The 72,089-nt window shown below is 44.9% G+C and overlaps 1 pseudogene; it reads right to left on the bottom strand.

The window, feature by feature from the left end:
* Nucleotides 1-23,239: 23,239 nt before the first annotated feature.
* Nucleotides 23,240-71,551, bottom strand: LOC146201628 (uncharacterized; annotated as a pseudogene).
* Nucleotides 71,552-72,089: the final 538 nt, after the last annotated feature.

Below are 72,089 nucleotides of genomic sequence, written 5' to 3'. Positions count from 1 at the left end.
AGTTAGAAGTAGAAAGAAAATATAAAGTCGACCCTTTCACATTAGTATATGAGAAGTCACTGAAGGTAAATGTGTGATATGCTGTTCATTAAAAAAAAAGCAACTATAGCTTGGAGAGGAACAAAAAAAGTACAGCCGATTTAGGTCAGTTGTATGAATGCCAGGTATGCGTTCTGACACGTCACGTGCGTTGCCTGCAATTTCGGTTCGCTGTTATAGGGTTGCAGCGTCAGGGTTCAGGCTAAGAGCTGCGAAATCTGTTACTGGGGCCTCTTAACGCACCTTAAGATGGCAATCTGATAGCGGTGTATACCTGGATCCGTTGTGTTCGGGTGTATAAACTGATGAAGACGACGACCTCCAATGCACAGAGCGACTGAGTCGCAGGTAAACACATTTGGCGTTCGGCTGCCGCTTTTAGTGTTAATGTATTCGCATAGAATTTTCGCCCCCATGCATTCATCATTTATGAACAGCAATTAAAGAGAAAAGCGGCAATCGCGTAGTTTTCTCGTGCACTGCCAAGAGAAGCAGATCTGTTTACGCCGCCGCTGGATCGAAACCCAGCCTCGGCGCAGCCGCCGATATATTTATTTTATTTCTTCCAAGGTCAGAGTAGGCATACAAACTGACTGAAAGTGGCTTTCCGGTTGAGTGGGAACCTTTGTGCCAGTGCACGAAAAGATTAGTTGAGCTAAGCTCTGGAATTGTTTATGTTGAAACTCCGGAGTGAAGTGTAGCTTATTGGTTTTGGGTATATAGTAGGTCTGTAAAATGTTGCTATACTATCCAAACGGGTTGCATCGCAACCATCTATCAGGATCGTTCTTTATTAATGCGAAAGAATTACTTCGCTACGTTCACAGATTTCTGTCCCCAGACCCCGTCCGCAGACCGTGTCAGCAAAATCGTGTCCGCAGCAGTTGTGACTAATTGAAAAGTGGTAAAGATTAATGAGTGGGGTCAATTAATAGAGGGTGACGTAAGGTTGTGTCCGCAAAGATAATTAGGTAAATTAATAGAGGAAAAACACGCAAAATCGTGTCCGAGTAAAATGAGTCAACAACAAGTGAATTAATGTGACGTCAAGGATTTGACGTTACGCAACCGGAAGTGGTGCCGAGAAAGGGTATAGGAAGGAATTGGCGCCAATTTGAAAGTACCAAAGACTAAAATGGGTAAACAAGAAGTGAATTAAGCAACTAGAAGGAACCAGAAGCAGCTGACAGCAGCATCCGTGCTTTCGCATTACTACAATGCAAATTCTGCAGTGCTCATTATTTATTAAGAGTTGTTGACTGATTGGCGACATCAGCAGCGGCTTCAGGCTGCCTCCTCCCATTAGCATAAGCGACGTTGTCACTGTTACTAATTGTTTCGAGCGCGAAGCTCTTCGGTTAGCCGTCAGCTCTTGACGACCCAGAGGTTTGGAATAACCTGGAGGAGCGATGAGTGTGTCTTCGCCGCAGCTCAAAGAAAGACGACTGCTACTGCCACCTTTTACGTATCCGTTCCTTCGTGATGTGTTAGTGCCAACTGTCACACAATTGCGGACCACGGAGTGCCTTCACAGAATTTATCTGACGACCACTTAGAAGCCGTATGACATATACCGTATACAGGGAGGAGTTCGCACTGTGCTCAAGAGATGGCGTTAGAAGAACAGGCCTGATACACTACTCACTGTACACTAAATGTAGGCAATTTATGGACAGCGGAGTTGTAGATCGCATGCAGTTCGAACTGCTAAACCACAGCACGTGTACGAATGTCCAGTGCGTTTTTTGGAGTGTCTGTTCTTGCAGTCGACTTCAGCAAAATTGACAGCACGCTTTTCCATACGGGCCACATCGAAGCTTAAACCACCTTTGTCCTATCTTTCGAGCTTATGTTTTGTATGTGCGTGCGTGTGTGTGGCGGGTGCAAATATTTTGGAGCGAAGCTCCACTTCTTGCATGCAGAGCTGAAGGTCAAATGACGCTTGGAAATTACGTCCACGCCGTGGTTTAGGTGTTCAGAGAGAAAGTGACAGATACTGCAGCTTTCCTTCCTATAAGCAATTCCTTTAGAGATAATTTTCTACCTCTCGCATGTAGCGCTGAAGGTCAACAGGCTTGTAAATTACCTCTATGGAGCAGTTCACGGGCCCACGGAAAACGTGTGACAGATAGTGCGCCTTTCCTTTCTATAAACCATTATTTTAGAGGTAATTTCCAAGCCTGATTTGACCTTCAGCTCTGCGCTTGGAAAATATATTCGACGGAATGGTTTATAAGAGGGAAAGGCGCAGTATCTTCAAGACTTTCTCCATGGACCTCCAAACCACGCCTTAAGGAAGCGAAGAAGGCGGGAGTGAAACCAGAGAGAAAGAAAGAGGTGTCGTAGTAGAGGTCTGCGGCTGACATCGCTACACGGCTTCATCGAAACACAGCTGCCGGTGGTCAGGTTTGAAACCGGGTACTCCGATTCAGTAGTCGAGCGTCTTAACCACTGAACCACTGCGGCGGGGCATGCCGCATACTCCGTCACACTTTTGGACAGAAGCTCCACTTTTCGCATGCGCAGCTGAAGGTGAAATCAGGCTCGGAAATGACCTCTGACGGGAGGCGCGTCGCCGCCACAGCTGTGCGCTTGGCCCACAAGGTCTGCCGCAGTGCCAACCATAGCTCCGACCGCTCGCGCTCGCCAGTTGTGTCATGTGTGTCGCCCAGCGACTCGTCAGGTAGACAGTGATCGCCACAGCAAGGAGGAGGAGGATAGCGGAATCCTAGCAGATGCGTGCTCCGGCGCAAAGAGGAGCAGTGTAATTTCCGCAGTGCGCATGCGCGCACCACCGCGCAGAGCTGACCGAGTGGAGCGGCAATGCGTATGCCGGCATCGCATGCACAAGGCATGAAAGTGGGTTCTGCATAGAACGAATTTGAACTTCGATGCCTAACACGGGACGCAGGTTCTGAAGCACCCTGTATATCCAGTACATATTGCATACAAACAGAGTGCCTCACACAGCTTGAAGAACAAAAATAAGTGTACGTCGTGAATGGCATCTGAGGGCAACTACTGACATATTGGTTCCTGCCGCATGGCGCTCGGCAGACTATCTTTAGTTGCGGTTATTATATAACTCGCGAGAATACATTAAATATTTTTATTATTCGACTTAAAGTCAAACGTATTTAGTTCAGCAGCCGAGGGGTCAAGTAGCTGCCAAACAATTTTCCTTTTCCCAACCTACCACAACAAAGTTCTTTTTTTCCAGCAATTTAATGAATCTCGCATAACATGAAAAAATAATAATGATACGTGACCGTGATCTTTTACGGCACTGCCAAACGCACTTTCTATGAACGAACCATGCTCACAGTCGCGTCCTGATCTTTTGTATTTCGCGGGCTCTCTTTAAATGCCAGAAAAAGGGCCGTGCAAGGGATACATCGGCAGTAAAAAAAAGGTCTGGACTGCTTGCTTCTTAACCCGCTTTACAGCTTAACGAAACGCATTGCGTCCTGACGGGCGTCATTTTGCATACGTAATCATCTAATTAAGCAGAGTATGGAAAATACCGTCAGGAGCGCCCCATGACGGCAAGCAATGTACCTCTTTGGTTTAGCTAGCCGAATTGCCCTACTTTCTTTTAATTCTTGGATCAAGTTAAGCGAAACAACTTGTACACAGCCCAGAATGCCATCATTGTTAAAAATAGCTTAAACCCGTACTGTCATCATTAGGCTCAGTGACGATTCTCGACAAATGTGGTATAATTGGAATTTTTGACTTTTAGTGTTTCTTACTCGACCTCTCTTCTACTCGTTTTTCTTATTCGAAGCTTGTGTGTGTGTGTTGGGGGGGGGGGGGGGGGAAGCGTGCATGCGTGTGCGTGTGCTTGTGTGTGCGCACGCACGCACGCACGCACGCGTTTGTAGCAGCTACGGGAAAGACAGAAAAAGCTTTTATCATAACAGGATGTACAAAAGTACGCTGCTATGTTGTGCTATTCTACTGTTATCGAAGTATATTTAAAAGAGTACTGCTTCAGTTATTAGCATTAGCACCTTCGCAACGAGATCATTGTGCGGAAATGGTAGGTCTTTGTATCGGCCAGAAGTGGGCAAATTCCTCACGTCTCGTCCTCACAAGGTCAATCTTAACCATTATGTAAAACGAAAAAAAAAAAAGTTTCAATATGACGTTTTTTATCACGACGCCAGCACGCTGACCATCGCGACGGACGGAAAGCTCGCGCATTCATATACGGCGGTGCCTGCTTTCATGCTCGAAAGTTTCTATGCAATTCTCGCTGCACGCAAAAACAAGAAAACGCTCCATCAGGGAGGCGCAATTGAATTTAATCGGTGTCGCTTATCACAGATGCGTTTTCCTAACAGCTTTAAACAACGTACCTGCAAGTTCGTCAATCCAAACCAATTTTTCAAGCAGCCAAAACGGAGTAAAAGCCTTCGAAAGAGCTTGTCCAGATGTTTTCTGCGTTCGCAGGACGACTGGTGTGAGTTATTGCATATGCGCTGTTAGTATCAAATCACGCAGCGTAAGGAAAATTAAATGTCTTAATATAAACGAACGTAACTTGTCAGACGAAAATTTTACCGTGTTTTCCGGCATTTACAGCGCACCGCCATATATGTTACATTGCCCCACCAGTTGATGTTTTGCGGAAAACGCAGATCGTCTGCACCTACCGCAAGGTCTAACTCAGTCCGCTGAAAGAGTGCGGTTGACGCTGAGAGATTGCACTGCGAACTGAGTATATATTTTAAACTTTCTGCCACGACCCAAACAAAGCATGGGTTACTGTTATTTTTATTACTCGAGGGAAGCATCCCTCTTATGTAATTGGTCTTAAGCTATGAACGTCTGTGTTAAATGCACAGTAAATTATCAAATAATCAAAGACACTAAACCCGGAATGGTTGCGCACAAGCACGTTGGTGGCTTTTAATTTGCAGCTCGTTAAACAAAAACGTACAGTCTGTCCAGAGGGCGTACAGAGGGCGTAAAAATGCACCGAAAATATCAAACCCATAGCTTGCAGTAACTGTCCTCCTTATAAAAAATTAAAAGCCATTGAGCCACTGAAAGCCAGATAATAAATCGCAGCTTATAGTGCGGAAAACACGGAAACAAAATTTAACAACTTATCTAGACACAACAAATACCACAATATAAGGAGACAACCTCCTGTTTTGGACATTTTTCATTACAATATTTCATAAAGGAAATATGATCCACTGTTGGTCGGCGTGGGCTGAAATGTGAAAATGAGGTTTCCAGCACCTGTCTGCCAAGCGGAAACGTCAATTACCTTTTCACAGAGGGGGGTAGTTTCAAATAAGCATTTTTTCTCTCTGTGTAAGGCTTGATGAGAACGCGAGTGTGTGCAATTCGTGAAAGCAAGAGTCAGAATAAGCGCAGTTTTTTTGTTTGCGAGACATTCAAAAATCGCATGCATACCTTTTCTTTTTCTTCAAGACACGAAAAAAGTAAATATAAGTTAGTTTTTGATACAAAAAAGTTATATCAAATAGATACCTATATAGGCGAGAGGGGGGTCATAAACAGTAGGAAATTTGCGCCGAAAGCTCAATAGTACGGGAACTGACTGAGATGCCTGTGTGGCTACCGCGTTCGGAGCTGAGATCGATACCGCGTGTTCAGTCACGACAGCAGCGGTTGCATTTTGATGAGGTCTCCACATTAATAGAGAACCACTCAAGTCTCAAGTCACCTAAGGAGAGCTTCGAACCGAAATCAAAATAAAAATATCCCCCAATGCTCTAGCGCAACTGATCTATATTTGGCCTAACCGCGCTAAATCGTCCGTAATTGTTTCTTATTTCTGATATAGTTAGCCTGTTACGCGACCAGCATTGGTGCACATTCGAAAGCAGGTCGAACGAAACGCTACTTGTAGCTGTCGGTGGGACTCTATCCTTGTTGAACAACGATATCGTTCTAGATTTCTGAATATATAGTATATGCAACTCTCTGTATATATGCAACCCTCGCTTTGAGGTTAAAGTATATGTCCAGATCCCATTTCATCCAGGTGTCAGGACAATGCTCTGAAGTGGCCTAAAATTTATTTAAAAAAAAAAAACGCTCAGAGCTGGTGACTAATAAGTGATAAAGTATACTGCCAGTACTGCATATCACGCCCCTTCTTGCATGCTTCAGTGTGTGTTGTTGGTACAACGACAGCGTTTAGTATTAGTTTACATGGGGCCCGTAACGACGTAAGTAAAACCGCAAGCAACAGGCAACCGATGTCATTACCAACAGAGATGGTACAACCGCATGAAAAGACAGGGCATTACTCAATGTGGTCAGAATACAACTAGAACGGGCTGCGATGCTTTAAGATGCACAATGCATAGTTCGTGTTAAGAACGCAAGCTGAAGCAGCAGAAGCCTTGTAAAGGAGCCCCAGGAGCTAAATATTCTATTGAAGAATAATTGGAGTATCGTTGCTCAGTGTTAAGCAAACCAACTACAGATATCGTTGTATTACTATCTTAAATTACTGAAGACACCTTGAAATTTCCTGAAAACTGGCCCATGCCTTATCGCTAAATCTCCATTGATCCACGTTGAGTCGAAGCATCTTTAGTATTTTAGCTTTGATATCTGGTGTCACCTTTCTGATCAAAGTGTGCTTTAACGGGGGGTATTTGCTGTCTTTGGTGAAACTCTGAAAAGCCTCCTGTGGCGGTCCACACTTGGCGGATGAGGCGGGTCAGGGCTTCGGCGATCTTTGAAAAGCCGGCGATGCAACGAGGATAGCAGGCGGAGACACCCAGAAAGCTTTACACTCTCTTTTTTATTTTTAATAGCGGGAGTCAGAAAATTGACAAAAGTAGCAATTTTCGCATGGTCTTGCCAGACCCCGAGAAAATACATCATACTGGCGAGTCCCCTCCAGGATCTGGACCACACCGCGTGTTAAAGGCTCCTGGGCATTGAATGAAACGACGTTCTGTACTTTCACATTGTGCTACAAGGCATACTGCACTTTTTGTTAACGATGTACGACCTGATCGCGGTCTACCGTGGACCAGGAAACAACTTTGGAAAGTAACAACGCCGCCAAGTTAAGCCTAGCGTCCGGCCTAGCCGCCCTCGAGGGTAGACCCTCGGAGCGTGGACGGCATGGACTGGCAGGGCGAGGAAAATCAGAGCTACCAGCCGAACTCTGACACTAGTAAGGATGGAAATATGGAGGCGGTTGAGGCCTTACAAGAAAATTCATGGTTCCGCCGGCAAGGAGGCAGATATGTGAAGGAATGCGACGCAGCGTCCCAAGCGAAGAAGGAGGCACCCGTGAAGGGGAGCGAAGGGACCGAGGCCGCCAAATTGCGGCAAAAAGCGATAGGAAGGTCACTCGCCGAGAGATCCGTAGGCACGGTCAGATCGAAAATGCCAAAGGAGATGTTCCGCGTATTGCTGCGACCGCACGGCGGCGCCGATCAGCTGACAAGGAAAGCGGGACCGAAGCTGCGCCAGGTCCTGGTTACGGCTACAGGCCTCAACCTGAACGGGGAAGACAGAATCATCGCCAACCCGAAGAATCAGTCCCTACTAATTATGACCCCTGAGCTCGGCAGGGCGAAGCGGTACGAGCAAATTACGACCATAAAAATCGGGCCAGTTGAGATAGACGCAACTGCTCAAGCGGCCATGCCGGAGGGCGGCAAGGGCGTCATATACGACGTTCCGCTGGACGTCACGGAGCAGGAAATTCGGCAGGGACTCAGAGATAACCCTGGCTACGTTGGAGCGAGGAGGCTCGGGAAAAAGTCAAAAACCATGCTCATCATTTTTGAAGACCAAGAAGTCCCGCGAGAGGTGTGGTTCAACGGATTGCTATACCGGCGCAACCTCTATAAAAAGAAATTCAATGTGTGCTACGCATGCAGCAACCTAGGACATCGGTTGGACCCGGACCCCACCAGCCCTCGATGCCGAGGGTGCAGAATGCTTAATCCACCGGAGGGGCACGAGTAAGATTGCAAGCCGCAATGCCTACTGTGCGGCGGCTGCCACCCCCTGGGGCACAACCGCTGCAGAAGCATGTACCGGACCCCGCACATTCTCAAAGTCCGACAAGCAGAGAAAGAAGCCATCCAGGCTCAAAACAAGCAGTAAGAGCCAGCGCAAACCCGGGGCAGATCGAGAGGAAGAGGCGACGCCGCGGGCACAACGGGCCGTGCGAGAGACTCCAGCGCATCCGTCACCAGAGGTGAGCCCAGATCCAAGAGCAAGAACAGGGGGCCGCCACAACCACCGCCACCCAAGGACAACAAGAAACACTGGCCGATGCCCGGGGAGACGCCGGCCGGACAAGCAAAGACGAATGAAGAAGTTAACGCAGGCGGTAAGTCGGTCAGCTTCGCTAGCGGGGTCTCCAAAGAAAAAAACTCGGAACTTTCGGAATTACAACAGACTCAAGCCGAGCATAGCAAAGAAATAAGATTCATTAAAGAAGACATCAAAGAGATTAAAGAAACCCTCAAATCCCTAGTCGAGGTAATTAAAGAGTTAAAAGAGGCAAAAGCTATACCTGCACCGGCACCTCCGATGCTCAGGCCGCCCGTCATACGGGGCCCCGGTGGGGCAAGCGAGAGCAATTGTGGCGGGGACAGTGACGCCTCAGATGAAATGAATATCGATCAGGCTAGACTCGCGAAACGTAAATCAGACGACACTGGTGTAATTGGACAAGCCAGAAAGCACGTGGTATTTAGAAAATTAGTCAAGGATGAAATCATAGACTTCGAATTGAACCTGAATAAGAAACTCGAGGCGAGATTTGGAGTGCTATGAAGCGATGGCTGTTGCAACAGTACGTAGCAAGCCAGAACACACAGCCTTTGGGAATGGCTCTGCAGGAAACGCGAGGTGTATGGAAGCTTTCGGGGTACAAAAGCTACGATAGCGGGAAGGGAAGTAAAACCCAAGTCGTGACGTACGTCAAAAACAACGTCGCCGTCGTCCAGCACGAAGTAGGCAACAGGGAGACCGAAACGGTCTTTGTGGAAATCCTGACCGGTAAAAAGAACAGAGGCAGCATATTTCTACTCAATGTGTACAGCTCCCCGAAGTCCACGAAGGCGAGGTTTGGCCCGATATTTAAGAGAGCGATTAGCCTGGCAGGTAAGAACCCACTAATAATAGCCGGCGATTTTAATGCCACACATCGAGAATGAAGTACCACGACCAGCAGCCCGAAGGGTCAAACGCTGTTGGAAGATGTCAATGCGTTAAACCTCTACATCGCTAACGACATTTGATGCCCGACGAGGGTGGGCAACAGCGTGTCAGCGGACACAAACCCGCACTTGACTCTGTGCCATAGAACTGGCATAGTCAAGTGGACGAACAAGCATCAGGATTTAGGTAGCGACCACTACGTGCTAGAGGTAGAACTAAGCAGAAAAGTGAGCGTTAAGCCCGCTATGTATCGGACGGAAACCCTAGTGGATTGGGATAAATTCAGACAGATCAGAGAACGGGAAGAAATTGGAGATATAGAGTGCATTAAAAAATTGGGCCACCCAATTAATTACCCTTGTAAACGAGGCCACCGAAGAAATTAAAGGCGAAGCTCTGCCTGAGGCGATGGATAGCAGGCTATTCGGCATGTTCAAAAAGAAAGAAGAGCTAACGAAGAAGCTCGAAAAGCAAAAGTGGAACCGAAATCTCAGGAAAGAGATAGCCAGACACAACGTCGAAATAGAAAAATATGCCGGGAAATTCGAGTCGCAACGTTGGGATAACAAATGCGACGAGATGGAGGGCACCATGAATGTGGCCAAGACCTGGCAACTGCTCAGGTTCCTGATAGACCCCAGTAATTCCAAAACGGCCGCCAACATAGAACAGGTCAAGGCGAAGTATAACTTTAAGGGTACGGACAAACAGCTCATTGACAAGCTCAAGTCCACGTACGTAGCTCCCCCCGCCACAGCGCATTACAGAGATTACAATGGACCGGCGAACAGCGAGCTTGACGCGTCCATAACAGTGGCAGAAGTCAGAGCGGAGCTGCACGGCCTAAAAAGACGCTCGGCCCCCGGGCCGGACCTCGTTAATAACAAGATGCTCGCAAATCTGGACGACGAATCGATCAATGCCCTAACCAAATATTTAAATCAGGTGCGGGAGAGTGGTCAAGTACCCCAAGAGTGGAAGAGAGCTAAGATCACCCTAATCCACAAGCAGGGAAAACCACCGGGCTTGGAGAATCTCCGCCTAATATCATTAACATCTTGCGTAGGCAAACTACTTGAGAAAGTCATTCAGAGGAGGCTAACCAAATACACCGAAGAGAATGATGCGTGGCCGGCTGAATTGGTCGGATTCAGGTCCGGCCTCTGTACGCAAGATACCATGCTCAGACTACATAACGATGTAGTCAGAGACTTCAGGAAAAAAAAAAAATACGAAAGCTATTCTAGGCTTAGATCTTAAGAAAGCTTTCGACAACGTCAGCCACGACGCCATTCTCGACGGGCTCGCTGAGCTAAGAGTAGGCGAAAGAACCTACAACTACATTAGATCATTCCTGCGAGACAGGACGGCGATCATCAGCTTTCAGGGCTTAAATTCGGAGGAGTTCCCGCTGGGTAACAGAGGCACTCCGCAGGGGGCTGTGCTCTCACCTTTCCTTTTTAACATAGTAATGAGGAAGCTCCCCCGTAAGCTTGGCCATCTCGATGACTTAAAACTAAGCATCTACGCGGACGATGTGACCGTCTGGATGTGCGAAGGGAACGACTCGTACATCACATCCAGGCTCCAAGAGACAGCAGATGTAATCAGCAAACACGCCGAGGACGTAGGTCTATGCTGTTCGCCAGAAAAATCGGAGCTCCTGGTGATGACCAGCAGTAGTGGGAAGATAACTCCAGATATCAAAATTAAAGTCAACGGGAACGAAGCCCCGAAAGTAGATGAAATTCGAATATTAGGTATGATTATCAACTGCAGGGGTAGTAACAAAAGCCTGATTAAGAAATTAAAAGATCAGGCGGAGCTCGTAGTCAGAGTATTTAAGAAGACGTCCAACAGAAGGAGTGGTCTCACGGAGGCTAGTAGACTCAGACTCGTACAAGCTTTTGTCACGAGCAGAATGTGCTACGCGACTCCATTCCTAAATATCAACAAGACCGAAGAACGCGAATTAAACACCATAATTAAGAGATGCACGAAGTGCACTCTAGGACTCCCCATAACTACTTCTAACGACATTCTAGAGAAAATGGGGTTGCATAATGAGTGGAAAGAGCTAGCTGCGGCGGTCAGGCTGTCCCAGAGAGAGCGACTCGCAGGAACGGCGGCGGGTAGGCAAATCCTTGACTGGGTAAACCTACTAGCGCCCGGGGAAGGCGAAAGTGTCAGAGAAAGCATAGATCGAGAAATCAGAAAGCATCTATACGTCTCGCCCATACCGAAGAACATGCACCCCGTACACGACGAGGGGAGGAGGAAAAGCAGAGCTAAGCACCTCGCTAACAAATTGGACAAACTCCCGCCGGGATCGGTCGCCTACACCGATGCAGCGATCGGGAAAGAAGGCGACGTAACCTCGGTCGCCCTATTAGACACCGGGATCGCCATAGGAATCGAAAGAAACCGAGATCTACCGCCGGTAGAGGCGGAGGAGATTGCAATAGCCATTACCATTGCACGACCAGGCGTGAAACACGTCATCAGCGATAGCAAAGCGGCGGTTAGGAATTTTAGCAAGGGTAGAGTCAGCAATCGTGCTGCAAAAATTCTGAACGAGTCGTCTCTCGCCGAAAGCGTGACCATAATCTGGACCCCAGCACACGCCGGTCTCGCCGGCAACGAGGCTGCCCACATGCTCGCCCGCTCCTCGCTACCTCGGGGTGCTGCGGACGCCTCCACAACATCTAAAAGCAAAGAATGTATTGGTACGTTTAGGGATGTAACCGACAACCTGAAGAAAGACCGGAGGATATATCCGCCACCGGATAGATCCCTGAGTAAAAAGGAATCATACGACTGGAGAAGACTCCAAGCTCGAAATTTCTTTTCGCCACTGTGGAGGAGTTGGACGGGTGCCAGAGGGCGGAAGAGGGATGGTGCAGAAACCGAAATTTGTACATTTTGTGGCCACGTGGCAACATTAGATCACATAATATGGAGATGCGTTCATGCCCCAGGGCGCAACGCGATTAAAACTAGCGATGAATGGGAGACCACGCTAAGAAGCTCCGACGAAAAAAACTCAGCGATTCGCCGTCCGCCTGGCGGCCGAGGCTGAAGACCTCTTCTCCTAGACGGGGCCGGGTGTCCTCTGGCCGCGGTGCGACCGACTGCCTCCCCGGACGCCTGCGTGCGGGCCCGCAGGTGGCTGCCACGCCATATTCGGCGGAAATAAATGTTATTCCTCCCCCTGCTTAGTTTAGATGCCTTCCTGTGGGCAGCACCCGCTCCATTCCTCTTCCCGTTTATAGCAGAACCCTCGCACCCTGTTTAGGTCGCAGATGTGAGTTTATCTATACAATTGTAATAAATTATACGCTAACTTGGCGAAAGAGGCATCAGTTTGCCCCGCCGCGCTAGTGCAGTGGTTAGGGCGCTCGACTTCTCAGCCCAAGGATGCGGCATCAAATCCTGGCCGCGGCGGCCGTTTTTCGGTAGAGGTGAAAAGAAAGGCACCCACATTCTGTGCGATATCAGTTCACGTTAAAGAACCCCAGGTGGTCGAAATTTCTGGAGCACTTCACTATGGCATCTCTCATAGCCTCAGACTCTTTGACAAATTAAACCCCATAAACCAAACAAAACCATATCATATTTTCCACGAAGGGGTTGCTGCGCTAAAAAATACACGGACAAAAGCAGAAGTGGACAGGACAGGACAGGAAAAAAAAAAGATGAATGTTAACCAACCAGCCCAGCTTACCGCTCTACTACAAAACCATATCAGTTTCAGTATTTAGGAAAGACTTGGAGCAGTGGAAAGGGTATTTGATGACTTTTGATTTTCCCTTGGCCGATTTTGCAGATGTTAGGCAACCTACATCTGGGCTTTGATAATATTGTTCTAACAAAAAATAATCCAACACTTTTTCGCATAATTTATCGTCTCCTCCTAGGGATACATTAATCAGAGCGTAGCTTTGCTGTTTAGGTTTTGAAAAAAACTGCTGTATTTAAAAATGTCTGATTCGGGAATATGTTTTTATGCATCTATCTGATATAAAAATGAGTTGACGCTCTTTTTTTATCCTCTAGACTCTCCGACTCTGCAGGTTTAAGGGCATGTGCATCATCGTTTCGAGAAAAAATAACATTAAAGACAACTTTACTTGAAACTTGTAAAGACTAACCTGGCGTAGCTGGTTCGTCTTTTTTTTTTTTTTTTTAGCAAGCAAAATATACTCTTCATGGTTCGCCTTCGCCGCGGTGGCTCAGGGCAACTGCAACCCTCTACTAAGGCGTCGAACATAGCCGATGTCGCTGAAGGATGTTAGACAAGATATACCATACGTTAAACCATCATCATGGCTTGCATAATAAACATTCATTAGTCATAACCTCGCCAACCATAGACGAATTTATTAGGCTGGCCGAGAGCTCTGTGCTTCCATTCATTTCGCCATAACCGTGTTCATAGTCGTATAATCGAGTGTATTAGTTATATAGATGTGTCATCCTTAATTTTATTACATGATTGTTTTACTTATTTATTTTGTATTACCATGTGTGTTGCGTGCTTTTGTTTGTTGTTTATAGGTGCTGAATTTGTACTTATATTTGTTTTTGTTTGCTTTGCCCTATCCTGTAAAAATGCCCCAAAATGTGATTGACAGTATTTCGAAAGTAAATAAGTAAATAACATTATTCGCAAGTCATGGGAAATTTGTGAAATAACGCTATGCGCCAAGATATTGCTTCTGGAACGATAGTGTTCAAAATATTTCTTTTCTATAAAGATAATCATTTTCTCACACAACAGAATTCATGAAGCCGGCCTATCGAATGCTGCGTAAGTATTATGCACAATAATCGAAGCAATTATACGTATTAATTATTTACGCTGCTTCGAACTCTCATGGGCACACCCCAAGGAAAATTCGACTTCAAATAAAAAACAAACACAAGACATTAGGTTCCCGCCTGCAGTGATGGAAAGAGAGTTTAAATGTGCTGGAGTGGCCGAGCCCAAATTTCGATCAGCTAGCGGTCGGCAGCGTGACACCAAGTGCTATAAGACTGCTAGACTGTTGGCTTTCCATGCTACCCAGCAGTTGCTACAACAGCAGAGCAAAACGCAGACTGTTGCCTCGTGTCGCGAGGGCTACTGTCAGCTGTTGGGAACAGGCAAACGATAAAAAAAAAAGTAGCACATCGGGTAAATAGCGCAGAGAAAACGCACTATGAATGGGGAGCATGACAAGACAAAAACACGTACACTGATATTCTGAACAAGTGAATTTATTTCAACGTACAGGCGTTTGTGAACGCAAGTTTTCCACAAAGCTTAAAGTATGACAATCTATACTCCCGCATATCGCCTCTCGGGATACTTGAATTTTTTGTTCTGTTTATTTGAAAAGGCTTACGCTAACATTTTCTTTTTCTATGACAGCCAATTTAGTCGGTGCGAGCGCCGAAGAAACCATTAAGTCAAGATTTTGATATAAATCGGAAGGCCATCATTGTCATCAGTATATTCATAACAGAATCTTTTATTACAGCTGTCCCGCAGGTATTGAGAAAAAACCCCCATCGCTTATCTACGAAATACATAACCTGACTTAACTTGACCTACGTGAGCGCAGATCAAGCTTCATTTTGCTACGCATTGGAATGTTAAACCATTCTCATCAATATTCTCATTACAGCACCTTATACTATTTCACAAAATGCAACACAATTTGTATTTGCGTTGGTTTTCATGGAAAACCTAGTACATGCCATGAAAAAAGATCACAAGAAGAACATTTTACCAAGTCATTAGGGAAAAGGGTTTCCAAACGCGTCGGACGAGGCCTCGCCCCCTCGCGACTAACTCTGGCTCTGCATGCTTTACGAAAGCCGTTGAAGAAATAAGTACGGGAATACCATTGTATCTTTCATGGCTTGCAGAAAATAAGGTACTGAAGTAATGCGATGAGGGCATTAGGTGAACTCAAATGCGAACAACAAATAAATACAAGAGAATTGATCTCTAAGCAAAGATTACGATACAAATAAACAAATGAGCTGACGAACCGAAAAGCAGCTCTTTAAAAACAACCGGCTAATATCAGTGAGAAAATATTGAAAACACTGCAATACTTCAGACTGCAACGGTAACGGAACAGCGCATGAAAAGCAAAATGCGATGAGAGCACAGCTCAAATCTACAGAAGTCTGCAGTGGTAAAGACATGTCATCATCGCCACATTTACTCTAAATAAGAATACCAAGCCTGTATATAGCTTTTACATCAGGCATTTGCAAATCACCCGCCACCTTTGTTGCGTTTCTGAAATATCGTGGAGGAAACTGCCATATTTTTGGTGCAGGCATATGTTTTACGCCTATATAAGGCTGGTTTATGGTTTGTGGGTTTAACGTCCCAAAGTGACTCATCCTATGAGACGTCTTTTATGCCTAAAAGCGTCGAGATGTAGCGAAACTCTTGTCCAGTAGAGTCTTAAGCATGTAGTCAAGCAGCGTACACCCGGTCCCGGGACGCCTTACTGCAAAGCAAGTTTCACCGGTATAGGGCATTTCAATTGAGACTGACGTTGCTCACATGCACTTTCGCTGCCCTGCGCGTCAGAACAACAAACAAGTGCAACTAAACTTGCATAAAGATGTGTTTACTTTCAGTACTTGATGGCAAACATTCTGGCGGCAAAATATAGCGCTGCCCGCATATAGTCCTTCCATGTGGCAGTCCCGGACTGCGGCACGAATTACACCACAAATGTTTTGTTCTTTGTTCTACTTTGGGTGATGGTTTGAGTTGGTTGTATAGAATGCAACATTCTGAAGCGACACAGGCTACGAGAAACACTCTACATGAGGTTCCGGATATTTCTATATCACCTAGGTTTTTTTAACGTACAGGGGGCACCAAAAGTAAAACGGAGCATGAGAGCGGCGGCTGGATGGGAAACAAAAATGCATATCAGCGTGATCATAAGCCGACGTGCAGCAGAAAGCGAAGGGGCGTTGGCAGATATGGCTCGCCTTATCACCAGCGCGAGCGAATCCACGCTGCTACCACCACTATTCGCCAGGCGCACTTTCAATGCTTCGCGCGAGGGATTATTGTTTGCCCATGCCGTGCAGATAAGTTAACTGGCGCGCACATTCTGCTTCGTCAGGAATGACCTAATTCTTTTCTGCGTGACCGCCGTGGTTCACGGTTAACTTGGAGGCGTTCTTTTCGCTCGAATACTGTTTTGGCAAGTGAAGCCAAAATTTTGCTTGGGTCAACGGAACGCATTGAAGAAAGAACAGCCCGCATGTTTTGGATGCGCAACCGAGCAGTGGGGATAACAGCGCGGTTTGCTCGTGCCGGCTATAAGGCGAGCATCGGGAGATCGAGATGAGTTAGCTAGAAATGCCGACGCGCCATCGTTCGCTGCTGCGCAACGCCCATTGCATGGGGCATTAATTGGAGCCAAACTGGTGCGGCACTGGTGCAAAACTGGTGGCGTGACATCAATCACTAAGGGAGGCCATTTTCACCTTGATTTGTAAATATGGGAACAACTGAGTAAAAACAAAAACAAAATAACATTTTCGCGTTCTTATGTTGATGAGATCCTTTTTTAATTCCTTGAGAAAAAAAAAAACGCATTGCGCAGTGCACATAATTTTTAGCGGCCTCTTTTGCTCTTGCAAGCCTGGTGGACCCTTGCTGAACGCGATGAGTTTGCGTGAGGGAAGACGGCCGTTCAGCGGTCTTCGTTGTATTGTCTTATCTTCGTCTTGTCATTTGTAAGCGCCTGCATCCAACGTGAACGTGGTTGGTAATGTGTCAGACATAGCTGTACGTCGTTATGTTGTTTGCGGTAAAGCTTGTATCGTGCAAAGTTTCTCAGACTGTGCTGCGTCAGCGCGTTTCCAACATCCCGTCACGGCAAGAGGCGGCAGGCACTGCTTGAACGGCGCCTGAAGGCGTCACTTTGGAATTTTATCAGAAAGGAAGCAAACTAGCTTTTATTGCTTTCAGGGCGCCCGTAGCATTCTGCACAACCTTCCTCGTGTTAGCTTTGCATTTCGTGCATTTCGGCTACTATGTAGCATTAACCAGCAGTAGCTGCATGAATTCGCTCGAAGAGTTGGTTGGATTAAATGGACTTGTTCAAAAAAAGCGAAAAACATCGGCGATAAATGTGCTGCCTAAACGGCGGTAAATGTCTCGCGCCTCGGCGAGCCCAGCAGCATGCCGTGAATCGTTGGCGTTCCTCAATTGTCGTTTCTCGGCACGTTTCAATATACATTGCTGGAATACACTTACTCGTCTAGCACTTATTATAGCGCTCGATTAGAACTTTAAATACAGCCCATGAGGCCTGAGTAAATTGTCATCATCGAACAATAAAAACAATGTTCATTAGTGTTTCTTAAAACCTTCACTTTTAATTATTGCGTTTAGTCATGAGCCTACAGTGGCGATTATTACCGGCTTGATAGATGTGTTCTACCCGAGATATACTGGTAGCTGCAAAGGCTCGGCTAATGTATGTCTATTCAGTTTTCACTTCAAATTTTATGCATTGTGGCAAGCATATATCAATTGTTTCTAATGCATCTTGCAGCTTCCTGTACGAACTGCAGTTCGGCCACCAGGAACTTCCCCAGCCTCAAACAAAAAAAAAAAAGTACCGGCTGCTTGGAGAGCGCAACCAGAAACTGCAGCAGTCTGCACACCGAGGTCGCGAGAGGATCGTGGCCGAAATTTAGTAAATGATATAAGCATCCATGTGTCGTCATCAGTCGCTACCCTGGTTGCAGTTCAGGTCAAGCTCAGATATGTTAAAGGCTGCGGTTGCCTTCGCAGCAGCTACAATAAAGCATTTGTTCAGTTACTTCGCTTTCATCGCCAAAAGGGCTATGGCTATTGTAGACAGTTGCTCCTATTAACATCAGTTAGGTCACTGCAGCTCTGGTTGAAGGTGTGTTCTCTTGAAAATAGAATTTTCTCAAACATTGGAGCTAGTAAAATGCAAGGAGCTTCATTTTCAGCACCCGAGCGAGTATGCGCTATAATGCTTGATGAGCTGTACATCCAGAAAGCGTTGTCCTAGAACACATCTTTCAATGGTCTGAAAGCCTTGTTGAATACAGTGGCAAGCAGGGCTAGAACATCTGCGATAAAGCATTGGTTTTTATGGCCCCAGACATTGAAACGTCATGCGAACAGCCTTTTACTTATTTCTTTCTGCGTGTGAATGCTTTTTTATGCCTTCTATTGAGAGAACGGTGCCTCGAGACAATATCGCTAAACCATTTTGCTCACTTCTTGATGAGAAAATAGAAACTTTCTTGACAGTGTGCAGTAACGCTGTATATGGTGAGCTGTTTTTCTTTGTTCTTGCTTTATTGGTTTGCGAGGCAAAGAAAGGCCGAATATTGTAATGTGTCTCCTCATGCAAAAACACAGGAGATGGTTCCAAAGGCTAAGTACTTGATTCCATTCAGATGTCCGAAGTTTTATTGCGGTGGTTAGTGAAGTGTTTGTTGTTTTGTGACATGCAGAAATTTCAATTGTGTAATAATTAGATTGATGGGAATCTTACTACCTTGGACGGATGTATGCAAGCTGACTACTCAGTAGTACTAGTAGTAATAGTAGTAGTAGTAGTAGCGAGCGCATCATCGGTGTGAACGTTAAGCTGACTACTGTTTGTAAACAAAACATCCCACCGGATGCCCACGCTTTCATGTAATAGTGTACATTTGCCCAAAGCGCCGTCATCAATCGTTGTGGAGACTCCCGCCTGCTCGTTTCCATGCACTGAGAAGTGTAATCTGTGGACACATAGCTCTGCACAATTTTCGTCATGGTTATACAATATTAACTGACTTATAAATGTTTTTAGCAACATTTATGTAACGTCCTTGATATTGACTGCGACAGTGCAAGGCCCCCATACCCTAAGCTGGATGCCAACTCTTTGTGACGTAATATTGCAATTTAACTTGTAAATATCTATACACACAAAGAAAGGTGTGTGTAACAGTACACGAGCTTTTTTATGTGCATTTTTTAGCGAGAGCTACATTGGCCACAGTCTCGCCATTTCGCCGTGCCTGTCCGTGAGAAGATGAAGACAGATAACTCGGTAGAGGCGAACGACAACAGCGAGTTGCTAGGATTCAAGGTAAGTTCGAACGTTGTGACGGCGGTGGGCCCCGGAGTTCGACGATGTCATACATCTACACCCGAATGAGAATGGTCAATGACGAGAGGCAAGGGGTGCTCATACGTGAAGTGCCTTCCCTATGGCATAAATAAAGCTGAAACAATAGAGTAAACTACTGTATGCAAAAGCCGTATGCAAAAGCCATGTCTTTACTTTCAAGCCAAACCTAAGCGTTGCCATGCAGATTACTCTCGCGTAACTCCAGGTTTAACCACAAGCTAAACCACAGCTAAGTTTTTTCATCTTCAAGCTTGTCCGTACTGCTGCTGCAACATTCTACTTAGTGTTATTATTGTAGCTGCATATTCCATCCCATTTTAATGTCTTCAGTACGGTTTACTGTACTATGTTACCGCTTGACGATGTCCGAGGGCTGGCATTAAACTTCTATTGCCTCTCCGGCACACCATTCTGCCTTTGTGCTTTTTGGTCTGTGCAAGAACAACCATGCATTTGTCATTCATCGTGACAATGCATGCAATTTCAGCTCCCTACAGCCTGAAGAATGAAGGTGGATTTAAGTAGTGGAGTAGCCCAGTATTCTTTTACATGGCGTCCACTGAAAGACAAGGGCAACGCGCGACGGAGACGGAGAATTGATCTTGTTTGGCATCAAGAGTTGGTAACGTCGCAGTGAAATTTCCTGTCGTGTTAGATTGCCTCAACAATTACAGGTAATTTTTTTGCCGACTTGACCGAGCACCGTTCTGTCTTCGTCGTCGTTGGCCTGGTCTGTCGTAGTCTAGGAGAAAAAATTATTGAAATCTGTGCCAAGGTTATGTCACTACAACGTCATACGTTTTGTTTGTTTGTTATTTGCTCCAGTACTTGGAAACGTTTTCAGAGCGGCGTGGTGGTGGCACGAAACTCGTGCCTCGATCAGTCGTCACCATAGGGCTCTATGCGAAATAATCTACCATGGCATCTACCTAGTGCTGCGCATTTGCTGAAGAGGACGCTGGCATGCAGGTTTTTTTTTTAATAGTTTTCCACCGATTACGTGCTCCGTTTTACTTCTGGCGCACCTGTACACTGGCATCGCGCAATAAACATACGCTTCGCGTTTCGCTTCCATCGCCCTGCGGAAATGCTTCACGTTGCATGTGTTGCAATAAATTCACATTTAATAGAAACCAAAACTTCAGCAAAAGCAAATCATGCACGTAACACTCGACGGCTACAGTTCGCATCTATCAAAAAGAGCATCTAACGTTCCTCAGTGTTTTGTTTTAGGTCCTTTGTCTTTCCTCACAATTGTTAATGACATTCCAAATCACTGACATCTTTAATGCGCCGTTTCTTTGGCGACTGTGTTGTTTAGTGTGAAGTTTGCAACGAAAATGACGCTAAAATATTAGTCTGACATTCACAGCATAGTTAACCGGAGAAAAATGTGGAATATAAAGCCTAACACTAACATATTCAAATTAATGTGTGTATCCCGCCAAAGCACCACAGAATAACAATAAACTGGAAGCCATGGCATCGTATCGGTACTGAGGTCTATTCATAATCTTCGGACTATCTCGGCAGCAGCACATTGATTCAGTAACTTGCAAGGCTAACCGCATGCTTACGTATCTACGCCGCAATATCAGCAACGTCTCAGTCACATTCAAAATTTCCTTTATAGATATTTGTACAGCCCAAACTAGAATATGCCTCTTTTATATGGGACCTAACAAGTTAACATATGTCAGTCTCTTGAACATGCCCGGCATAATGCGGCTCGTTTCATGTTATCATCACGCACAAAGCGTAACAAACATGAAAAAGACTTTCGTTACCCTGTTTGGCACAGCGTAGAAATTTCTTTCATTTATGTCTCCTTTACAAAATATGCCATTATTCGTCTTTCAATGAAGCATCCCATTCGTTCATCATGAGTTTACCACAGACACAAGACTGAATACAGTCATTGCAACACAATATTTTGCCCTACATGCAACGACTGGAACCACCATTGTTTTCCAGCATGCAGTGTCGTTTTCAACTTGTACTATGAACATTTGAGCCTTTCTTGAATGTGTTGCTGAACACTATAGAACTAGAATGAAGCTAGACTGAGTAAGCGCGCATCAAGTGGAAATTCGTTCCGCTTCTAAACAGCATAGTGCATCCGAATTGTGAGCTTGTATGGCTTAAGTGATACACAGTCTTGTTCCACAAAGAACAAGGATAACGCCGTCACACAAAAAAAGACACAAGAAGTGAATCAAGAAAGGTCCGTCATTTATTTTTCTCTCCTCGTTGATTCCTTTGCATACCTAGTATCTTATAATAGCAGTGGGGTAAAACTATGAGAAGAGAACATTCATAGTTTCTGAAGTACGAGTTGTATCCTATAAACTCATTTTAAACCAGCCAAAAGACGAGACACAGAAAAGAAGAGAAAAGGACAAGGCTAGACTAACAACCGAAAATTTGTTGAAGGGAAGAAGACAACGAAGACTCGTTCTGAAATGCGCGCGCACAGCCCAACCGGTGAAATGGCAGGAAAAGAAGAAGAAGAAAAATCAGAGTCATGGCCTAACTATCGATTTTTGTAACAGAGCGAAATCCTTACAATGAAGGCTAACCGATGCCTTAGCCACACACTTGCCCTTAGCCTTAGCAATGTAAAACACCTCAACTAACTCTCGACAGAATTGTTTACCATTGCTGTAAACTACACCCGTGTTACTGAAATCAGGCGTGCAAAGAGACGGGTCATCCTCCGATTTACACTCCCGGGATTACACATGTAGCGCCAGATTAGAATTCGCCTTTCCTTCTATAGAACTAGAGTGCTCCGTCAGGCGCACATTCAGATATCTGCCTGTCTGCCCAGGAGTGTAAATCGGAGGATGACCAGTCTTCTTCTTCTTCTTCTTTTTCTTTTCCTTTTCCTTTTTCTTTTTCTTCTTTTCCTTGTCCTTCTTTTCCTTTTCCTTCTTTTTCTTTTCCTTCTTTTTCTTTCCCTTCTTCTTCTTCTTCTCATTTTCCTGCCATTTCACCGGTTGGATTGTGCGCGCGCATTTCAGAACGAGTATTCGCTGTCTTCTTTCCTTCGATAAATATTCAGTTGTTAATCCAGCCTTGTCCTGTTCTCTTCTTTCCTGCATCTCGTCTTTTGGCCGGTTTAAAATAAACCGTTACCAACTCGCCCAGTCGCCAACCTTGTTGGATCCTATAAACCATCTAGCTAATTTTTCCGTCGAGGATGGCCTGAAAATATTAGATGCTGGGCCCCGACACGCCCCCTCAAAATTTTTGTAATTTCAAGAAAAGAGGGATAAATGCCATACCGAGGTGGGCTGGTGAACGCTCTTTTTACCTTGAGCCGCATAGACGAGCGGATTAACTTTTATCAACTGTAATTTACTCCGAACACTTTACTAAACCTTGCACAGCTCCCGCCCCCCCCCCCCCCCCCATCTTCTGTACTACCCTTGAAACTGCAACGCCTAATGAAGTTTTCTTCACGCTCATCTTCATTTCATTGTTCTTCACAATATTCACTTCACGAAAAAGACATTACATACGAAAATTCGTAATGATCTACTCTAAATGTCATAAATTTTATGCAAAGTACCGATGAAGTGCACAGTATTGTTTGACGCACAACAGTTTTGTCCTAAAGGGTCTATAATATAGACGTGTGTTCATAAGGGCCTTGCATATAGGGGAGCATTTGGGTTGAAAGAAAAACTGTTATTTATTTCTACCCGAGCTATAGATTGCCAGTGGTCACACATTAAGTACTGCGAGTAGGAAGCATATTTATGCAATTCTCGTGGTAGGAAAACCGGCTCTCAGGCAAGTATTCACAGCATTGCCTACTGGGAATGAACATGAGTGGTATCGAACTTCGTGCAGTCCCCGCCGGTGCCCGCCGGATGCTCTCGCTTCCACTGAGCTGTTTTTCCTCTTGCGGTAAAGATTCGAAAAACCAGCTTGTCTAGGGCGGCTGTCGGTGCCTCGCACACCAGTAACGCCAGGTATGCAAGCAAGTAGCTCCAAGTCAGCACGCCGAAATACAGATTGGCCTGCAGTAAGATGTAAAAGGAGCTTTTATCCTCCTCAGCAATACAGGGTGGCTATTGATAATCTGTAGAATCATTCCGAAAACTTCCGCTTGTCTGCTCGCGAAACTAAGAAATGTCATTTAAAAAAAACCAGTGCGCAGCAGAGCCGCCAGGCCAAAGTCTGGCGGAAAATTGGGTCTTGATTCGCGGGCAGTGAATGCAGTCAGATAGGCCGGGTGTTCCATGCAACCTGAGCCAAATGTTTTAAAAAAGCGACGTACCGCAGCTGTTTCGAACCCATTAAATGCTATTTGTCACCACGTGGCGTTTGTAAGGGTTTTTTTTTTTTTAAATTTTCCTTTATTAGTTACTTCGTTAAGGTTATTTATACAAAATATGTTATCTTCTCGAACAATTGCGCTCCGTTGAGTTATAAAGGAGGTTGACAACAGACACGATTTTCTCCGCTAAAGTATTTTCTACGCGTTCCTTTTCTTCTAAGCATTAAAAAATCCTCCGAAATGTAAGAAAAGAAAGGAGCGATTGCGCTGTTCCGCTGCCGTATTGTACGGTTGCCAAATGCGTTTTAATGCCGTGTCTCGAAGCAGACAACCAACGAAGCTAACTGCATAGTGTTGGAAATCCGTGTGCACATTCTGACGGAACAAGGACAGCACGCGTGTGTGATTTGCGATTTGTCATGGGCAGGCCATCGATCGCCAGTTCAGAATCTTCAGACGTTGCTCTTATTGAGATATTACATCAAGGAATGGAAAACAAAAGAAAATAATTCAAGCCCTATAGCTCAGTGTAGTCTCCCTTTTGTTTTTTCTTGTGTTGGTGTGTAGCCCGCTCGAATTGAGTGCTGGCCGCTCACTTGAACAAGGTTAGCGCGTACGTTTCATTCGTGCAAAAAGTGGTTCAGGGTGGTGCAACTCAACGGCGTAGTCACGTGGTATTTTTCATACTTTGCGCTTTTTTTTTTGTTTTTTAAATCCCGGTTGAAAGGAGCGAGCTTGAGGTATGTTGCAGGAAACATTTGTGGGCGACACTGAAGCTCTGCCTTTAAGAATGCGGAGATAGCGTAGGCTACCACCCCACATACAAGGCCCCGCTTTAACTAGGTTGAATGAACGTATAGTACATGTCTGCGTGACTTAGGGGCAACGTGAATGCAAGGGTCCTGGCAGGCCGATTCTGATATCACCATCCCATGTGAAGGGAGAGGCCCGAGTTGGCAACTCTTGCCACACGCAACGCCACGCATGCAATACTACGTCCAGTCGGTGCGCGGCCCCGTCAGCTGCCAGCTAAAGCCTGCCGGCGCAATGCTCGTGATTTTTAGCCCACAAAGTCGACGCCAGCTGCCGAAGCCTGATTTTCGGTGAACGGGGCTAACGCCATCGCGTTAAAAAATTGGATTTGTTGTTTTCAAGCAACTTCTACAAGTTATTGGAACGCACTTGAGCGTAAACTGAATAATAAAAAAAAATTATACATAATTTCTTGTTTACTTACTAGTTAAGCAAAATACAAAAATAGCTTGACGTGACGACAAACAATATGTCGCTGGATTCACTGAGCTGCGGTTCGTCGCTTTTTTTTTTTTTTTTTTAAGCATTGTTTCAAGCTATGTAAAAAACACTGCTTACAGGGTTATTAGGCTATTCGTATTTTGGAAGACAAAAGACAATACTTGTAAGTTAATATACGAGGCCTAATGCAGCAGGAAAAAAATACATTTTCTATAGGATTTTCAAGCAATGTAACTGCCCAGTCGAATGCCTGTGTACCAGGTGATATTGCGCCCTCGTAGTCCACCTCACCGGCTCATTAATTCAGCCTCCCCTTTTCTCTGGAAAAACAAATATTCCAATGCCGCATGAGTAGACTAACATCACCCAATAGCTCCCCGCGTAATAAAGGAGTAATTACTCATTCACATCCGCCCAAACGAAGTCATACGGCTACAAAGGAAAGCTATACAGTTTTCTCAGAAGCTTCGCAGTTAAAGAAAAATTCGTCCTGGTCCGGGGATCCAACTCGGGACCATCGCCTTGCCGGGTAGTAGCTCTACCAACTGCGCTAATCAGACGATCGGCAGATAAGATGGTAGGGCGAGAGCGAATTGATCTATAAATCAAAAATCTACTCCACCTTGGGGGAATTCCCCTAAATATTTGACCAACTCCCCGTGACGGTTCCCCCATGCTTCTGCCTCATGCTACTCCTAGTGCACTCGTCTAACATATGCTGTACCTGTAGAATACAGTGGTCTTATTTTAGCTCATGCGCTACGCGCGCACTGGATGCATGCTTAGCAATGCGCTGCTAAATTAAAAATGAAAATTCGTGCCTTGAGTTGGTTTTCTCACTAGCTGTTCGAGTAATAACACTGACTTCGTTGTGAACAAAGCATACAAACTGAGTTGCATCATTTACGCCACGTGCGAGTGACTAGTGAGAAAATTTTTTCCATCACCACACTTGAGCTTGTATTTCTGCAGGGCGCTACGTCAGTAATACTTCGAATCCTACCACGGGGTTAACAAGATGTAAATATTACAGCCTTGACAGCATCGAAAGATAGAGGATTCTTGTTTATTAATACACCCTGAGGGCTAGACGGTGGATCGTTTCAAAAAAAAAAAAAAAAAAAAGAAAGAAAGCGATGACACGCAAAACAGACATCACAGAATGCCGCATGTTTAGTCTTTCTTCCTTCTGTGATGTCTGCTTTGCACATCGTCTTTATTATGCTTCTGTACGAAGAAGGGATACTCGGATAATACAAATATTAGCTGTAGAAAAGGATGGCATCTCAAAATGCATTTAGGGTGGCGGTCGGGCTTGGCCTGAAGAGAACTTTATGGATCTTGTTATTCAGCTGCAGGGGCTTAATAATTAACTCTTCACGCGTTCTTCTGCGCATGGGATTTATATACATGCTTATGTTCGCGCCCATGACTGTTAGCCATTTTTCAAAAAAGGCTTTTAGAATAAGCAGAGTACATTCTTCGAATAGCATACTGTCAGGCTCGTAAACTAATGTTAGTTTGCGTTTTCGCCATTACAGTCAGGCTTCTCACTTAATGTGAGGTTTGTACGTCACCGTAAGTAATATCCACATCAGTTTCAATTTTCTGAAGATTCTCATTCGCCTAATTGGTACCTCGCAACCAATTCGTGTGCCCCTCGTGTGCGAAGCGAAACATAGCGGCCGGAGTAAGCGCCAGCCGCTCCTATGGGCGGACGTCACACTGAAGCCTATATACCTGTCTGAAACTCTCTTTTATCCATGAGCTCATAGGCGTTGTAATGGTTCCTCTGACAACGAATTACTTGCGACACAGCGCGAAGAGGAATGCCATTTTAGGAAATAAAAAATCATATGGTCGGCACTTACGGTTTGCTGTGTGCCCTTGACAAATGAGAGGAAATTTTGATAGGTTCGAAAGATAATTGTACGTTATCACTAATGTTCCTTGATAAGTCACACGTCGCTCCACCTCTCACAATACTATGCAAAAGAGCGTTCTTATAACTTTAAAAGAACAATTTCTTTTTTTTAATTGCTGGCAGTTATAGGTGAAATGCCTGGCGTCTCTTTGCGCGTAAGGGTGGTCTTTTTGACCGCCGAAATAAGTGCGCCCTGAAGCTTGCCGTAGCAGCTGCCGTCTAAAAGCAATGTTGCTTTTTTCCTTATTATTGCGTTCCAAAAGCAAACATAAGGGTGGTCACCTGAGTGAAATGTGAAATGTGTAGACGTTCCCTCGACGCGTGCAGCATAAGCATGAGTAGAGGGTAGTGGATGAGGCAGACGCCGAATGAAAGCTTGCTCAGCGGCACGAACGCATTCCACGACAGGAACCGGCCGAAAATACCTGCGAGAACCGAAATATAACGTCGAGCGAAAACGACTATGCAAAATAAATCGTTGAAACATGGCCCGTGCAAATGCGTTATCCCTGAGGAGCCCACCGAATAAAGCGACGGATGTGAGAACTGTGGCCTGACAGTGCTGTGACCTTCGACCAGAACGTCCGTAAATTGCACCTGTTTTCTACTGGGCCCAAGTGAAGGCTTAAATTGTACTACAACTTGAGAGGCGCGTACGTCGTTGTGATAAATGCAGGGAAGCGATAATTGCGTTCACTATTCCCGCAACTTCGCATTTTGGCGTTTGTTGCTCCTTCTTGCCGGCCCTAGTACGGGCCAACAAGACGCTAACAAACGCCTGTATGCCTTTGTACTTTTGTACAGTAATCTAGTTTGTTTCATCAGGAGATTTGCCTGGGTAGTCCGTTAACTGGTATTAACGGATTAACCCAGAGCGAGAGAACAAGGCAACGAAAAAAGAAAAAAACCTACAGCACCGGACGCGAGCTCTCCTGTGATGTGTATTCTTAATCCTGCCCTCTTTTCCAGACTCAGGAATGTGAAACTAAATGCGCCATCGAATGTTAAACACATGCAGCACAACGTTTTTTTTTTTTTTTTCTTCGCTCTGAAAGAAGGAGTCATGACCTGAGGAGGGTTTTTCATAGTTCACATTCTGAAATTACGCATTTTGTTAGTAAGAAACTTGAGGCCTAAGATAGGCGTGAAATGTTGTCAAGCCGCCATTCGTTTTCTGTGTTTATTCAAATAAGTTCTAGTTTTCTTTTTTGGTATCACAAAGTTTATTTTACTTTCCTCGGATTTTGCGGGGCCAAAATGGTGTAACGACTGTGCAGTGTAACACCCTTACCAACTCTGTCCTTGAAACAAGCAAGCGTGACCCAGGAAAGAGAAAGGGACTACAGAACACGGTCAGAGACGGCTGCCAGAATTTTCACGAATTCTGACGTGGGATCAGGGCTGGTATACCAGGGGGTCTTCATAAAGACGACACAGAGATAACAGCTGATTGCCACGCACCAGCCCGCCAGATTTGTGCTCTGGAATAGGTAAAAAGAAAGCAGCTTGTATGGATCATAATGCCTTTCGTTCCTACCTCAGGCGTTTCCCACTCCTCTACGCTCTACTATCATGCAGCACGTTACATTGGAAAGCCAGGCGCCTTAATTTCGAGGCATGCAGCCAGCCGTTAATATGGCGCGATTTTTTATAGTGCGAGGGTCAATATGAAAGTGTTTCATAGACAATATTACGAGTGATTTGTTTGCTTGCAAAAGTCGGTACAAGTTCCCTTTTTATGATTTCTCTGGGAAGACCACATGTGCTGACTCTCCCTCTCTTTCTCCCTCTCTCTCTCTCTCTCTCTCTCTCTCTCTCTATATATATATATATATATATATATATATATATATATATATATATATATATATATATTTAGCTCTTGCTTTCTTTGCTCACAATCCCCGCCTGGAAGGGAACTCGAACACAAGCACGTTTCCGCGACAATTTATGACATTGCTAGACGAGCACTAAAAAGGTTTCAGGCTACAAATGGATGCAGCCCTCTGTTGCAGACTTCACTACATCCTTACCGTGCATAGTAGCCCGACAATTCCGGACGAAGAGCAAATTTACTGAAAGACGAGAATATGGAGTGGACGGATGACACCACTCCTTCAAGAGAACGTTACTCCTATCGACAAAAGTCTACGCCAATGTAACTCAGTGATTATCTGTACATTGAAATGTCACTGCAGATTAGACCTTCAAAATGAAGCGAATTCCGCTTGAACATCTTCGATTCAGCACAGATCATCTTGGTGGGTGCCTCGCACTTTAGCGAAATAACGGAAGCGCATTCCTCGTGAATAGTGACAAGAAATATCGCTCAGGCTGCACGGTGCAAACTCTCTTGACGTGTGGCTGATTTCCTTGAACGCCATGAACCCTATGTTACTGGTTAGATTCAAGGGTTTAGTTCATAGAAATTAAATTTTCCTCAGTCGGAAAATATGAAAACAGAAGGTACAGTGCCAAAAACTTATTGTCATTGTCTTCCCTTTAGCGTGCATCAGCAGCCACAAAACAAGCAATCATTCAAAGGCCCAGGAGTTGTGATTTTAAAGAGCCCCGCAATTCAGGCAAGGCTTCGCAAACCTACAGCGAGCTATCATCACATTATTTAGCGGCTTTCAGCCGCTAAGTAAGCACATCTTAATACTTGGCTGAGCCGGGAACGCTGTCTGTGAAAGGAAAAATGTCACTTTTAAGGTTGAGCTGGACTAAAAGGAATGATGGTGATTACCGCACACGTAGTTCACGCAATGCCCATCGTTATTTTTCGAAACTTTCAAGTCATGCTGCTCGCGTTAAAGCTAATATTGAAGCCAAAGCCTACAAGCGCATCGCTTCGCCGGGGCCAATGTTGTCAGAAAATGCTTCCTTTCCAAATGAACATGCGGATGCACCGGCATTGTGAGAGATCACCAAGCACGCTTGTCTATCCGCCATTATGAGTGACATATTGACACGGTGTATTCTCTGTTTTCGCTCTGCGCTCATCGCGAACGTGCGCCTCCTCAAGGCGAAGAAACCGAAGTTCTCCCGTTGAGGCGGCCCTGCCCAGTTTGCTGCGGCTCTGTGCACTATGACTTGAGTGACGTCTGTGTCCCGCGGTGACTTCTGACCATACTTCACATCGTGAAATCTGGTGGAGGTGCTGCGTAACGCAACCCATGCTCCGAACACCTCCAACTAGCCGAAACTCCAGCCCTCAGGGATCTCCTACCATCGAGATTGCGCAACCTATCAGTGCAGCCGACGGCTTCAAGTTCTCGAGCCGGAATTTGTGCCTATGCGATTTCCCCGTACTGTGAGGACGCCATCTTCTCCAGCACCACCTTCGGCGACAACACAACCACCCATAACGATGCAGGTCGATACCACTGCGCCCTCTTTCGTGTTGCAGCAGCCGCGGGAGATGCCCACCTTCCAAGCCTTTCCAGGCGGCGACCCAGAAGACTGGCTAAATAAATTTGAGCGGGTAGCCCAGTACAATTGCTGGGGTGACGACCAGAAACTGCAGCATGTATTTTTTTTTCGCTGGACGGTGCAGCTCGTACATGGTTTGAAAATAATGAAACTGCTATCGCAACATAGAGTTCCTTCAAGGGCCAGTTCCTGTGAGCTTTCACCACCGTTTTCCACAAAGAACGCACCGAGATCCTCCTACAGGCGAGAGTTCAGCTCCCTAACGAGAACGTCCTCGTTTACTTCGAGGACATGATGAGGTTATTCCGTCGGGCCGATCAAAACATGTCCGAAGAGAAAACGTTTGCTATCTCGTGAGGGAAATTAGGGATCCGATCTTCATTGGCTTAGCGCGATGTCCCCTCAAGGCCATCGGGGAATTTGTGCCCGAGGCCACTACTATTGAGAAGGCGCTAGAGGTGCGATCCAAGCACTACGAGCAGCGGCCATCATCGACACTTCACTGACGTGCTCCGCGAGACCATACGGGCCGTCGTACGCGAAGAGTTACAAAAACTATTTCTGACGGCAGCACCGCCACAAGTATCCTGTCTTTCGCAGATGGTTCGAGAAGAGGTCAACCAGGCACCCACTTCACCCGAGCCACTCCCGACAATACCACCCTAGGTCATGATCTACGCCGCAGTCGCTCGTCGTGCCTGTCCACCTCCCAGTCAGCACCAAGAACTCCCCCACACATTCGTCCAGCACCTCCCGCTCAACCACCTCAGGTTCGTCCATGCAAAATCGACGTCTGGCGCACTCGCAATCCTCACGCGCTGTGCTACCACTGCGGCGAGGCTGGTCACTTGTACTGCAATTGCTGTTACCGACGAATGGGTCTGTCGAGATTTAGTGTCGACGCGCGAAAGCCGTAGCGTGGTGAATGGCCCCCTGCCATTGCGCGTACTTGGCTGAAACATCCAGAATGCCCTATGACTATTCCCGGTCGCCCTCACCGCGCCATTGCTCCTCGCAGACACGTCCAAATGCCGGCCTGACGCGGGTCCGCTCTCCAAGCCCCCGTTGGGAAAACTAGAAGCGGCAACCTTTGGGGGAAAGGTTGCTCATCGACGAAATTGTCAAGCTCCTCCGTCACTGCAACCGGATGGTCACACCGTTTCACGACGACACGACGCGCCCCACCCTGATCCGCTGCCTCGGCACTCCAGTTCTCCGACGACACGAAATCAGCTAGTGCCACACCGCAGCCGTGACCGGACCCCGCGATGTTCCGGCCACACCACAGCTGTAACCGCCGACCTGAACATTTCATTCGACGGAATCGACGTGGCAGCGCTCGTGGATACCGGCGCCAATTATTCTGTAATGATTGGGACATTCGCCGCCGCTCTGAAAAAGGTGACTACACCCTGGACAGGCCCGCAAATTCCTACTGCCGGAGGCCACTTGATCACGCCGACCGGTACCTGCACTTATAAGGTAACAGTGTAAGAACAAACGCACTTAGCAACCTTCGTCGTACTTGCTCAGTGTTCCCGCGACGTCATCCTTGGCATGAATTTCTCAGAAAATGGAGCAGTTATCGACCTGCAGACTAAGTCAGTGACCTTATCGACTGAGAATGCAATACGCAGTGCTTCAGCTCGACCGACAATACTGTGCATTCTTGATAATAACGTCACTATTCCGCCCCATTCTAGTGTGATGACGTCTGTCGCTGCGAAGACACTGCGAAACTTTGAAGGTGTCGTGGAGAGTAAACAGATCTTGCTTTTCGAACGCAGTCTTGCTGTAGCCAGAGGAGTCGTTCGCTTCGAAGATGGCAAAGCAGATGTCCTACTCACGAAGTTTGGTGGTGAGCAGCAGCATTTCAGTATTGGAACTGTAGTGGCTCACATTTGCGGTATCACGTTCGTTCGAAGCGCCTCTGGACTTTCGACGCTGCCATCGACCGAGCTGAAGAGGCCTACCACTGATTTAGACTTCGATATTAGCTCTGCACTTTCTCAACTGGAGCATCGCCAAGTAAAGGAACTCATCCAGCGCTATCGGGCGACCTTATTCAGTTCTTCACGTGTTGGAAGAACCGATCTCGCCAAGCACCGCATTATTACGGATGGCACCCTGCCACCTCTCAGTCACCTTACCGAGTATATCCGACTAAACGCGCCTTTATCATCCGCCAAGTGAAAGAGATGCTTCGCGACGATATCATCCGGCCCTCACGGAGTCCGTAGGCTACACCTGTCGTTCTTGTAAAGAAAAAGACTGGCGCGCTGAGGTTTTGTGTGGATGAGCGCCGGCTAGACAAAGTTACGAAGAAAGACGTCTATCCCCTGCCACGAATCGACGATGCACTAGATCGTCTTAGTACCGCGAAATATTTCTCTTCAATGGACCTGAAATCTCGATACTACCAAATAGAGGTAGATGAGAGGGACTGAGAGAAAACAGCGTTTATTACTCTGGATGGGCTCTAAGAGTTTAAGATGCCCTTTGGTCTCTGCTCTGTGCCGGCTTCTTTCCAACGGCTTATGGACACATTACTTGTAGGTTTCAAGTGGAAAACATGTCTCGTTTACCTTGAAGACGTTGTGGTTTTCGCCCCAGCACTTTAGGAACACCTTCGGTGCCTTGAAACAGTTTTTCAAGCCATAACATCCTCTGGCCCTACTTCAAAGAACCAGAAGTGTCATTTTATATACACCGAGCTCATGTTCCTGGGGCACGTCGTAAGCAACGCTGGTGTCCTGTCAGATCCCGAGAAAACGACACCTATTGTCAATTTCTCTCCACCCCAAGACCAGAAAGTTGTTCGACGATTTCTTGGCTTATGTGCTTACTACCGGCGCTTTGTCAAATATTTCGCTCGACTCACCGAGCCCCTAACACGTCTGACGAAGACAGACAAGCCTTTAACTTGGGACATATAACAGGTACAAGCATTCCAAGAGCTTCAACGCCGCCCACAAGCCCCTCCCATATCGGCTCACTTCGACGAAAACGCCGACACGGCGCTTCACACCGATGCAAGTAGCAACGTAGGCCTGGGCGTCGTTCCAGTTCAAATCCAGAGCGGCCAAGAACGTGTGATTGCTTACGCCAGTCGCTGTCTATCTAAAGCGGCATCGAACTATTCTGCCGCTGAGAAAGAATGTCTAGCCATTGTGTGGGTGACGTCAAACTTCCGGCCATATCTTTATGGGAAACCGTTCTAAGTAGTTACTGACCACTATGCCCTATGTTGGCTCGCGAACATCAAGGACCCGTCAGCCAGTCTCGTAAGATGGAGTTTCCGACTACAGGAATTCGATATAACTGCCACGTACACTTCAAGTGACCAGCACTCGGACGCCGACTGCCACTCACGTGCCCATGTAGACCCCTCAATCGATGAAATTCCTAATGACATCATACTGTTAAATGCCATCAGCGGAGAGTGCCTCGGTGAAAGACAATCTGCAGATCCCGAACTTCGTCACAACATGAATTATCTAAACAGTGCATGTACAGCTGCTCCGACAGCTTTCAAGCTTGTTCTATCATCGTTATGTGTGTGCGATGGAAGAAAAACGTTTCCGCCAGCCAAACGCCGCATCTGATTGTTGTCATATGTGTCTGCGTGATGAAATTTTCCAAGCTTGCCATGATGAACCAACTTCTGGGCATTTGGGAGTCATCCACACACTTGCAAGGCTCCAGGAAAAGTACCACTGGCCTCGTTTTAACGCAGACGTTTCACACTATGTCAAAACGTGTCGCAGCTATCAGCGTCGCAAGGTGCCGCCGACCAAACCCACTGGATTCTTGAAGCCAATAGATGCGCCATCAAGGCCCTTCCAGCAGATTGGTATTATTTATTTATTTATTTATTTATTTATTTATTTATTTAGTTAGTTAGTTAGTTAGTTAGTTAGTTAGTTAGTTAGTTAGTTAGTTAGTTAGTTAGTTAGTTAGTTAGTTAGTTAGTTAGTTAGTTAGTTAGTTAGTTAGTTAGTTAGTTAGTTAGTTAGTTAGTTAGTTAGTTAGTTAGTTATTACAGGTTCCTGCAGCGCCCGAAGGCATTATTGCAGGGGGGGGGGGGAGATGACAAATAATCTTGCTGGGAACGCCAGTGGTGCAATGAAATACATAAAAATGAAGAAAATAACACGACACAAGTGGTAATGCAGAATGAGAAACATGCATCTAGAGGGGGCAACTGCGCGACGTACAAAGTGATGAAAACACTCAAAAACAAAGTAATGAAGGAAACACACGCAAGAGAACTGAGCGCCACGTTACACATGGACATGCTGGGACCATTTCCCATTTCAGACTCCGGTAACCGGTGGGTCATCATTGCGACGCATTACCTTACACGATATGCAGAAACCTCCACTCTACTCAACGGTACTGCCCTAGATCTTGCAAAGTTTTTCATCCATTGCACGGTCCTGCGTTATGGCGCATCGGAGATTCTGATCACTGACAGAGGTGCCGCATTCGCAGTCGAATGGCTGCAACAATCTTCACCAATGCAAAGAAACTGAACGTGGGAACAATGAACAAGTAATAAAAAAGGAAAAACATATACAGGCAAGTAAATATCAAATATACAAAATCCAGAACACACTGCCACTCAGCTCTCGTGGAATTCATGAAAACGAAAACAAACTACACTTGTAAGCATATATTATTTCTGAGAGAACACAGATAGAAAACGGAGGCACACTAGAAAAACAAAACATTAGATACTCAAGAGAAAAAGCTATTATTATTCATGATATATTTCAGGAGGTTCCTCAACAATATGTCCTTCTTGAGACTGGTATTTCATGCCACCATTAATTTGCATTCGATGTGGATGGTCTGTTTCTTTTAAGGATGCTAATTTCCGAAGGAAGTTACTCCGGTGCGAAGACTTAGATTTCATTTCAAGCAAAACGTTATATTGTAGCATTTTGTTCACTGGTGGAATATTATGTAGAACAAATAATGGTGGTGTATGTGATAGGTAGTCTGCAGATGAAATAATACGAATCGCTTTTTGTTTGCATACGAAGAAGTTGGTTTATATGTGTACGGCCAGAGGTTCCCTAGACGAAATGCCAAGAGTTGATTTGTGAGTGAAATAATGCATGGTATATCATTTTCTTCATTTCCATTGGTAGCATATCACGACATCGACAAAGCACACCTACAGTTTTTTATAAATTACGAGTGATGTGTTGAATATGGTCAGACCACTTAAGATGCTCGTCAAAAATTACTTCTAGAATTTTATGCTCCTTGACGACTTCAATGTTATTGACTCCGAGGGTTAGCGACAGAGGTGTGGGTGTTATACGGTTTACAGGACGAAAAATTAATGCTTTGGATTTTTCCGTGTTCACGTGTAAGGAGTCAAGATTGGACCAATGTAGCAACTTTTCTAAAATTGCATTTCCAGTAGCCAGTAATTCGTTTGAAGACCTGCTTATAATATTATAAGCTACAACCCCTCGCTTCTGCTACGCCGAGCAGGGTGCAGGTGCAGGCAAGGCATATATAAGCGGGCCTTTGACGCAGGCTTACCCAGCTTGTAAGTCGTGATGAGGGTGGGCCTGTAAAAAAAACTGCCCAAGCCGCTTAAGTGTGACGCATGTAACTCTGTTAAGGTGCCGCACAGCTTCAACTATCTCGTCCAGAACGTCGCGCTTGAATGCCGCTTCAAAGAGCTGAAACGCAAAGACTTCGGAAAAGTGTTTTAAGTGCCATTTCGCTCCCCCCCGCCGAATCATCCTCCTTGTTTACTGGTAGTAAGCATGTTGTAATTGCTTGCGTTGAGAGCAGAATACACAGGGTGAAGTAAACTTATTGCGTGTGGGATTCCTTTGCGAAGTTATACCCAGCTATCCGAACCTGATGTTGCGATGTCCAGTCGCACTCAATATTACGTGGAATACCACAGCAGTGGTGGCACTATACGCTTCGTGCTGGGTGCACCATTGCCATGAGAGCAGAGATCTCCAATATTACTCGTTGCGAAACATCTCATAGGGCCCATGTATAAAAACGTTGCGGTTTTGATGGGTCAAATTTTGGGTGTATAGGGATAGTGGCGGCGCCGTGCACAAAGCATACCTATAGTCTAAGTTGTAAATTTTCACATTGTTGATAAATGCACAGCCGCCTGACTAATAAAATGAGCTGCAGAGTTGCATTAGTAAAAATCCTTTGTCGTAAAAGTAGCACAGATTATTGAGTGAAAATAGAAAAAAAATAAACCAAGAGGTTTTCAGAAGACAATGATGGCGAATGCAGACAGCTTTTGTTGGCAGCTTCTCAATGGCGCCACACTTTATAAGCACCCGAAAAATGCATGCCGAGGCACTTTCGAAGCAGAGTTTCCCAACTGGTATTATAAAAACGTTCCGCCATGAGAATGCTCCTTGTGTCTTTTAAACAAATTTCAATCACAGATGTAGTTTTCAGGGCACATGTTCACCGTATCACCGCTTAAACGGCACTATAATCGTGCAACCTAACTTACCTTTGACATTTTAATACGCCTGAAATCGTCCATGATAAAGAATGTTATGCAGCCACTGAAGTAGCACACGGCGTGATATGAAGGGCGCACGTAGTAAGTATTGAAGGTCTTAATCATAGCACTGAAATGAGCAAGAACAGCGAGAACGCATGTCACATAAAACTTACGCCTCGCTCCGCATGAAAAATATATATAATTTAAAATGCAGGGTAGCTTACTTTAGCTTTGCTCTACACGAGCGTCCAAAGTAATACGATGCATACCTTTGAGTTTCGTCAATAAAATATGGTCGTTTCTTGCTATAAATTTAAATGCTGCAGCAGCATTTCCTATGATTTCATGGAGTTATTCATATTTCAACATAGATGCAGAAAGCCAGTAACGCAGGGATGTAAGCACAACGGTCGGAAACGTCCAGCCACGCCTAAGGAAAGGCGTTGATAGTTAGCATGAAGGCTGGATCAATTGTGCGATTTCTGCAACAAGAGGAAGTGAAATGGGGAAAAAAAAAAACATTTAGAGCGTTGTAACAATGCAGTTCTGACCGCTGATTTCGACGCGACTGTTCCAAACAGATTATTTTGCCTCGGCAGCAGAAACTGCTCGTGTTTTCGCTTGCATATCAGACGAAAATCTAAAACGAAACCGAAAATGTGTTCTAATGGAAGATCTGGTTTCACATACTGAGTTGTGATTAGGCCTCGACGGTATAGTTTCTGGATTCCCTAAGCATATCTTGCTCGTTCCCGAATTCGGAGAACGCTCCAGTTCCCCAATTGGTATTCGCCACTAGTGTGCTACGACTTGTGTCGTTTCCATCGAGTACGGTCTTTTACAACCTATTGCGTTCTGTGATCCGGAGCAGCTCTCGAAATCCGGGAATGAGCAATGTGTCTAGAAAGTGTAGGGACTGCACAGTCGTGGCCCAGTCAGGACTAGGGTCTGAATCCCAAGCGCCCGTTGGAACGCGCTGTTCGGCTTCGCAAAGCTGCAAAAAAAAAAAAAAAAAAAAAAAAGAACCCTAATGGTTTGTTCTTGTTCAGTAATAAAGTTATTACTTACTCACTCACTCTGGTTTCCCGAGTGCAGTACAATATCGAGTGACTTTTATGCCAGAATGCGTTGTCCAGTCGAACTTTGCTTGTGCCATAGACGAAACATTTTCACAGCACCTTTACGGGCCACTGTTTAGGAGCCAACAGGGATTACTTGCCTCTCTAGTTACGACGAAGGCACTTAACCTTCCATGCTTTACGTCTGATAAAGATTGGACATTGTGTGCGGCGCTTGCGGCTTCAAAAGTGCGCTGCGGTATTTCCAACCATAATATGAGGTGCTATCAAATCCGCGGCGTTCTTTCGCCGGCCGTGCTATGTATTAGTGCCGCGTGTAGCGATCGGATATGCGGAACATGTGAGAACACCTGCCGGCTCATTTGTGAGAAACGCAAGAAAAAATTCATTAAATTTAAGCAGCAAGATGTTAGTTTATAACTGGTTTCCGGGTCCTACTTTTTATCTTGGTATTACGAGGCTCTACTCATCCTTCGGGATGTGCTTGTCTGCAAAAACGACATGCACATTGACAGTAACGAAAACGTTTTGTTGTTAACATGTGGGAAAGGGCTTCCCGTAAAATAGGGTGAATAATTCTTATAATGATCCTAAAGTCTGCTTCTACCTGCTTTCTAATATCCATCTTACTTGCTACGCATTTAGGTGGTTGCATAGGCTTTAATGCGATCACCTTTTTAAAACAGAAAATGGGGCGTTAATTCTGTCACTTATGGACGATGTAGCTCTGTGGTCATGCTTGAAACAGGAGGCATGCATAAGCGGATTCCTAATTTTTGAATAAGCGGGAAGCGGCTCTGGTAAGCAAATATCGTGCATGCAGATTATTCAACGGGTTGGGACGACGCAGCTTTAGAACAGCGTGGAAGACGTGTAATGTGGAGTACGCTGCTTCATGCTCAAGAACAAAGCTTTGTTACGGCTTTTCAGGGAGAATTGCAGCTTGATGTTGAAGAAAACAAGCACTGTGAACACTACTGAACATTGTTTCTTAGGCATTGTGCCAAGGAAAGAACAGGAACTTCGTTACTCGGATTCAACTTAAACTCAATGTTAATGGAGATTTCCGCAGCGCATTTAGTTTGAAAAACCACACACAAACACACACACACGAGTGAGCGCGGGCGCACGCACGCACGCTCGCGCACAAAATCGCATTACTGCTACATTCGAGCGTCATGACTGCGCTGCTCTCATCCATGGTTTGAGCAAACGAAATTAGCTGCTGCGGTGACACGGCGGAAACGTTGCAGCTGTAGAATGATATGTTGGCGATGGTTTCAGCGAGCTCGCCGCACTTGCTACAACTTGCACCGCCACGTGCGCCGGCTGCTTGATGCGGGCGGAGAAACCATCGTAGACATATCGACGTGCAACTGTAGCGGGGCTGTGGAGCCACGGAAGCATTATACTTCTTTGTCTGTTGTCTTTAGTCCGGTAAAAAATCACGTTACGTAAACGTTAGCGTGGTGAAAAAAATTTAGTCCTTTTAGCTAATTTATTTAGCTAATTTTTAAGAATCTACATCAGCAATGACACGTTGTTCCTGAAGTATATAATTGAAATGTTAGCTAATTTGAATTCAGTGATGAATTAACTTTGGTAAAAGAAAACTATACAACAGACAAGGCCACGCGACTCTCAAGAATCCTAAGTTGTTTTCAGGACCACGGCGCACCGTGCTTCTTAAGCTGTTTCTTTTTCTTTTTTTTTTTTTTGTTAGCTGATACTACCGGTATGGGCAATCATCCCTTTGCTTAGAAAAGGTTTCCCTTTTGCCGTCCACTGATCGCCCTAACTTGGAGAACCATGTGCAGTGCTGTCGTATACCATCATCGGCACAAAGTGGGCACACTTTGTCTGAAAATTGACGTCATAATTGTTAAAAAAAAAGCAGAAATATCTTATCCGAAGCAAAATTGGTTCAACGTGATGACGAAACCAGCCATGCAAGAACTTGGCCACGGCTCGCGAGTGAATACCTAAGTGTGCTTGGGTTTATGAGAACACACCTGTACCATCGCCTGAGGGTAGCCATGAGCATTTCAAGGTAGAAGTATGGAGCACAAATACCACTCTCCTTGTAGCTTGTAAGGAACTTTTCTGCGTACTTATCATATTTTAAAGCAAAGGCCTTTATAGGCTCATGAGTGTTCGTCCGTGCGTGCTTGCGTGTGTGCGTCCGCGAGAAGCGTCACACTTCTTTGTGAGATTCCGCGGGATACCACGATATTGTGACGTCATAACCTGGTGCCGTCATCGCTCACGCCACGTCCGGTCATTACAGATGAGTTAACCAGGCGGTTCACTCATCACTCATATACGAAGCTCACCCCGCCGGGCGTTCGATGCAGGCGTCCGCGCGGCACTTTTCATATGGCGCTTCCTCGAACGCCGCACCACACAGCAAACAGAAGCAGACAGAGTAAAATAGGCATCAGTGGCGTTTAAAACAAAGGCTTTCGCCTAATCGTACATTAGGTGTACAAAGTGTCCCTCTAGAATTTTTTTGCAGCTTGAATGAGCGCCGATGCAGCACAGGCGAAGAGGTTGGCACCTGCAGAATACGTGCTACTATTCTACGGCAAGAATCAGGTGAAGAACTGTTCAAGACGCTTATTTTAAGTCATGATTAGGTCAAGCCTATACAGCAGAGCAAAGGTTACGCGCTTACCTGTACCTGAAGCCGGGAACCATCATGAAAGGCATGATCTCGGAGTCATTTGACACAGTCCACGCTGTGATGACGCAACTCACCAGGGAGAGTGTGACGAACGCCACTAGCGTCATTGCTTTTCGGCTGTAAAGCATTTTAATGTGCAGAATAAAAAGGAAGCGCTTCATTTATCTTTCTCCCCATATATTTACTGCACACCACCTTAAGAGGTTGTGGTTGCACAGAGAGTGTACCACCAGCCATGTGCACAAGGCTACTGCCACATATTATAACTGTCGCCAAACCATATTTACTCTGCAGAATAAAATGAAATGGTTCCTTTCTATTCAAAATGACCATCCGTCACAGTAACTTAGTACGGTGGAGCGTTACGTCTGCTAATTAAGCTCATGGCCAAACTGGTTTTCTTTAGGGCGATTTCCGTCGATATTCTTGTTACACAGACTTGTAGTGCGCTGTCTTTGATCGCTCGTTCAGGAAGAGACGTTTCTCCAAGGATTTACGTGCTATCTCTTCAGCATTTCGAGTACGTTGAACCCCCTCTCCCCTCTCCAGTGTCATAGCTTCATGCACATGACTCGGTTCGCATTTTTTTTCTTGCTAGGATACCAATTCGTTCCTAGCACATACATGCGAGTGGTTCATCGTTCGGCTTCAATGCTTTCCCTAGTCCTGTTCACCCGCGCGTTCATCTATCTCGAAAATCCATCCAGGGCATTGCGCTCATAGCTTAAACGCTTCGCTATTTACAAGAAACGGCCAAGAAGTACCAAAGAAAAATTTCTGTGCGCGGAAGCTCGACGATCATCCTTCGTGGGGGTCAAGAAAAATAAGCACTACAACCCACCAGTGACACTGAGCTCCACCTAACCATAGCAGCCTTTCTTGTGCCAGTACATTGAATTCGCACAGTATGGAACTTGCATGACCAAGTTTCCATTCGACATCTTGAATACTGGACCAATGACACTTCCATGCTCTAGAGCCGATATCGAAGACTTTTAATTACGATAACATTACGAGTGATATGCAGGTGAAAACTATCCGGTGACAGCGCCTGCTTAATGGATTTCCATCTTTATATATGCCACCTGCCAACCATGGTAAGGGGTCGTTACCACCATGGCAAGGGGCAGCTCGCCAAAACTGAAAATTACCAAAATACTATGTAAACATGAATGAAGGAAGCGAATACGAATGAAAATGAATAAGAAGAAGGAGAAAGTAAGAACGCTATCGTATTTCCTGCTCATCAGTCCAATTAGTCACCTCTTTCTTCTGAGTGCGCTTCTTGCTAGGCCTACTGTTTTGTTGTGGCTCTCATGACTGGCGTCAACTCTAATTACCTCGTAAATAAGGCAATATCAATAGGGCCTAAGTCAGAAAAGTTTCGTCAAACTGACCAAAGATCTCTGCAAACGACTCCTTTTTTTTTTTACCTACAGTACTTACTTTTTGAGAATCAGTAAAACGAGAAGAGAAACGACACGAAGCTGAAAGTCTACGGACAGGCTCCACGTGTTAATGAGCGTCGTCTGCAAAAGAAAGGGACATGCATTCTAAGCTTAGTGTGTCTTTTAGACATGGCAATGAACACGCAGAGTGAACACACACAAAGACATACCAAACGAGTTGACGTACTGCGCACTTACTTCATCGCGGTATTTATTTATCTAGCCTACAAGAATGTCAAAAATAAAGCTGACCCACGTGAAGGAATCCGCCCTAGCAAACGGCCCTATTAGGAGGAAGAAGCGATACTACCCGCTAAATTTCTTATTTAGCTACAGTGCAATGTATATTCAGGGCAACTTAACGCACGCTCATATATCACACAGATCTGGAACAAATTAAACTGATAATGACTGGCTACCGGCACACTGCTTTTCGTGTTCGCCACGCGTGCATTAAAATGTCAGACTTCTTATTAGCGACGACAAAAGGAGGCTCACTTATAGTAGCTTTCACTAGTTGTTTGTATATATATATATATATATATATATATATATATATATATATATATATATATATATATATATATATATATATATATATATATATATATATATATATATATAAATACATAATCACACCTTAGGGTGTAAAAGCCGCTTCAACGTTAGTCCACATAATCAAAATGAGAAGCATAGCTTTAAGCGATGGGATGCTACCATTTAGGCAGTGTAGCAGTCGCACTTTGCTGCATCTAGCTGGCCATTTCATAACGTCGTCTCCACTCGTTCTTTAGCACTTTACCATCTTCTGTCTCATCGCTGTTGGCGACCGATATGTGTGGAACAAACGTGAGTTATAGAACGTTTTCACACATCTACTACGTGCTAATGGTTGACCATAAATGCGTGAAACGTGTTGAATTTAGAGCGCCATCTTTTTAGTGCAGAAATGCGGAATGCTCAATACTAAGTTACATCCACTAATTTATAGCTGCAGTCATTTTACGGAAGCTTGCTCGCGTATTATAAATCATAGTGCTTCGCTGTTTTGTGAGCAGTGGCTGTTAACTAAATTACTTAATACGCTGATATTTGGTAACACTGAAGGCTGCAGGGAAGAAACGAAGAAACGACTTACATTCTTCTTTCAAATGACGAGTTAGGCGCTAAAATACAGGTATCACCGCAAAGTAATCGCTTACGCCCAGTAAATTATTATTCATTGAATTTCTTCCATCTGAATGATGGCTGTAGAGGGGAGCTAGTGGAGGGGAGAGCTATCGGGAGTAGATGGGGGCAATAATTAGAATTAAAAGGCATGCACCATTGGCCCAGCATGGGGGTCCCACAAAAGGGTTATATACAGTACTTTTGTGATTCTAAGCCCCCCCTTCCCCCCCTAATTAACCAACAGAAAAAAAAAATTGGAAAAAGCTTTCACGTGAATCTAAGCCCTCCCTTCTATGCGAGGAAAAGCTCTTAGGTAAGGCTGCCAAAGCACTTGTTCATTTATTCGAGCCGGAGCCGTCGGAGACCCGAGATGGCGCGGCGTCCGCGGCATGATCTCTGGCTATATTGTTTTGCTGCGTTCGAAAGTATACGACAGATGGCAGCACAGAACGGCAAAAAAAAAAAAAAAAAGAAGTCGTAAGCGTGTCGTGACATGCGCCTGGAATCGGCGGCCACTAGGCTGAGCTTGGCATGCTTCGCGGACATCGTGAGCCCGCGTTTCTTTGCTTGGTGTCAGCTGTTTGACACCATAACGGAAGTGGGAATGTGTTCGAAGAGGGCTGCCAGCTTGAAGTTCAAGTGGAATCGCGTTTGCCGATGGTATCTGCAGAGTTTCTTTGCCAAATAAAATGTTATCTCTCGCCGTCTCGTCAAGATATCGCCGCGGAAAACGGGGGAGGGGGGTAGAAAAAAACGGAGTGCTAACAATAGCCGCAGTACTCTCCCAGGAAATTACTTATAACTGCCCCATAACGATGCAAAAGTAGTGAGAGTTCGCGACATTTAACTTCGCCACCAGGTCTAGATGCCAGTTACACATGTGCAGTGGTAGTGAGCCTAAGAAATACAAAGTGATCTTCAGTTGCAGACAAAACATTGAAAGGTGGTAGGTGGTAGTAAGAATGACGATGGTGAATCACTTCTAGATGGATGGGCCTTCAAAACGGAAAGCATGGCTCTTAACTTGGCTTCGCTTCCGCAACGTGACCGATTCATCAGGGTTCATCATTCGCTGTCGACGTTAACCATTCACCCTCGATGACGAATGGCTTCGCTTCATACTTGCTTCTTTCATTTCACAGAATCAGAAAGAAAGAACACGCCTCTGTGGTTGAGAAGCCGTCATAATTATAGCGATACAGTAATCGTGTCATGAAGCGCCACTCCAAGTTACTAAGATTGCTGATTTTTTATTTTTTTTTCAATTGCTGATAAACAGAATAGCAGTGGGGATAAGAACTTCCTAATGCGGCCTTCTCAGGGTTGCCCGCAAAGCTTACCAGGAAGGTGAACTCGGAATAATTTCTGATCTGAAAGAGAAGCCGCCACCAGTCGTCCGCGATCTCGGCGTAAAACTTGTCGAAATAAGTCTTGGTATTTGGTCCCATGACGAAACATGGGAGCGCATAAAAGCAGACGAGGACAAAGAATAGCGGAACGCACACTCTGTAAGGAAAAAGAAAAAAACGAACCCGGGTAAGAGACTGCTTGTATTTATCCTTAGGGACCATGCATGCCCTTTATTCAGCTTCAACGCGCTTATCGAGACTCAGTGGACACAAAGATTCAGCCTAGCCCGCAGTTGAGAGTATTTTGTTCTAAATACTTTGCTGGTATTGCTAAAAATGTGTGTTTTCCTACTGTAAGCAAACCTACCATAGTAAGAATCTTGGACAACGCCACTTTGTTTTCGCTTGTCTTAGCGAGTCTGGTACAAACGTAGCATAGAGCAGCACGCGCAATGTAGCATGGATGGCAAGAAATATCTTTCTCGTGGAATTCTTCTAAGAACTCGAAAATTTGGCCTACGTGCGTACAGCGTATGTGTGTGTTTTCAACAAAGATTAAAAGTCAGAAAAGAGAGGTCGGCGGGGGGACGGACTTGCTTTTTGGCCTTCTACTGCACATCAGTGGCGTGGAGGGTAGAAGAGCAGAAAAAGGAACAAAAAGGGAAGATAAAAGTGACGTGCCATGTACACAATGAGCTGCATGTTTTGTCCATAAGGTAAAGCGCGTTACCAAGCGCTTTCGTCCACATTCTTTGCATTGTATGTTGGCACTCGTCCAACATAGAATAAACACCACCATGCGCAGCGCGAAAATAGAGAACATTTCAACGTACCCTGGAGCTGTAAGCGCAAATGCCATGAAATGTGGCATCATCTCGAATGTCGCAGGAACTGCAATTTACGGTTCTTTCGCCCTAATTCCTTTTGTCAGTATCGTTTGCAAGAGTAGATTCACGACAAGCGCACTGTCGCATAAATTTATTTATTTATTTATTTATTTATTTATTTATTTATTTATTTATTTATTTATTTATTTATTTATTTATTTATTTATTTATTTATTTATTTATTTATTTTTTTATTTATTTATTTATTTATTTATTCGAGGCCAGTTGCATTCCACAGCGAGACTGGTAAAAACACGCACAAGCTTAGAGAAAATGTGCAGTGGCTACAAGAGTGTTAAAAAGCACCTGCTGGGTATTAGTGTATAGTTAGTACTGCCTCTAGAAACTACTCATTATTAACAATGCCAACAACTTCTGCGTGAAGATGAATCCAGCCACATGAATTTTGTGGCAGCTGATTTCGAGATGCATTCAGTGTTGCATGACGGAATATCAACATTATGGTGATGTGGTGATGGTCAATGCGGTGGTATACATAAATTGGCGAGGTGATGAGGCGATCGGGTACAGCGGGATAATAGTAAAATTTGAGGGAAAAGGCAATGGGTGACACTTGTCTGCGCGCAATAAGCACTGAAAGGCAGAGAACAGATTTTATCGAAGATATGCTCACAGTGTGGTTGTACCGAGCAAAAGATAAAATAAACAGCATTATTTTGGACCATCCGTAATTTGGTTCTCGCTGGAACTGTCCCATGTCGGATTCGCATACTCGAGTTCGGATCCAAATAAAGATTTATGTTGCAATAGTTTCAAGTCAGACGGAATGTAAAAACGTTGCGACATAAATACAGCATTTTTAACTTTACGTTCGGTATGAAGGTACTAGTTTAGGTGAAAAATGACGTGTGATCCCCTAATAATTTATATGGTGAAACTGATTTCAGCTAAAAAAAAACTGATTTATTTATAGGAAGAGAAAGGCGCGGTAACTGTCTCACTTGATTTCTGTGGACACCTGAACCGCGCCGTAAAGGAAGGGATGAAGGTGGGAGTGAAAGTGGAAAGAGAGAAGGGGGAGCCATAGTGGAGGGCTACGGAGTAATTTCGACCACCTGGGGATCTTTAACGAGCGCTGACATCGCACAGCACACGACACCTCTTCGTTTCGCCTCCATCGAAACGCAGCCGCCGAGGTCGGGTTCGAACCCGGGTGCTCCGGCACAGTAGTCGGACGTCTTACCACTGCACCACCCCGGCGGGGCTGATTTCAGCGAAATGTTATCTATGCCGTACGGTAGTGGGGTGGAAATCTTTCCACGATGACTTTCCATTGTGAATATTAATGTTCATTACCCCTCCTTGTGCACGTTCCTTGCACGCGTTCTCTAAAGCGGTAGTCTAATTGAAGAAATGTAGTGTCGCTGTCATCGGTTACATCTCTAGACATTACGCAATCAACCACGAAAGGGTGAACATGAGAGCTCAATAGAGACGAGATCATTAATGCAGATTAGGAACAATAGGGGTCGAAGCATTGAATCTTCTGGAACACCATGCGGTTGTAGCTCCGCTCTCACCTGTGTGAAAGCGGAATTCTGTCAGCGCGAATTGGGAGTGATTAAGTGCAGAAGATACATATCCATTTAGTAAGTTACAATCAATATTTAGTGGGATTAGTTTGTTAAGTAATTGTTTATGTAATACTCTGTCGGAAGCTTTTGAGGATCGAAGTGATCATTGGCCCAGAATATATGCAACACATGCGTAAACGATATTAGGTGATTTTCCTAATAGTGAGATTCCAGGCAATCGTGTTGCGTTAAAGTCAAAATTACTTATACTGAACGGGACTAACAATTGTGATGAATATTAAAGGTTCGAACGTTTTGCAATAGGTGCTAGTAAGAGAAATGGGGCTATAATTACACAGGGTCGTCCAGCTGTCGAACTTATGCCCCTTGTTTTAGGGAATCCCGCCCCTCATTCTAGTGCAGTAGCGCTACTACCCGCATCCTTGAAAAAGCCGATATACCACGTGTTTGTGATGTTGATTTGACCTTTGACCTTTATGAGCGCCGAAGGAATAAAAATCTCTGTATCTCCCGTAATCGAGAGTAGATGTGAGCATGCAATTGCCGGCGCTGTCTTGTCGTCTGGCTCCATTGCTCAGCTAGTTCTGACGGCGACATCACAATTGCTACTCTCAACACTTAGCGCTTCTTGAAACCGTTCCTGTGGAATTGACACTTCTGCACGTACTGACAGGGTGGACGTACTAAGCGTACTGTGATGACCGTGGACTTATTGTCACCCGCGAACCGCCGCGATCCGGAATTTGAAGACGTCATCGAAGATGAGGGTTTCATGCATAAAGGTCTTGTGCCCTCTGAAAATGGCAAGCATCCGGAAGGAGAATAGGCCTCACGTGTCAGCCACAGAATGAGATAACACACTGAGCGATGCAAAGTACCCTACTGGCCTGGTTGCACATACGCATTGACGGCGCCGTCAGGAACAGTGGCGGACCCACAGTGCTGATGCACTGAGCGCGGCAGGTGGGGAAAGGCGGGGGGGGGGGGGGTATATTTGGTGCCAATCAAGGTAGCTTAAAACGTCTGCGTTGCGATGAGGGCTGATGGGGGATACGTATTGGTCATGCGCGTTTTCTTTATTTAGTAAACAGATTTGATGGGCTATTTAAATGCATACCGCGCTCAAGGGTGCCTCATTCCTGCATCGGCACGCGTGACGGAGCCTTTGAGGTATCCGCAGAGGTGTGAGTTTCGCGCCTTTTCAGTTTTGCAAAAGTCGGTCTAGGTTCACCTTCACGTTGACGGCGAGTTTGAAGTGTGCACAGAGAAGTTAGATACGTTGGTGCATTTTCACTTTTGCGCCACGAAACCAGCGTGTACTTAAAGGAAACATTTGTCGGCGCATGCACTTTTCTCAAGAAACAGACTTTGTTAAGAAATAATTCTGAAAGCTACGTAGCGAAAAAAGGGTAATGTCGACCTTTTATACACGTCTGTAAAAACTGTGCAGCAAACTCCTGCCTTTCTTTTTAAACCATGGCTTTATCAAAATCGAAATTCAAAACTTTTGATTAATTTATTGTACTTTTTTAGACACAGTCCAACGACAAATATTTTTAAAGTGTTGATGTGAAGTAACGCACACTTATATATGCAACAGGTTCTATTGAAGTTAGTATAAAGCTGCTGAGCACAATCACATCATTATTCTGAAAAATGCGCTAAAGCATACATAAATACAGTATTTATGTAGACTGTAAAGCAACTTCAAGTATAGCAAACCCTGCATTGGAATCATCTCTGTAGTAGTCATCACACAGACACTGCAAAGATTCGAGCTACAGACTCTCACCTGACCAATCTTCGAAGCAAAGCGATGAAAAACACAATGGGCCCGTTGTCCATTTTTGTCGTGACAGTGAAGCACAACAAGAATCCGCTGCAAGGACAGCAAAGGGGTCGAGAAGAGGTTGTATCAAGTGTGCCACTTGACACATAGTTCCTCCTATCAAGCAGTCAGTTGTATTATTCGTTCCGTAATTCATAACAATAAACCACTTTACCCCTCAGAGTGTGCGATCACACATTAACCTTGCGAACAGTAAATAAGCCTTCAAGAAATCGAGTCGCGGTAGTGGAACAACTAGATCTGGTCTGTTCGTTAAATGCTGCTTGGTAACTGCTTGGACTCTTTAACATTTACGAATCGGCCTAAATGGATCTTGTGTGATATATTACTGGCCATTTTGAGTTTACATTGGAGGCTTATAATTCCTTCAAAGGACTACTATGTCAATGTTGAAAGTTTGTTTCTTTTCCTAAATCCTACATGTACCGCCTCTATCCTTAGCATCATTTGTAAAGCAAAACAATACAATGAGCATATATGTGATTTAGATGTTAAGGCTTTCAAGAACAAATCTTGCTACTTCGAGATCGGCATTCCCTCGGTTCGATAGAACCTCGCCTTTCATGACGAAAATTGGTCGAGATATATCCTGAATTCAATTCAGTTAAAAAACTTTTTCACCCAACATAGGCAACCCAGCCCGTTGTCAGCATCGTCTGTGCATGCTGTATTCATAGTAGTTAAATGTCTTTTCACATGTTTATGATTAAGGCAAGCGCATTTAGATTTTACTTTGTTTCATTTCAGCTCCCCAAGATTATAATTTTGCGTAACATTTTTTCCTCTGTAGAGATCACGTCCCAACTCCCACCTCGGAATATATTCGGCGACCAGAAAATGCAGCTGAAAGTTTGCGTTGTGTGTTTTTCAAGTAATTAATATAACGGTTTACGTATCTTACCTTCAATACGGCATGGTCACACAATTAGCCCGCAGTATACGTAAACAAATAAACCAGCAGATGAGTAAATAAACAGCGTTTCCACTATTCTCTAATCGCACATTGTAGCTAATGTCTTGCAAGGGAAAACCTTCGAAGTCAAAAGAGAACCGGATAAAATAAACACAAACTTGCGCTTCCTACGAAACTGTTGCATATGCTCTTCTATTTTAAGAGTAACCTGGGAAACAACGCCACAAGGAAGGTGTGTTATATGATAAAGGTAAAGTTCCCCGCTACAGCCTTTTTTTATCACACTAGAGTCTCAGTACGTACCATAAATGGCGAAATCTGTTGGTTATTTTTTTCTTAGTGTATACAATTTACTTGCCTGAGAAAATGCATCGTGTCAACACTGCTGAAGGCAGCAGTCACAATCATGTTAGCCCAATGTTCAACACTTATAAACACGAAGAGATGGCGTCCTGAAAGACATAAATCAGGAGATCGTTTAGATGAATTTCCTTAAGTGCTTGGAAGGTTTCTTCGTTTTCTTAAGCAGGATTTATTTCCAAAGGGCGCGATGTATCTCTGCACTGCCAACCTCATATCGAACACATCTTGTGTAAAAGGACACGCGACTACATTTTACTGTCTCGTATCAGCCGCAGAAGGCCAAGCATGCCACCAAGATACGTTTCTTATGACTTATAAGCTTTACATCTGCTCCAACCTTGAGTTTGGCTCCATCCTTGTGGTTATTGTGGGTTGTTGACAATATTTGTCCTCTTCTACTTATCAAGAGGCAGACCTTGTGGCTACGCCTTGAATTACCTAGTTTTGTGATGAATATGACGTTGGTGTTCGATCATTAAAAATTGATTTCAAAAGGTTATAGTTAGGGCCTTTCAAAGTAATTAAATTATTTCTCTCATTTGTTAACTATATTCCATTCTTCTACAGATTTACTTTTGTCAGTTACATTATGCTGGTTTAAGGTATTTTTCATTTAGATGATTCCCACGCAGTTACAGGTCGACGTGTGTTGCTTTATCGCTGCGGCAGTGTCTCCTCATCTCAATTTAAATCTTTTTGTTTTCACAATATATTTATAAATCATAAAAATTTACTTGTTGCGGTTACCCTGAGTCCCATCTACTAGAGCATTAATAGCAATGGTCATCGCAGAGTATTTTGCTACTGGTCCTGCACAATGAAGAAAAAAGACCTGTGTAGGCATTTATTAATAATGGCATGGTCTGCGCTTTCTTTCTCCACTTACCTAAGTACAGTCTTGTTTTCACAATACAATTTCTTTTCTTGTCCTCGTTATGATGATCAGAAATTTGGCTTCTGAAGAATGTAATGTCATCGTTGCTAGTGATACCCTTTCAGTTTGTGCAGCCTTCACGTCTCCAGTCCGCACGTATGTATTACGCGTGTTTTCTTTTCTCTGGCATGCCTCGGGATCAGTTCATGGTTGTATGTATCCTCCGCCACAACAGAATTGACACGTTTCCACCACCTTTTTTCCTTCGTGTCTTCCTTGAGCGGCCTGTTAAGCTCTTATTTTATGTTTGCATTATAATGTAGGCAAGTGGTCATTTCAAGCAGCTTCTAAACAGACGCACACTAACTCGTAATTACTCCCCTCTCATTATTCAAGTTAACTAAAGTACACCTAAAATTTGTCTCAATTTTCTTGTTGTCAATGCGAGTGACTGTTGCCAAAATTTTGATTTAGGATGTATTTTTTGGCTGCACAGATGTAGGAATTCTTTCCTAAGCTGTTTGCTCTTTCTGCAATGGCACTGAAACGTTGAATCATTCTCTACCTGCTTTCATGTCACCTTTGAGCCTCCCTTTGCAAAGTTTTTCACGGAATATCTCTCCAAGTTTTAGAGCTGCCTCTTATAGTTCCAAACTTATTCTCGATCAAGGCAGCTTGCTGCGCTGTTCACAAAGTTCATTCCTTGGGGCTCCATCATATTTTTTTTTCTCATCCATCTTACCCTTCATTCTGAAAAGGTTATGCTCGGTTTTCGTTTCATATGAAAATGTTTGTTCTCTTTGCTTTGTATTTTTGTTTCGCTTTTTTTTTTACTTTTTGCTCTCTGTCCGACTTCTGCGTGGTATTGAAAGGCCACTGTTCTCTGCTTGGACAGTTGTTTCCTCTCGTGGATATGTGCAATGCCGCAAGGGCACAACGACAAGGAACCGCCGTTATCCCCGTTCATGCCCTTTTACCTTAGTTAATTAATACTTCATCGCTTAAAATGAATTGCCACCGATGAATGTTGTGTATTTGTAGGGGCGAGAAACTCTGTTCACACGTGATTACTAAAAATGTGCTGCATGAAACACTTTTTGCTGCCTTTGAGCTAACTGAATATCGGGGGAAACCAGAGCCATGCACCTGGAAACGTATTTGATGACACAAAACGGAATAAAATACGTTTCAATTAATGATTGACAACCAACAATCCTGCAACTCAGTTATGTTGTACAGCCTTGCTGTAGACCTTGCGCTAAACCGGAACTGGAAACGACAACTGACCATGTTTGCGTCAGGAATAACTAAACAATTTGTGCTATTAGCAGGAAGTTTGAGTCGTTGCAGGTAGGACAAACAAACATCCAGATCAGGTCATTCTAAAAGACTCACCCCAGACGTCAAACATGACGCCATACATATGGCCTAGTACGATATGAGCCACGGAGAAGAATCGTATCCCATGAAGAAACTGCAGACGATGACTGGGGTCAGTTTTGTCAGCAACATCCAATAATTTTCGCGTGTTCGCCACCACTGAGAACGTTGTGCATAGACTGGGAAGCAAACCTAAACCAGATGATTTGCATCATTAGCGGGCTGGTAAATGTATTGCAAAAATAGCAAATAAGCAGCACTTTTGACAGTCTGCTGAACTGCGGTGCTATATAATTACATCCTAATTTGGGCACTAAGGGAGAAAATACTGTTAAACAATCACAGCACTGGGATACGTTGAAAAGTGACCGCTAAGAAGGTGTCGAACACCCATATGTCAAATACAGGCGGAGTAATAAGCACGCACTTTAATTGTAAAGTTGCTCTCCGCGCGGGACACGTGAACGAAATTTTAAATTTTCATTGAAGCAGCATATGATGTTAATATTATAAACCATGCAGTAATTTCTAGCACTGGTAATTAAATTAGTGTCCTAAGCTTTACCAGCGGTGCACGCGTTGTCAGCAGACGAACGATTTGATTTGGTTTCGTTTGGTTCACGCGGTTTAACGTTCCAAAGTGGCTCGCTGAGGGAAGTCTTAGTGGAATGCTCCGGAAATTTTGACTACCTAGGTTTTTTCTTTTCTTTTTTTTTTTTTTTAACGTGCACTGACATCGCAGAGTACACGGGCGCTTTGATTTTCGCCTCCGTCGAAAAGCGGCCGCCGAGGCCGGGTTCGAAACCCCGTCCCTATGCTGAGCATTCAAGTGCCCTAATTACGGAGCCATGGTTGAGCAGCAAACGAGCGACCCCAATATTTTTTCCTTTTCCTTCTCTGAGGTTTCATACGCTTGAAACAATATCAAGGATAATTTTACCTGTGCCGTGATAATTTACACTAATTCTGGTTACACGTGGCACAGGTTTCGAATTCTAATAGCAATTTACGTGATGAAGACCCACTTATTCCACATCTAACTGAAAGGTGCTATTTGTATACGTCTCGAACAGAATAGATATGCCATGGCGCCAGAGTTTGCAACACTTATATTAAAATATTCTTGCGGACAGGGGATGGGGGAGGGCGGGAGGGGACATAGTAGAGGTGTGGGTATTGCTTATATAGTAGGGGTGCGGACAAATATGGGTTTCCAATGATGCGCCCCACCCCCTGAATACCTGAACGAAATGTTTGGGAATTGCTTACTGGCGTGCCATACATCTGTATTAGTTGTCTTTGTTTTAAAACAAACACCTGTTCACTATTCCCTGTCATGGGCTTAGTCTCACGAAATTGCGACAACAGATTGTACACAGCGCGGCTGGCCACTGCAAATCATCTGAAGGCGAATTTCTGTGCCACGTTATTGCTTCAGGCGCCGGTACGAAGTCCAATTCATTGCTTCGCGAGGATACATCTATGCCCTTCTAAATAGGAAGAACACGCCCGCCTGCATTCTTGGTATTGTGAGTTACACTCAGAAATGGGGAAATTTGGTGCAAATTCATACTTTGGAAGCACAGTAGAAAGAAAGAAAGAAAGAAAGAAAGAAAGAAAGAAAGAAAGAAAGAAAGAAAGAAAGAAAGAAAGAAAGAAAGAAAGAAAGAAAGAAAGAAAGAAAGAAAGAAAGAAAGAAAGAAAGAAAGAAAGAAAGAAAGAAAGAAAGAAAGAAAGAAAGAAAGCGGCTGACTTACACGCACGATCAATCACTTCGTCCTGTGAATGTGTGTTCGTTAAAACGTCTTTTTGGTCAAGTTCTACACGTTGATATTGTAAAAGGATTTTAGTGCAAACCAAGACCAACCACAAAAAAGGCGACATATACACGCAGGGACCTCTTTTTATGTCAGTACTATCGCTTAGCACACACATTTAGCGCTTGCCCTGTGCTTGTGAGTGTCGCCTTGTGGTTTATCTCTGTTATCGCTAAAAACTTCTTACTAGATGAAGCTGCGTCTTCTGCCTTTTCAGTCTTCCTGAGCGCTTATAATAATGGACCTTCAATACTTTTCTCGGATCACAAGTAGCGCAGAGATATAATGGGCTGAGCAATTTCAAATAATTTAACAGCCGAAAATGAGCCGGGGATTACGGAATCCACGGTTTGAACATAACGTGATGTCATGTAGCGCATTTGCAGGCCAAAAATATCTCAACAATCCAACGTGGGTATGAGGTTATAAGCAAAGGGGCCAGCGGAATTACATATCCATATTTACATAAAAAGTCATCGGTCTTCGTGGTACAGCCTTTGTCAAAAGTGTAGAGCCCGGGGGGTCTGCTTCTGAGCCATGTAGTGACGCTGATTTAGCATTAGCAGAGGTCCTTTCAGTTGGTGAGGGTAGTACGAAAAATCTCCTTGCCATCAAGAAATTCGCAACACTGGAAGTTCATTACAAGCCGCACGAAGTGGCTCAGAAGCAGACCCCCTGGGCTCTACACTTTTGACAAAGACTGTACGTCTGGGAACTGAAAAATGACAGCTCATATATACTACTCAAGGTTGATTACCTCTTCGACGAGGCGTAAACAATTTCAAATATTGCGAATAATGCTGCAGTCTGCCCCTGCCCATCCACTCCTTAATTTTTGAGTTTGTTCATCCTGTCTGTGTGTAACCTCGGAGCAACACTAGCCTGGCTCGAACGCCGCTGCGCATGAACCAAGTGACAAAATTACGCACGTCATGCCCCTAATAAAGCAGCTGCACAAAGTCTTCACTTGATATGTTGCTCAGCACATCGCATAAGAACACTATAGAATGCCATGATCGTGGTTCTAATTAAAGTTCTTCTCGATAACCATGTAGTTCACGAATAGCTACGAGCGTTTGCCGACACCAACAAATCAGTGACAATAGCATGCATAGAAAAGGAATATATACAGACCTCTTCTCAATACCTGGTCTGTATCAGCCTGCATGAGATAGCCGATCCACGTGGCGCAGGTCACAGCCATGGCTAGAGAGCAAATGAATATGCTGCACAATGAAACATAGTCATTACATAGTTTGACTGGCTTTGTAATAAGTACTTTGTAATAACCTATGTGTGCGTCGTGTTTTTGTCATCCATCATTCTTTAAGTATTAGTCTTTGTATTCATCAAGACTCAGAAAATATGGTGCAAGAATTTTCCCTTAACCTATGATGACTGCTTGGTGGCTCCTACACTATGCTTTTCTGACTGTTCAATATGTTTATGAACTTTCCTATTGGTAGCTATTCCAATCTTATTTGCACACGTTGCTTTTCATTATATTTTGTCACAACCAGTCGGGCTACCAATTGACAAAAATGAAGGGGGAAGGGAGGGAAGCAGGCAGGCACAGACGCGTTGCTGCATGCATGTTTAGCACTCTCATTAGGGCGATAGGTGACAAGAAAAAATTTGGAGGACGCTTAAGCTTCGCCTACCCTTAAAAATAGAACGCGATAGCGTTATCGAGCAACTTGCTATACTCATTTTTATTCATTAATCCTTCCGGGACGTAGAAGCGCTGCCAACCACCTTGCCGAAACGCGCGGGCCTCAAGTTGCAATCATAGTTCGTCGGCAACATCGTTGCCGATCCGAGCCGGTGCGATGAAGATCTCGGAGGCCATGCCCTGTCTATCTTATTCCGTGCGCCACACGCATGATGGCGCTACGTGCACGCCAAGCGAAGAGGAAGTACAGCGGAAAAGTAATTTGCCACTCGCTTAACTGCGTGTTCTGTAATTCTGTAATTTACATGATCATAATTATTATTATACGCCACAATACACTTCCCTAAGGGACATTTCTGAGACAACACCGAAATCAATACTCTCGCCTTTGTCCATTTCAAACCATCTAGCTGGCGTGGTGGAGTTTCCGACTCCACCACGCCAGCTAGATGGTTTGAAATGGACAAAGGCGAGAGTATTGTGGGAAATAAAGAAAAAAAGAGAAAAGCTGGCGTGGTGGAGTGGTTAGCGTGCTCGTCTCTCACCCCCCGAGGCCCACGTTCGATTCCTCAGGTCGGCGATTTTTCCTACTCGTTTTTATTTATTAATGCTTCTGGGATTTTTCGCTGACGGCCAACGCCGGACGACGCGGGACGGCGGCCGCCGCCGACGACACCGACTTTTCTGCGATACGGGGCCCTTAACGCAGTCGCGTTAAAAGGCGCATTTGACATGTAGCACGAGTTTCGTGTTACTGGAGCAAGAAAGAGGAACGAGAGACTATAGACCGTGGTTGGGCCACACCCTGTGTATCCCACGAAGACCAATAACAGCTTCTACCCACTTATGTTGTATGCGACACTTTAGGCTCAGATAATCAATTTCTAACCGCAATATAGTTGTGTGTAATTGTTACCAGCTGCTGATCTGCGTTATTTGGAGTTCACAAGTTAGGAGTCAGAAGAAGTCTTCATCTACGTTTCCTGCTAACACGATCATGCAGACCAATTGTGAACAGATGCATTGCGGTAGTTATTTAAGGAAGGTAAATGTGAAAACGTGTCTTTGCTGGTGAAAACATTTAGCGCACCTTCGATTATGCAATACATCGGGACCATCTTTTCTGAGGCATGCGTTTACCACTTCCTAGAGCTTTCTGAAGTGTAGACTTGACCAGAAGGAAGCAATCAAAACGTTATAGATGGTTCTAAATGAAGCTTCGCTGTGATCAACGCCATGCGCAAGGCAGCGCGCGACGAGCGAAACTCGATTGATAAATATATTTTTTGTCTTTCCTTGCCAGTTTGATATACCCCGTACTTCAGAGTGCTTTCAAACGTGGCCGAAAGTTTAGGGTTCTAAATAGAGAGAATATATTCACGAACAAGCTCTCAACCTTGGGAGACATAATTTACCGTGAAAGCCCTTTTGATTATACAGCCAAATGACTAAAACACTCTGCGAAGCTCAAAGCCGTGTACAAGGCAAGGCAATATATGTTTCAGAAAAGAATAAAAACTCATGTCCTCAAGCCATGCTGGGCGATATAACCCGGCACTTTATTCGCACAAAACCGAAACGCGCAAGAAGCTTGGTGGAAGCGGCACGTCCGCTGTGACGTGTCACATTGCCTAGGGAACCAAATTCGAACTGCATGCAGTATTTTATTAAGTCAAGAGCAATGAAGTCCCCTTTCTCCAGAAAAACCGACATCGACGTTGTCAGAGTCGGTGTTGCGAGCAAGAAACCGCAGATATGGCCAGGTGACTCGGCCGCGCGCTGACTGGCCATCAGGTTGTGTGACGTCACTAGGCCGCATAGTAAGGCCCAGTTGGCAGGCGCTGCAAATTGTTTCGTCTTTGAGATGGGAAGGTGAGATCGGAATCCAGCCCTCCAAGACCCTTGTGTCCCAAGTTAGGCAGGCTGCGCCCAGGCCACGCTGGGATGTTCATACGGCGTAGTTAAAGCAGGTGTTGATATCTATGTCAGGAGGTTTTTTATGTAATGTCGTATGTTACTGCTACATGCTAAGGAGCATGTGTAGGATAACAGAAATCCAAATTAAAACGTTACTGCTTAAGCGACCAGTAAAGTGCATGTAAGCAGTTGAGGATCTGCAAATAGAGCCGACAAATCGGAGCCACTAAACTCTCTTATCATGTCCTTAAAGGTAGCGTTTAGCTGTATCCGATCTTTATTTCGCAACTTGTTGCGAGGGAAAGGATAGCCATTGACAACGGTGTGCCGGTTATCTTAAGAACTAAGTGAAAAGAAGTGCATGATGCGACGCTGTACAGTGCACAGTTCGAATTTGGCGCGTCTCCAAGCGTTTCAGGCATTCAATTTCGGTTTTGTGCACAAAAAAGCGCCTGGTTTTCTCTCACTTAGTGGCTTTTAAAGGAAGTTTCTTTTTTCGCGTTTTTTTTTTCCAGATTTCCAGAAACTTATATGGTATTCCCTTGCGCACGGCTTCGAGCGTCGAATTGATGCTGACTACTAAATTTGTCTGAATAAAACTTAATTAGTGCGAGATATTCCGTGAGCACATAGTTAGTAGAGTATTTGCTGTAAATTACATCCGCTATCGCTGTGAACGTCCCCTTGAAATGTTTTTTTTTTTTTTTTATTATCGTTCAAGCTCCCTACATTCAGGAATTCTTGAAATGCTTCGCTGAAACACCCGGTATAGACATAATGCTACTTTTCCGTATTCGCCACGAGATCGACCTAGAGGTGGCGCCACCGTCATTCCGATACTGGGGATTGGCAGCTGGCGGCGCTCGCAGAAGCGCACGCAGCGTTGTCTGCTTCCGAGTTTACGGCGGGTTTATTGGCAATGAAAACTTGCCTGAAGCAGTGCATTAGCGATTTATTGTTTAGAGTGTTCCAATATGGCAGAAAAAAAAATATTTCTTCAATAGAACAAAAAAAAATGTGCGTATTTTAGGAAAACAAGGCACGCAACAACCCGCCTTCTAGATTTACATGCATTGCTTTGCACGCTTTTTGCTTTGTACGGTGCTCACAGGCCTGATAATTGGGCCTCAACATGACATATCTTTTTAACAGCGTGCGCGTGTTTTATAGGAGTGAGGCAAGCAAATTTAGTGTCAAGCCTACGGAGATACAAGGTTCGTGCTCTGACCCGCGGTACTTTAGAATAAATAGAGGCAGCCTGGTGCATTATATATCGTACTTGACTCGAGTATTAAGCAGGTTAAATGTAGCACTGACAGCTTACTGCCCGGCGGGTTGCCGTAGACTGAGTGGACATCAACTCTGACTAGACAACCAGGCACAAGTATTCACCCAAAATGAGATTACACCTACACTATACAGGAAACCTCGCCGCACAGGAAAGCTGACTGACTGCTCACGTGTAGAGCAGTGAGTGGATTGAGTTCGCCAAGCTCACAACAAGGCGGACGCTTCTTGCGGTAGATAATCTGGTGTTGCACTGTGAAATGAGTCTAACTGATTTCCTGAAACCGAGGGAAAAGGAATTCCTGATGTGTGTGATGTTTATAAATGGCAAATTAGTAGTTTAATTACTTCTTTTTTCAATGACAATGAATTTCACCATGTGACAGAAATTTTACACTTGAGAAAATTTAGAACCATCAGTGATTAACTTTCCGTAACGTTAAAGTACAAGCTGCGAATCACTAGCCGCGAAGACATCGTAAAAACTGCTCTTGGTCGCTGTAATGTTCTGGCAAGAAATTTTGAAGGCTGAAGATTTATTTATCATTGTAATTATTGTTGATCAGTGACTTGGGGCGGTTCTCTCGTTTACTTCCAAAACAGGTGCCGGATATAAAACTATCCGGAATGAAATGGAGTTCATCTTATCATGCTACTATAAATATGTATTTATTCCTGAACTAAACACCTGTTATTAAGCCCGAACGAAGCTATTTTACACCCCTTGTCAGAAATAATTAACAAGTTTGCTCGAAAGTCAGCACAGACGAAAAAAAGAGAGCGAGAGAGAGAGATTTTAATGCCAATAGGAGATATCTGCCTGGTGGTGAGCCTAGCATGCTACTCCTGATGAGGGGTAAGGGATGAGGATGACAAAGTGTGGGAGGGGAGGGGAAAATGAATGCAAAAAAAAAAAAAGAATCACTGTCGCACATTTTCACACGTACATAATCCCACAAAGATCAGTTTTAAAGGGTCTCGATCAACCCTGTGTCCTTGGGAAAAGTTAATAAGGCCGTTGTAGATTGCGCATCCGACGACCCGTCGCACCAAGGACCTAGGACATGTTCAAGGCGCAAGGTCGTGTCTTTTGCTAAGCCTAAATTAATACGCAGTGTCCTGCGATGTGCAGTAAACCGTTGGCAGGTAGGTCACCAAATGTTCGAAATCTACACACACATCACATGTAGAGCACTGAGGGCTGCTGGCTATACCTATTTTGTGTAAAAGTAGTTCAAACGAAAAGGGGTTCTAATGATTCTAATGGGCTACCAGTGTACATTGATCTATCTGTATTATGTAATATTTAGTGAAACAGGGGCAGCAAAGATTTGTTTCTGAAACGTTCGAGCATTTCTCTAAAGCGAAATGTGCTCATTACCACTGTGACGGACGCGCAGAATCCTTCAACAGAAAAAAAAAAAAAGAAGAAATGAAATGCATATATGGGTTTAACGCGCTATGCGACATCGGATATATGACGGACGAAGTAGGGGCGGGCCTCGGTGTCGTTGACCATGTCGGATTGTTTAACTTGAAGTCGATTCCCACACCCACAGCCGTGGAGAGCCTTAACGGCCGCGATCGAAACCCTCGTTCTCGAAATCAGCAGTCGAGCGCGTATACCACTGAGACAGTGCAAATAAGGTTTAACAGCAAAAAAAAAAAAAAAAAAAAAAAAAAGAAAAGAATACTCGGACAACTCTATCGTGGATACAGAAGGCACAGAGTGCTATGTTCAAACTGAATTTTGCTGTGCAGCAGTCTGCGGTCGCATGTTTCAGTAGTTACGGTATTCCAAACAGAAACGGGAATATACGATTTTTGAGCGTTCCATTAGGTTGTACTGACGGCAGCAACCTCTTTGCTTTCACGTACGGCGCCTAACGACAGCAGCACTTCGTTTGAGACCCCGCTTGTCAAAGAATCTCAAGACCGCGACTGATGATGTCCTTTCCTGCGTAACATACTCAATATGGACAAGTTTATTTATTTTTTTTTTTTTAAATGGGGCATGGGGTAATAGTCTGTTCATATTTCTTTTGCAAGACGCAGATAGGTAAGCAAAAGCTCACAAGAACCGCGAAACAAACAAAAAGCACTCTTGTACAAGCCGCGTGCGCGCACGTAAATAAATGCGGGCTGGCACGCTACGTGAACACGCATGCACACTGGGTAGGGTTCACCGCTATGCCGCTAGGTGGCGACTCTACTCGATCTCGAGGCCAATAGAAAAAAACGGCTTCTCTGTAGCACCTCCTGGCGGCGATCTTTTTGTCGCATCGAAAGATATACCCCGAGTTTTAAAGTTTCTAATTAATAAAACATATATAGTTCTTAAAGTGACTTACATAACTGCTGTTTGCTTTCGGTTCCAAGGTTCGGGTTGTGCTGTGATGCAGTTCAACACGTTAATATTTATTGCTGACGGCTTGACTGTAAAATAAAAAACAGATGAATTACATATAATCATACAAATTCCTGTCCTGGCACTCTGTGTTTGCAAATTCGGAAGACGATTATTTCTGCTGCTAAATAACTATGTGAAATTTGTGCACCTTTGACTATAACAAGCTCTAAACTGATCAAAACCAAGAGAAAATGTTACTTTTGGACCATTCACATGCTAACCAGCAATGCATGCAAGCGATGCATGTTTCCCCAAATATTATCGAACTAACAATGCTCACGAGATAGAATCATGGACAAAATTTTGCGAGGTGCCGGAGCACCACTTTGAAGCTGTTTTGGCGTCATTAGGCGGCGATATTATAACGTCGAGGCTACTCTTAATATTTACTTGGCGCATGGGCGTCCTACATTCGCTTGAACGACTGCCTAAGCGCTTGTTTTGTGGGAGGCGTGGCTTTTAGCCATCATGTTTTTCCGAATTTTGGGACCATTGGTCGCATTTCGCTGCTCGCGCTCGCCGGCATACGGCCCTCTTGCTTGATGCACAGTATATCTACTGCATTGGCGGCACGCATTAATCGGGAACTTCGTCTTGATCGCATCTGTGAGAAACGGAATATTGCAGTCTTGCTTTTTATCTTGTCATTTTCGGGGACGATTTGCCGTTCATTCGTGCCTGAGGGGAAGGTTGCATGGTTTTTGCAAATTGCTCGCTGCAAGCGAGGGGCCTTTGGACGAAGCAGTTGTTTTTCCTCTCAGCTGCTATCGTTGCGTGCAACTAAATTTATAACTAATATGCCCGCGGAAAGCGTTACAAATACAACATTGGTATCGTGTTTATATTGCCACCGAACAAATGACACCGGATACAAAATCAAAGTAGTGGCCCCTCTCAAAAGACAGTGTCTGGGACTAGGAGTAGCCACTGTTAGTTGCTATCACGCTTGCCAAGTGGTAACAAATGCGCAACTCATCACTGAAAGAGACAAGGTAAAAAGCGAGACTGCAACATTCCTTTTCCCAAGACTGCGATAAAAGCGACATGCCTAGTGAATGCGTGCCGTCAGCATGCAGTACATTGGCCGCGCATCGAGCAAGAGGGCTCACATGGCTGCCGGCGAGCGCGAGCAACCAAAAGCTGCCATTAGCAACGAAGTTCGAATCAATTTAGGCCTCGCCTCACGCAAATAAAGCGCTCAGGTAGTCATTCAGGAGTATGTAGGTTGCGCATGCGCCTATTCATCATCCAGCGTAGCCTGCACTATAATACCACTGCCTATAGTGATGCTAATACAGGTATAAAATGCTGCTCCAGTATCTTGCTAAATGTTAATGACTGTACCAAAGGTTTCGCTCGAAAAGCGTCCAAAATTGCAGTATTGTACTCTATAGTGCATGACGATGTACTTCAATGCATTACAGATAAGGGTGAAGGCCAGAACATGGAAATGCGGTATGCTGTGTTCGCCGTCTTGCGCATCTTTCGATTTGTTTTATAGAATACTATTCTATAGCGTGCAACAGCATTTCTTTTGCGACCGGTTATTAAATGGCGACCGGACAACAGTCATATTGAGCCGTTTTATCCAACGTTAGTGGTCACCGTGGGAACGTCTGCATAAATTAGCTCATAGTCAGTTTCTATCAGTGGCTCCAGAGCCACTCGCCGTGTTTTGCGCGTCTACTGCTTCAGCTCGGCTCCATGTCGGAGAGAACTCGCAGTAGCACAGTAGCCAAACAGGCGAAGCGAGAGGAGCGAGAGCTCCAAACGGAAGTAAACAAACCAACTGCTCGGTGATGTCTTTGTGGGCGGAGCACAGTCCGGGGCTGTAATCTTTATTATTTTTTTTCGCTTACGTTGCGGCGCGCACCGGCGTATGAGTCAAAAGGGAAAATTTAGGAGTCATTTTCAAATGCCGCTTGGTCTAGTTCTATTCAAGCTAGGTCAAAAGTTCTTGCGCGAGTGTGATGGATCGTTCAATATCTAACGGCATTTCGACTTTTGACCTTCCCCGTCCTTCCTTTCAGTGGGCCCTGAAAGGGGCTGCCCAAGTTGGCAGCTGCTTCCCACTCAGCCATGCCATCTGCTGTCGTGACGATGACGCCATGTATGCCACCAAACATTTTTGTTTTCTGACATGAGGGTACTAATGCTCACGCGTTAAATGTACGAAACGCTTTGCTCACGATAACGGGAGACATTACAGGAACAGCACATCGCTTGAACCGGCTGTGATAAATATTTTTTGCCTTACGCAATTTTTCAAATCGTTTGCAAATCCATGAAGCCAGTGGTGGTGGTGAAAACGTTTATTAAAAAGAATGAGTTACATGGAGGTTGCTCTTGGGTCAGGCTTAGTGCCCTTCCCCTCACAAACACTAGGTGCAGTCCCTAGTACGGGGCCACAATGGCTTCCGCTGCCGCCATTGTTCGTTTGACTAACGCCTTTTGGGCTTTCAGGTCGGAGCAGGCGAGTAGAGTCACTTCTCAGTCCTCGGCGAATAACATGATGACTGATAACCGGCTATTCGTATAATGCGGCTATTCGCGTTTGTAACTTATGTAATCAAAATTTGCACTAAATGCCATCTTTGCTATTTTTTCACATATTTGTTTGAACTTGCAAATGCGATATTATTTATGGACGAATTCTGAGCACTTTCTCTGTAGTCCAGAAGCCGACTACGAGTATATGCACAAAGAGCGAGAGAGACCGGCGTCTTTTTCTCCTAACAGGTCAAGTGTCGGTGAGAACACCGTCTGAAGATAGTGATCGGAAGATCCAAAACAAGCGGCGGTGGTGGGGAGAACGGAGACGGAGGGGGGGGGGGGATGAGGAGGGCCACGCTGGAGATATGACGTAAGAGACCACTATCAACGGCCTGGTGCTGGAAGCGCACGCTAAAAGCGGAGAAACTGTTTGCGCAACAGGCAATGAGGGCAGCTTCGACTACAAGAAATCAGCCAGCCTCTGCAGCACTGCAGCGCCCTTCCCTACACTGGAAGGGACAAACCTGGAGATAAAATCGAGAAAAAACACAGTAACTCGCAATCGCTTCTGACGCATTGAATTTAATTAAGTTTAATAATAGCCTGCCTACGAACGCAGTGAGATTTGGGTATCTTACGACGGGATCAAGACAGCGGGCGGCTCTCACTTTCCAACACCGCGACGGGTTTTCTATTATGTATCAGGAATGGCTTCTCCGTATGCTGGGTGCTCCAAGAATTTGGTTTGATTTGTGAGGTTTAACGTCCCAAACCGACTCAGGCTATGAGAGACGGCGTAGTGGAGGGCTCCGGAAATTGCGACCACCTGGGGTTCTTTGATGTGCGCTGGCATCGCACAGCACACGGGCGCCTTGCTTTTAGCCTCCATCAAAAAGCAGCCACCACGGCCGGGATTCGATCCTGCATCCTTGGGCTCGGCAGTCTAGCGCCCTATAGCAACTGCACCACCGCGACGGGTCGATGCGCTAAGACTAGGCTGCGTCTTCGTGATAAGGATAGTGAAAAGGGTAGGGCTGGAGAAGCGAGTTAGCTGTTTCAGTCTCACTATAGGCACCTACTTTATACGATGGTAACAGTAGTTGCGACGATAGTGATAGCGTTTCTTCATTGATAAAAGGAAAAATAGATCCAGATCACCATGATTCTCTAGCGTAAGGTTGGTACCTTAAAATGGCCTGGCAGAGAATGGAATGGGTAACAGTGCATGGGCAGAAATATACAAAATGAGTGAGAAAGAAGGCATGAGACCTAAGAAAGAAGAGAAGCTATGAAAAATTATATGCAAAGACAAATATATGCACGTATCTACTATCAGGGACAAGTCTCTGGAACAAGCAAACGGCTACCAATTCGCCTAACATACGTATCGGCCTGTAGTTTTGCGGTCATACCTGTAAATGTCAAAGCTGGACTTCACTTCTCTCCCATGTGCAAGAGAAAGAAGATGATAATCTGTTCACATCGTGCTTCCAGTGCAGAACCTCTGGACGTGCGCTCAGTTGCCCATATATAGTGCAAGAACTAAGCGCGCATAAGTGCTTCCTCAGAGCTGAGTAATACTCGGCGGTTCTCTGCTAAAAGAAGTAGGAATCGTTGAATCCGCGAATGAGGCGCAGTCTAAAATTGTTCACTCGGAGAATGAGCTTCGCAAATTCACTAACAGGATTCAATTTTGTATGGAGTGAAACATTTTGCATAATCAATACAGGGTAGCCTGTCACCCTCTAAAAAGGCCTCCAATCGAAGCACTTGTCCCAGTAATCGTGCCAGGGGTGACGCATAGATGACTTCATATATGTACAAGTGTAGGCGTTAAGGTTTAAAAAAAAAAAAAGCTAGTTCTTTTTAAGCGTAAATCTCATTTGCACTGCATAACTACGGTAAAAATAACATAGTTTCATGGCTCTGTAATTTGATACCACCGAAGAATTAAATTTCATGCCCGCGAACTACCGATAACGCAATAAAAAAAAATCAGGGGTTGAGAACAGTACCGTACAATGATCTCATATCTTATTTTGACTAGTGTGTCAGCCGTGACCTGGCCAGCAATATTTGCTAAGCGCGTGTCATATCCAACCCAAATAGGTCATATACGTTTCTTCCCTTGCGCGATGAAGGCAACAGCTTACTGTATATCTAAAAGTGACCAAGAATGCGCTTGGTGATCAGGGGCATAAAAGGATTTTACGGAAGCCAGGGCCTATAGTTACATCCCTAAAGTCTACCTAAGGCCTACTGCAAACCTAGAATTTTGGAAAACGATTCTTAATTCTCAAATAATCTTCCCAGACTTCCCTAAAACCGGCTTGCAGGCGTCTGCGTCCGACTGATAAAAAGCGGAAATTTCGAAGACAGCGGAGAGTGTCATGTCAACGCACAAACGGCAATTTTTGTTTTACTCGCATAACCCGGATCATAATCATCAGCGCATGCGCACATATTCCTCTGTTCATATTGCATGCATGGCCCCCGAGAACTGTATACAAGGAGCAGACTGTATGTCAGACTTTGCAGTATGTATGCTTTTTTTTAATGCTTATCCATTGTTATAAATGAAATGTTGGTTGGCTTGCGTGGTTTAACGTCCCAAAGCAACTCAGGCTGTGAGAGACGTCGTAGAGGGCACCGGAAATTTCTACCCCCTGAGGATCTTTAACGTGTATTGACTTCGGGCAGCACACGGGTGCCTTGCTTTTCGCCTCCCTCGAAAAGGGGCTGCCGCGTTTCGGATTCGATCCCGCATCCTTGGGCACAGAAGGCGAGCGCCCTACCCACTGGACCACCACGGCAGGTGCTTATAAATGACAGCTCATCCAAACTGCGAAGATTTGGTGAGCGCGCGCATTTTGTTGTCACTATTAGTCGCTCTAAAAAGTTTTTTTCTTTGCAGTGAATAGTGAAAAATGTGCAAGTAGCACCTAAGGCAAGTGTTCTCAACGCATGAAAACGTTATTTTCACTTCGTCTATAGTTTTTATTTTATTATTTTTTTCTTTTGCTGAAGTCTCTCGAGGCAAACTGTTTGCAGATACCTGCGTCTACGAAAGCTTGCAAATCTTGCTGGGTGCAGTCGTCTAGAAAGCAGATCCCAAGTCGATCAAGGTGATTATCCGTATTGAATAGCATGTCCTTGCGTTCAAGAAACTGAAAAATAAAAAAAAAAACGAAGAAGTTCTAGCGTCTGCAATCCAAGTAGGAAGCTAAAACTATAAGCTGTTAACCGGCGATACGGATTACTATCGCACAAATCCTTCAAGAAAAACATTAAAAGCCCAAAGCAGCATATTTGGCGTAATAGCATGTTATAGTTACCATCCCTATGTAAGTGGCGTTGTTGCTATCGGTAGCTTCTACAATGTCCAAGACAGATCTCGGCCTTTTATATGCTCTATCTAAAAAACTCTCAGTAATACTTAGATAGACTGCGTCTGAGGACGACAGCCATTCTGATTCCAAGGACTACACAATTCATGTGCCACGCGTTCCTTTCAAAGGTACAAGTCGTCCCGATGCGTCATACGCGCGTGTCTGTCGGCCTGTCTTGCTGCCGCCACAGTAACAGCGGGTTAGCTGAAACACACAGCTTAGCTTTTAGTGCGGGTCATGAATGGAAGCGCCCGACAGGGGCGTCCTAAATTAATGTGCACAAAGGGCGCAAAAAACTGTAACTGCGCATTTGATTGCCTAAGCGCTGAGCATCAGAGATACCGTCTAAATTTTCTGCAAGACGTTCGTTTATTCGGTTCTCTCACTTCCTCACCGAGAATAAAATAATAATGAGACACTACTGAAGGCATTACAGGACATCGCTGCTCATGGTTCCTTTTTTCACTCTGAAAACCTACTTTAGCTGGTTCATTGCATTTCAGTTTGTAAAAGTCACATATGCTAGACGCTTTTTTAACACCAGCTCATATTCTTGCAAAAAAGAAGACCTTACATTTATGATATTATGCGTCTCTATAAACATTTTATTAGACTGCCTTAATAGGCATACTTTTTTGGTAGAAAAGTCGTTACCAGAAAAGCTGAGCACTTTTTCGGGGCATTCATAACATCGGGTCCTGTACTTCGTTTCCAAGAAATTTCCTTCCGTCCCGCGACCATTAAACGAAGGCACTGTCGTGTTTTCGCCTAATCGCGGTGCGCTTTCGCCGTCGATCGCGTGTGTCATCTGATATTTATTCGTATTAAACTTGTAATTTGGTCCTGTAGGGCAGTGGTACAGCCACGTTATGGAACGCACCTGACAGGGTGTTACATTACTTACACTTGGATGCAGCGCATCCGACAAATATTCCAGAAATTGGTCCCAAATGGTAATGTTGTTTAGGTGGAACTGGACATTGCAGTACTGGCCGTGCGACACCTGTTTTCCCAGAGTGTCGCGAACCTCCGTCTCGATGCATTGGTCGAAAGCTCCAAGGTCGACGCGAGATCCTTGTAGCAGGCCCGTGGGATATTTCCCCGTTGCATCAAAGACTGCAGGTAGGGGTCTTCACAATGTGACAGCAAGACTGTGAATTGTGGCCGAAAGTGATAGGTGCACTGCATATCTTGCGTATAATGTTTAAAAAAAAAAAAACACTACAAAGAGGCCTCTAATGCATGCTATATGTATAGAGTATGCGCCACCGTTGACACTTGTTACGAGTTGCACGCGTTTATATAGCGAACAATAACAGCCACACTCTTCAGGATACTGCTACACGCTCTGCCACGAGATGGTCGAGAAAGCTTGGTAGCATGATGATCAGCCATGGCGATAATCCGTGGTTGAAAGATGGACCAAGCGTAGCAAAATAAAATTAGCTGGGGTTTAGCTTTAGTTAAACCCGGTAGGTTGCGTAAGCAAAGCCGACGTAGCTTCTCTTTCTGTTCTTTCTTCTTCTGAGCCGCGGCGTGGCTACCGACCGGGTTTATCCAACGGCTTGAAGAGGGGCCCCATCTGCGGTAGCTCTAAAGGTCAAACGTGGCTACCGGCCGGATTTACACGACAGGCTGAAACCTGGCATAGCATTGGTTACGCAATAAAACAGGCGAAACGTAAACAGCGAATCTGCTTCCATCAGGTTGCCTCTATTGACACAGTCTTCTCGTTGCCTCTTTTGCAACTAATTCACCAGTGCATGCAACTGAATGCTTGTCTCAGGCTTTGTTTACTGCAGTGGCGGCAAAGTATACGGGACACGAATGTAGTACTTGTCAGATGCTGTTGCTGAACTATAGCAGTGAGATGTGAGATAAAATAGGATTCTCTGCATTTCAACTTTTATGCAGTGTTTGCACCATGTTCTATATAAACTGTAATTTTATCCTTTATTTGAGGAGCAGCACGCTTTAGAGCTCTGAACTAGTTAGGGTAGGTATATTTCACCGAACTACCAACCATACTGCTGATACGCTGAATTTTTAAAGCAGAAGCTCATCATCGCTACTTTATACCTACCTTTTCAGGAAGGTGATCAACTCATAGAGCGCAGCATTAGGAGCGGAAGTTTTCGTGCTTCTATGGCGTGGCCAGAATGCGACATATAGCTAAATTCATCATTTTATAGCGGGGTCTAATTTGGCAGCAGACTTCATTAAATGGTCGATTCTTGCGTTAACGGCGCCCCTGTTCTTCTTATTAGGCTGTATACTGTCTCTAGGCTGTAGACTGCTAGCGAAAACTTGACGTTCATGACCGCTAACCTTGTCAGCCCTTTTTCAGTTCAGTTCAGTCGTTCAGTCGTGTCCGACTCTGCGTGACCCTATGGACCATGTCACGCCACGCTTTCCGGTCTCTCACTACCTTCCTAACATCACATACCTTCATCTGCAGTGCTTCGAGGATGCCATCTAACCATCGCGTTCGCTGCCTACCCCTTCTCCGGCGACCCTCAACCTTTCCCAACATCAAATCTTTCTCCAGCGACTCCTCTCTTCTCATCAGATGACCAAAGTAGCTGAGCTTTAACTTTAGAATTTGACCCTCCAATGAGCAGTCAGGGTTTATGGTCGACAATAACGACTGATTTGATCTTCTGGCAGTCCAAGGAACTCTCAAGAGTCTTCGCCAACACCCCAATTCAAACACGTCAATTCTTCGGCGGTCAGCCTTTTTCACAGTCCAACTCTCGCATCCATACATCACAACTGGAAAGACCATAGCACGAGTTATACGGATCTTGGTTGGCAGACTAATGTCTCTGCTCTTTACTAGGCGGTCAAGGCTAACCATTGCTCTCTTTCCCAGAAGCAGGCGTCTCCTAATTTCATGGCTGCAGTCTCCTTCCGAGGTAATCTTGGAGCCCAAGAAGAGAAAATCTGTCACAGCTTCCACTTGTCCATTGATGCTCCAGGACTTGATAGGGCAAGACGCCATGATCTTTGTCTTTTTAATGTTCAGTTTAAGCCCAAACTTCTCACTCTCTTCTTGTACGCGCATCAGAAGTCTCATGAGTTCCACTTCACTTTCTGCCATTAAAGTGGTAGCATCCGCATATCTAAGGTTGTTGATACATTTTCCAGCAATCTTTACTCCAGCTGAAGACTCGTCCAGACCGGCCTTCCTCATGATGCACTCTGCATATAGGTTGAATAGGCAGGGCGACAGTATGCAGCCTTGCCTCACTCCTTTCTCAATCGGAAACCAATCAGTAAGACCATGCCCAGTTCTGACTGTGGCCTCTTGTCCTTCATACAGGTTCCTGAGGAGACAGATGAGGTGAATTGGAACTCCCATCCCTTGGAGAGCTTGCCACAATCTGCTGTGATCTATGCAGTCAAACGCTTTCGCATAATCAATAAAGCAGAAGTAGATGGGTTTCTGGAACTCTCTTGCTTTTTCCATGATCCAGCGAAGGTTGGCAATTTGGTCTCTAGTTCCTCTGCCCTTGCGAAACCCAACTTGCACGTCCGAAAGCTCCCGATCCACATACTGCTGCAGCCTACCTTGGAGGATTTTAAACATCACCTTGCTAGCATGTGAAATAAGCGCGATCGTGCGGTAGTTGGAACAATCTTTGGCACTGCCTTTCTTTGAAATGGGGATGTAAACTGACATACTCCAATCCTGTGGCCCTTTTTATTTCTGCTAAATTCTAACCGCATTTCCTACCTTTCAGTAAGAGTCTTGTGGTCTGAACGAAGTCAGTACTTTCTAACTTGGATTTCATGTTTGTTTGTTTTTATACATGCTGGCAGGCTTTAGTCATGGTATTGCCATTTGTGTCATCTGTTTTAATGCTTATTTCTATCTTCTCTCACACTGTATTTGTATATGCTTTAGAATTGCTTTAAAAATGTCGAAGCGAGCGTACACTTACGTCTCATCGCCCACGGCTCCACATTCCTGAAGGCGCGTAGCGTCCTGAGTACTGCGGCTTTGCACACAGGCCGCACATCGGCCCCGAGAAGCCTGTGCTTTAACAAAGCGGGTACGTTTGACAAACCGCCGACCATGGCGTCTTGCACCGTCCGCTTGAAATCATCAGGTCCCCCTGCTGTCGCTGCCTCTGTGCGTCGAAGCCGTTGTCTCAAAACCGACCTTCGAGGAACTTGTAACATCCGCACATGAACATCCGTTCAAAAGCGGCGACAGTAAGCACGTAGTCAAGAGAGCTGCCACCGTGACTGTCGCATGGCTTCTTTCCATTGCCGCTGATCGGGAGGACATATTGCCCAAAGCTCTTGAAGAGAAAAACTCAACCCAGATCACCAATACTATGCCCCCGGCTTTTTCGCTCCAAATAAATGGACGTGAAGACGTGCGGCGGCAAGCTTGTCTACTAAAAGTCAAAGATATTAACATACAGTGTCCTGTTTATATTTTGATAAAAGTAGGGCTCTAAGCTGCAATCGTGCTTGCATAAAGACGCTTCGAAGAAGCAGAGCGAGTGGTGAGCATACGTGCTCTCCAAGCAGTGCACCTGTAATTTAAATCCACTTTGCTATCTGTTTTGATCTCAGAAGTGACCTTCTTGAACGTTCGAATCTTATGAATGGAGGATCGGGTTTCAGTAGGGTGTTTTTCTGTACACCAGTAAACCTCGACTCTTCCGAACGAATAACGAAAAGCGATATACAAAAAAAAAAGAAAAGAAGT

The sequence above is a fragment of the Amblyomma maculatum genome, chromosome 1 (genome assembly GCF_055883805.1).
Source record: "Amblyomma maculatum isolate TAMU_Amacu chromosome 1, ASM5588380v1, whole genome shotgun sequence".
Classification (NCBI taxonomy): domain Eukaryota; kingdom Metazoa; phylum Arthropoda; class Arachnida; order Ixodida; family Ixodidae; genus Amblyomma; species Amblyomma maculatum.
Note: the sequence above shows the minus strand (reverse complement) of the source record. Positions and strands in the feature narration are given on the sequence as shown.